The following is a 72,089-nucleotide window of genomic DNA, read 5'->3' as shown; positions in this document are numbered from 1 at the left end:
GCCAAGGTACCCATCCCCTGGCTTCCCTGAGTGTTGGCTGCTATCTGCTTACAACTGCAATTGCGCTTTGCTGCAAGAGAATGCCTGAGATGATGTCCCCTCTCAGGGGTGGATCACAGCCAATGGCTGAGTGGAACAAGATGCCAGTCTGTTGCCTTAAGCACGGCCATGGGATCATCAGGCTGAATCTGGTCTCTGGCAGAGACTGTGTCTTTGATTGGTGTCTTTCCTTTCTCTGTTCTGTCTCCCAGACTATTTTGTAGGTTTGTCCTGAGAGTCCTCCTGCATACACAAGAATCCCCATCACAGGCTCTGCACTGGAAAACCCCATCTGGGACAAAGGGAAAGAGCTTGGTGCAATAGAAGGACAGCAAGGGGAACAGCGTGGCTAAAGCAAAGTAAAGCACAGTAAGTGAGGGAGAGAGTATTAGGGAATCGCGGTAAAGATGAGAGAAGGAGACAGCTTAAGGAAAATTACGTGGGCTGTGTAAAAAGCTTGGATTCCACTCAAAGACAGTGGGAAATCTTTGGAAGGTAATTTGGGTGTGAAAATACTCTCACCAGCTGCAGTGTGGAGAGTGGGATGGGGGTAAGGTGAGGCAGAGAGCCCAGTTGGCCATCAGCTGTAACATTCCAGGCAAGAAATGATAGCATCTTGAATCAAAAAGGTAGTGGCAAAGGAGGTGAGCTAGGAGCAGAATGTGGGAGGTATTCTGGAGGTAGAGCCAAGGCTTCCTGATAAACTGGATATGACAGAGTTAAGGAGTCTAGGTTTAAAAGTCAGGCAAATGGCTAGGTTTGGTGGGAGCAGTACTTACTTCACCTTTTTTTTTCCTAGTAAGAACTTACAACAAATCTTTTGTAGAGTTGAGATCTCCCTATGTTGCCCAGGCTGACCTCAAACTCCTGGGCTCAAGAACTTCTTCTGCCTCAGCACCCCAAAGTGCCAGGATTACAAGTGTGTCACTACTTACTTGATCTTAAGCCCTGAAAGTTTTTCACATGGGTTGGGTACTCTTAATTCCAACTTTGTCATTGGTGGATGAACGTGAAAACTGATACAGTTCTCAATTAACGTGATACAAAATGGCAGTTAAGGGAAAGTAATGGGCATCATTCTATTGTCTTCCTCCCCACTCAGCTTGCCCTATAATTTTTTATACTTTTGTGTATTTGCTCCTTTTTGCTCCTTACATTTCTTTAACAGTGGTGGTGTGGTTTCAATTAGATACTCCATTTAAGCTGGGAGAAGGCAATGCCATAGCTCCCTGCTTTATTTTGGGCAGGCCCCGTTGTGCACGGCTTACTTCCACAGTAATGGCCTTGATTAAGCAAAAGCCAAGGAGTCACGTAGCACCAGGGAAGGCAGAACTGTTACCCTACTGCTCTCAATCCCAAGCGGATGTGAGTGGGAAAGCAAGCGTGGAGTGACTGTGGGAGAATGGTTACCCTCCCCTTCTGAGAATCTCCCAGAATATGGAATAGATTAGGATACTCGGAAGCTGTGAATGCTGCAGGTCATGCCGAGAGGGGTGGTAAGTGTCCCAAGGGCACAGGCCTCCCTGATTTCAGGGTGAGGTCTGAAATTAGCAGGAGGCCCTGGATGGGGAGCCCAGGCTGTGGGTGGAGGAAGGGAGCTTTTCTTCATTCTCCTTTGTTCAAAATAAGGACGTTTTTGTTGTTGTTGTTAGTGGGAGGGTGGGACATGAGCACAGCCAAAAATTTATTAACTCTTCTTAACTTTCCTAACTCAGGGAGGGAAATGTTAGCACCAGTGTCTTCCAAGAGAGCATCATTCACAGAGCTCCTTGGGATTTGGGAATGCCATGATTAGGAAAGCAGATGCAGGCACTCCCACTAAGAAACGCGTCTCAATCAGAGAGAGATGCTTAACGGAACCATGGATAATTGGAGCGACAGAACCCACATAGGCCTTTTAATTGATGGAAGTAAAGCATTTACAGTGTGAACAATAAGTGGAAAAGAGGTCACAGCTTTTCTTGATCCACTGTGCCCAAGTCAGACGTCCCATCACTTCCTGCTTAATGCAACGCCATTGTGCCTTGACTTGCAGGCAAAGTAAGTAGTTAATTTTCTATCTCTAGGTGTGAAAGCAATGCTGGTTTAATTTTGGGCGATGTCTCTATCTGTTATCAATGTCTTGAACAGTGTAATTTTTAAGAAGATCAAGAGGTAAACATACAGTGCTGAGCACAGAAGTGCAGCTTGGCTGCTTTGGATCAGAATCTGGCTTTGGTCCTTGTCTCACACTGTTTCTCCAGCCAGGTAAAATCACCTGTTGTTTCTACCTGCAAGCCTGATGAGCCTCAGTCTGACACTAGTGCCTTTCCACAGCAAGAATTATATAAGAAACTCCCTGAAAGTTGTCCAAGATGGATCCCTCTGTCACATTCATTCTGCTTTAGTTAACTAGAGGTTAAGGAACCGGTAGGCCACACTTAGAGGGAGGTAAGGCAGGTGACTGAGGGTGTTTAGTAAGTGTTGGAGATGTGGTCTGTGATTTGGTAGTGAGGTCAGAAGTAAGAATATACCTTTGGGAATCATGCAGTGAGGATGGGAGCCAATGAGAACCTTCATGGAATAAAGATGTTCTCTGCTCACTATACTGAGCCAAGAGAACAAGCCAAGAGAGGTATTTTTGGAAATAACTTCCATTAAGTGATGGACAAGAACAGGAAAAAGACACTTTATATGAGCAAGTGGGAAAAGTTGGAGGGAAACCAACATCACAGAAACCAGGAAGAGAGATCTCATCGTGAGAAGCAAGAATGCTTCTGGGATTACAAATAGGATGGGTGTCAAACCCAGGCCTTTGATTTGGCTAACCCTAGAAAAGACTATTTCATTTTGGGCTGATTTTTGTGTATGGTGTAATATAAGAGTTAAATTTCATTCTTCTGCATGTGGATATCTAGTTTTTCCAGCATTCTTTAGTGAAGAGGTTGTCCTTTTCCTATCGTGTGTTTTTGGCATCTTTGTTGAAAATCAATTGACTATAAAAGTGGAGGTTCATTTCTGGGCTTTCTATTCTGTTTCACTGGTCAATGTGATTTAGATTTCTACACTAAAAAGTATAAAACACTGATGAAAGAAATTGAAGAAGACACAAATAAGTAGAAACATATTCCGTGTCCACGGATTGGAAGAATTGATATTGTTAAAATGTCCATACTACCTAAAGTGATCTACAGATTTCAATGCAATCCCTGTCAAAACCTGATGTCATTTTTCACAGAACTGGAAAAAAATCCTAAAATTCATATGGGACCACACAAAACCCCAAACAGCCGAGGCAATCTTGAGGAAAAAGAAAAAACCTGGAGGCATCACACTACTTGGTTTCAAACTGTATTTCAAGGCTATCGAGAAATGGGTCTCACATTTATTTGATGCCTTCTAAATTTAGTGCTGGATGAGACAGTATTTTGTTTTACTGAAGGCATAGAGAGAGAAAGGGAAGTGGACACTATGGACTGGTAGAAAAAGGAAGGCAGGAGAGTGAAGAGTGACTGAGGAGGGGATGTCATTGGTGTTTGTGTGTTTGTTTTTGAATGAGAAGATTTGAGCCCAGTGTTGAGGAACTGGACAAGTAGCCAGTGGAAGGAGAAAACAGAGACCCTTATCATCAAAGGGAAGCCCTTGCATGGTAGGAGGCAGGTGAAGGGGTTAACCTGCCCATGTGTCAGGGAATGTTTCTTCCAAGATGGGCGGGAAGGAAGAAAGTTTGGGTGATGGTCCAAAGAAAACTTAAGGAGTTTGGTAGGAAACTTGTGGGAGTTCTCATCAGATGTTCTCAATTTTCCCAAGGAAGTAGGTGGAGAGGTCATCTTTGAGAGTGAGGAGGCAGGGGAGGAAACAGAGCTGGAGGAGAAGGCTGGCTGCTGTGGTGAATTCCAAGACAAGGAGTAAGTATACTGTGGATGATAAAAAGAAAGGGTTACAGCCAGGTGCGGAGCCTGGCTACCAAGGTCCACCTTGTGTGTTTACTCTGCCCCAGCCCCCTTTGACTCTGATGCTGACAAGGCCAGAAGAGCCTTTCAATGCACAGAGATTTATTGAAAAGAGGAGATAGTTGAAAGATAAAACACTGAATTGCTTTTAAATAGCCAGAGAAGACTTTACTGAGGGGGAGAGAGTTTAGAGTTCTGAGAACACAGAAAATTTGAGTATTACTCAGGGATAAGATAGATCTCTCTGGAAACACATACCTTAGTTATTTGGAGGAGTTGAGAGAAGCAATTATTATTCAATGGATTACCCAGATTTCTCTTTTTATTTCATTGTGCCACTGCCATTATTTGGTTTGTGACCCAACCTGGCTGTGTTACCAGAACTTACCTCTGATAAATGATGGATTGGGGATTTTTTAAGTTATGTGTGTTTTTCAACTATTTGGCATTATGACTGATTGATATTTTCATAGCAGTAAGTTTATGTTTAATGTCATCTTCAAGCCAGGGATGAAAATTTTATTTGAAGTCTTACTTTTCAATACATTCTTACTCATCATCTTGACCTTCAACTTGTAGATATTTCCTTATTTCTCCAGTTTTGGGGAAGACTGTCCCAGTCTAGAAATCCAACTGACCTATCTTCTTCCAATTACACATTGAAAACAGTGGTTTCCATAGATGTTTGAATGTGGGTCTATCACTCTCAGTTTATCAACTTCAATCTACTGAAGAGAAGGCTCAAAGTAGAGTATATAAAAATAACCAGTGATGTTTAGTTTGCTGAAAACTGAGTTGAAACAATTAGTATCAGCTACATAATTTATTTGCAGGACCCAGTGCAAAATAAAAATGTGGGCCTTTGTTAAAAAATTATTACAATTTCAAGACAGTGACAGCAGAGCATTAAACCAAGCATGAGACCCCTTTGAGCATGGGGCTCTGTGTGGCAGTTTGAGTCTCGTACCCACAAAGTCAGTCCTGGAAGCAATCCAAGGACAGTAACCCAAGTTGCAGAAGCCTCACCAGCTTTCGTCATTCCTTCCCTTTCACTACTTGGTCTAAGTCCTGAGCCAGGTTCTTCTGTAACTTCCCTTGTGGAAAAGCTGAGTCAGCCCAACATAACACTGTTGTGATCTGTTGCCCTGTGACTGCCCTGGGACCCTGGGCAGGGAGTTGGGAGTGGGGTGATGTGGCGGATAGAGCTTGGGCAGGGGTCAACCTGGGAGCCCCGTTCCAGGAAGGGATCACATGTCAGCTTCTGAAGCATTTTTAATTCTTGCCTAGAAGTGACTGCTTTCAGAACTGCCTCTGAAGTATAATCTTCTTGGCTCCTTGTTTTGTTTGTTTGTTTTTGGACACAATCTCGCTCTGTAGCCCAGGCTGGAGTGCAGTGGCGTGATCTCAGCTTGCCTCCTGGGTTGAAGCAATTCTTCTGCCTCATCATCCCAAGTAGCTGGGACTACAGGTGCTTGCCACCACATCCAGCTAATTTTTGTATTTTTAGTAGACGGGTTCTCACCATATTGGCCAGGCTGGTCTCAAACTCCCAACCTCAGGTGATCTACCTACCTTGGCCTCCCAACGTGCTGGGATTACAGGTGTGAGTCCAGCCTAATCTTCTTGGCCTCCCAGAGTGCTGGGATTACAGGCCTGCACCCGGCCTAATCTTCTTGGTTCTTTGAAAATAAAAATCTATCAGCCAAAACAGTTTGTTCAAGTGAGGGACATCTTACCGGGAGAAAAGAGCTCACTTTGCCACTGGGCGCAATGTTCCAACTAGGAGCAAATATGTGTCCAATTTGTGATCCTGTTTTCAGTGGAAACCCCTCTCCGTTCTCTGCTTTCTGATGGAGGGTATCCTAAACCCTGACTATAAAGTTTTGACTTAAGTGATTAACAACCTGATAAATCCCAACTAACTTAAAAGGTCTTGGAGTTGGGGAAGAATTCTCCATCCATGAAGGAGTTTTTGTAGTTGTCCTGGGAAACCTATCAGGGTGCCTCATCCAAGTGACAGTGAGGTAGGTGGCAGGGATTTAAGATTTAAGCAAGACCATGAATTAGAACCCTTGAGACCTGCTAAACATGAGGTGGAAACAACTGTGCAAGTTCAGAATAAGAAGTAGGGTGGAAGTGTACGAGAGGGAGGAGAATTTGTTTGACGGGGGGCACAGCACAATCACTGGAGGGCATAGCAGAGAGGGGCTGGAGGGGTCAGGTCATCAACCTTGGAGTGCAGTGGAAAGTTTGAGGGCAGGGCATAGAGGAGGACGGAACCAGGGCCACCAGGCAAAAGCATTGGTTACCAAGACAACATGTTTAACATTATCTCCTATATCCTCTAAGGTACTTGGGGGCCAGTGGCCTAGCAGAGCAGAACTGGGGCTGTGGTTGCTGGGACAATTGGTTGAACTGGTCATAGTTAAGGGGAAGAGCAAGAGGATGTTCTGTAGAAAGAGTGTAAAAAGATAATAATTTAGTCCTCTTGTTCTGAAGAGGAAATCTATGCATTTCCAATTTTCAGTCTGATAAGTAAGCTCTTCATGGGCAAAGACAATTTACACTATTCTTGTGCTATTTTTTTTTTTTTTTACTGTAGAATATATATTTTATTTTTATTTATTTATTTTTATTATACTTTAAGTTCTGGGATACATGTGCAGGATGTGCAGGTTTGTTATGTAGGTATACATGTGCCATGGTGGTTTGCTGCACCCATCAACCTGTCAGTATTTTGTGGAAAAATAAGGATGTCTTCCCCCCCGCCCCCAAAAGACAGAATCTTGCTCTGTCACCAGACTGGAGTGCAGTGGCACAAATCTCGGCTCACTGCAACCTCCACCTCCCGGATTCAAGCGATTCTTCTGCCTAAGCCTCCCGAATAGCTGGGACTACAGGTGCGCCACCACACCCGGCTAATTTTTGTATTTTTAGTAGAGATGGCGTGTCACCATATTGGCCAGGCTGGTCTTGGACTCCTGACCTCATGATCTGCCTGCCTCAGCCTCCCAAAGGGATGCTTTTACACTGTTGGTGGGAGTGTAAATTAGTTCAACCATTGTGGAAGACAGTGTGGCGATTCCTCAAGGATCCAGAACTAGAAATACCATTTGACCTAGCATTCCCATTACTGGGTATATACCCAAAGGATTATAAATCATTCTACTATAAAGACACATGCGCATATATGTTTATTGCAGCACTATTGACAATAGCAAAAACTTGGAACCAACCCAAATGCTCATCAATGATAGACTGGATAAAGAAAATGTGGTATATATATGCCATGGAATACTATGCAGCCATAAAAAAGAATGAGTTCATGTCCTTTGCAGGGACATGGATGAAACTGGAAACCATCATTCTCAGCAAACTAACACAGGAACAGAAAACCAAACACCGCATATTCCCACTCATAAGTGGAAGTTGAGCAATGAGAACATATGGGCACAGGGAGGGGAACAATCACACTGGGCCTGTTGGGGGCTGGGGGACAAGGAGTCTTATGCTATTCTATAGCATAGGACACCATTTTCATGCCCTCCTTCTTTCCTCCCTTGTGTTTATTATTGAGGGATAATTTAGCTACAGCAAAATGCATACATTTTGAGGCTATGTCTTGATGCATTTCTGTGTATGATCTACCTGTCCAACCACCACCTGGATCAAGATATTGAACATTTCTATTCCTCTAGAAAGTTCACTAGAATACCAGTTCTAGTCAATACCTACCCCTCCCACTACAGAGGAAACCACTGTTCTCACCTCTATTCCTATGGAGTAGTTTTGCCTTTCTTTGAACTTCACATCAATGGAATCATAGAGTGAGTCCTCTTTTGTATCTTGTTTATTATGTCTGGAGAGTCATCCGTGTTGTTGTGGGTACCAATTTGTTTATTCTTTTGCATTGCTGAGTATTATTCCCTTGTATGACTTGTATCCCATGACTTGTTTATTTATTTTCCTGCTGATGGATATTTGTGTTGCTCTCATCCTGGGGGTATTATGAATTAAGCCACTGTGAGCTTTCTTGCATAAATCTTTTATTGTGGACATATCCTCTTTTTTCTCTTTACTCTCTTCCTATTTCACTGACTTTCCTTTCTTGTTGTTCTTTGTTGGTTTCTCCTGACCTCCTCAACCTTTAAAAGTTGAGCTGTCCCACCCTCAGTTCAGATCTTGACCCTCTTCACTCTCACTCATGTTTTGGATGATCTCATTCAGTCTCATGGCTTTAAATATCTTATGTTGCCTAAATTTATATCTCCATCTCAGATCTCTCATTTAAACTCCATATTTATACATTTAAATGTCTTTTCAATACCCCTACTTAGGCGTGTAATGGGTATCTCAAACTTCATGAGACAGAAAGTGACCTTCTGATTAAAACTTTATAATCTGTTCCACCCCTTGTCTTGTCCATCTCAGTTGTGGTAACTCCATCCTTCTAGGTGCTCAAGCTGAAAAAACCTGGAGCAATCATTGACTCCTCTCTGTCTCTCCCACCTAACATTCCATTCACCACAAAATCCCATGGAAACTATCTTCAAAATGCATCTTGAATCCAACCATGTCTCACCATGTCCATCGCCATCTCTCAAGCCTGGTATTTCTGTTTCAGCCTTTGTCCCTCTATACTCTTTCACAAAGAAGCCAGAATGATTCCTTTTAAAACAAAAGCCAGACCATGTCACTTATCTACTCAGAATCCTCCAAGGGCATCTCATCTTACTTAGAGTCAAAGTCAAATCCCTTCCTATGGCACATAAGGTCCAACATGACCAGGCCTCCTTCATCTCTCCTCTATGCCATCTCTTCCTAGTCTTGCTGTAGCCAAATTGGTCTCCTCGCTGTTTGCGAAGAAGTCAAACATATTTCTACCTCGGGAAATTTGTTCTTTCTGTTTGCTCTTTCTGAACTGGTGTTTCTCCAGATATGTGCATAGCCTGCTCTTTTACCTTCTTCAGATGTCTGTCAAATATCATTTTATTATGAAGGATTCCTTTGAAACAAGATCATGTCCTTTGCAGGGACATGGATGGATTTGGAAGTCATTAGTCTCAGTAAACTAACGCAGGAACAGAAAATCAAACACTGCATGTTCTCACTTATAAGTGGGAGCTGAACAATGAGAACACATGGACACAGGGAGGGGAACAACATACACTGGGGCCTGTTGAGAGGTGGGGTGGGGGGAGGGAGAGCATTAGGAAAAACAGCGAGTGCATGCTGGGCTTAATACCTAAGTGATGGGTTGATAAGTGCAACAAACCACCATGGCACATGTTTACCCATATAACAAACCTGCACATCCTGCAATAGAACTTAAAGAAAAAACTAAAATTAAAAAAAGAATTCCTCTGAGCACTTTGTTTAAAGCGTTCTTTTTCATACTATGCCATATGGAAGGATGTAACATATATTGACTTGTTTAGTTGTCAATGCCCTGTGTATTACAGATAATTTCTTAGAAAGAAATCTCTGAATATAAAAACAAGCCACTTCAAGAAATAGGCCTTTCTCCCAAATTAGGTTATAATCTGAAGGAGATTACATTTATTTTTATCCTCCACTATGCTCAGCCCAGTGATGTTAATGCTTCTTGATAAGTATTTGTGGCTTCCGTTGAATCATAGAAAAAGCGAATAGCTTAAACAAAACAACTGTAGAATAGTGGCGAAATTACTGAAGGGACTGTGGTTTTTGCCACTTATGCATGATGTAATCTTGAGCAAGTAGGTTGCTGATCCTTTCTAAGTCTCAGTTTCCTCATCTGTAAAGTGAAAGTTGTAATTCTTTTATATTTGCCTCAAAGGTAAATTCAGCATGAATGAAACATGTAAAGCAGATTATCTGATAAATGGGGTTACAGGAATCATTTTGGATAGCATTATTTTAAATGTTATATAAAAGCATATATAAACTATAAATTAGAGCACAAAATATGACATTAAAGTATGAAGGTATTGAATAATTGTGTCCTGGATGTCTCTATCGGTGGATGTCTCTATGAAACATGAGTTTCTCTTCAGTCATTCTGAAGATGGATGTGTGAGCATAATGTGTTATTACATGAAGTCTCTACTTTTCTAGAACCTTCTGTTACAGGCCTCTGGTCTTTGCAAAGTGATCATTAACTTCCAGGTGGCCTCTCATTCTGACTCCGGCAATGGGCCAATTCCTTGATTCTATCTCACAATGTAACTTCCAAAGTAAATGTCTATTAAGCCTTTGTGTAAACATTCCAGACCTGTAACAAAATCAACTGAACATAAATCATACCCAAAGAAAGGGGTGTAGGAGAATGTGTAAGTTTGAAAAATGAAATAATACAGTACAGTTTCATTGTGGATCTCTGGCCTCAGTTACCTCAACTAAGACTTTCTCTGTTCTACATTACAGCTCCTCATCAGAGGTAGTGGTTTTTGGTTACTTCAGTGGGCTCTGCCCAAATATAGAGAAAATAAGCCCTCCACATGAAAAGATGTAAAGATGCTTACTTGCAAATGGGCTTAACCAACATTCTAAATAAAAGCCAGACTCTACGATCTCCTTGTCACTTACTATATCTTGTCCATATTAAGAAGATTTGGCTAGAAGTCAAAGAAAGCAGTTATAATAGGTGTGGTTGTTTTGCTTTGGTATTCCTTCCTTCTTTATTTAGAAATGGATGGTGGATACAAGTTCTTGCCTTTATGAATTGATTTTGGAATTTTTTTTTGCCTTTGGATAGAAAGATGATAAGGTAAAATGAAAGCTGTCTCTGGAGGAATGGGAAAGAGCAGAGAGAAGGTATTTAATAAAAGTTAAGGACTTTTGTTTGGTTTTTGCCTTCAAGGGCTCAGGTGCGCATTCTGTCTTTGAAGTGTAAACTTGTCAATTTGAAGATAGTTGTGCAAACTTTAGTTTTTCCAAAACCACAACTCTGGAAGCATATGTCTAGAGTGACTCCTGTACAGAGGGGTCAACATATTTGAAGGTAGGCATTTTCAAATAGGTTTTTACATTTTTAGAGTTTAACATTTAAGCTCAGAGAACATTCTTTTCTGTATACCTAGCAGGGTCTAAAGCCATGTCATGTCCTTTTTTAAACTTTTTATTTTATGAATGAAAATATATTGTCAGATTTACTCTTTCTCTCTGTTGGAAATTAATGTAGAAGAAAAGATCTCAAGGGATTTTGAGGTATATAGAGATGTCATAAAGTCTGATAAGCTTGGAATGAGTTACCAGGAAAGATGGTACAGTATCCTTTTCCAGAAATTAATTTAGGATAGGTCCTCCCTGGGTGGGTTCCTTTGGCTTTGGTTCTGTCTGAATGCACAAGATGGTCAAGGAACTTTAAGACTTGCATTGCACTCCTGTATTCACTGCTGTCATTGTCCTGCTTGTATTCCTTTGGCCATACCAGGAAGTCACTTGCAGATAGACCAAGTATGTGCTGATGGCTTTCTGCATCCTTAAGCCTGAATGCATATGATACCCTGAGGATGCTTCACCTATGCATGAAGCAGTCTGGAAGACACTGTAGCAAAGTTCCAGTCCCAGAGATACCTCTCAACAATGGGGGATAGAGTTGGTGATACATTCCCCAGCTCCCTTCAGCCTCATAGGGAAAGTTCTGTGGTACGTGGTATGTTCTGCACAGTCACTTCAAGGGGTGCCAGGTAAGATTGTGCCCAGTTTCCTGCAGAAGTAAACTGCTCATAAACACAGCTTAATGGCCTCCTTTCCTTCCCTACCTCTACTGGAGTTTCAGCTCCCATATAAGTTACTTGTACCCAAATGCTGCTCTCAGAGTCTGCTTTTGAGGCAGCCCAAGCTAAGGCAATATCTGACCTCCTCACTGAAGGAATTGCTTAGGCCAGGCATGGAATCTGCTAACCTTTTATTTTCTTGGCTCTTAACTAGAATAATTATTTAGCACTTGCTGTGTTCCAGGCATAGTTCCAAATGTATGTGTTCTCTCTCTCTCTTTATATATATATAATGTATACATACATATATGCTTTAAAAAATTCAACTCTATGAGCTATTCACATTTTATAGATAAGAAAGTAGAGACATGGAGTGGGAGGTAGGTGACTTGATCAATGTCATAAAGCCAGTAAGGCTTTGAGCCAGGATTCAAGCTCGGGCATCTGGAACCAGCATTCCTAACTGCTAAGTCATCTTGCCTGTTCATCTGAAAATCAACTAAAATAATGGATTTGGAAAAAAAAAAAAAAAGCAGCTCTAAACAAATGAAATGAACGATTGCAACTAAAACTTTCTCAGCCATATCCTTTTATGACTCTCGTGTGTTGAGAGGATTTTTAGCAAAAACAGAGATGGGCTGCATGTTCAGCCCAATCACTGAAAGCCCCTTACAAATGAGTTGAACTTTGTCTAAAAGGATATTAGATTCTGTTACCTAATTACTGCTTGTCTTTTAGAGTCATCATGAGGAAGACCATTGTCAAGAACTTGGGAGGTTTCAGATGCAGTGGATTATAAGACGCACTGGAACAGCTGATACACTGAGGTGCCATTAAGAATTATATCACTACAGAAGTATAATCTTGCTGTAGACATGATTGCTTTGGGCGTAGGCTCCCATGTCAGTGCCAAAAATGCTAAGACTAGGAGAAAGGAGAGGAGAAAGTCGAGCTACTTCCTCTGTATGCTTTGCTGCTTGGAAAAGAGACAGAAAAACAGCAGGAAATGCTCACTTCTTCTCTTGGGATCTTTCAGGGACCTCCCACCTGAATAGGACGATTGAACTTTGCTTTGGTGAGGGATGACTTGCCGGAAGATGAAAAGCTTTGCGGTGGAACACTAGTGGTGCTCTTCACAGCTCCCAAGGCATTGCTGGTGCAGCATGGGGGAGATGGTGTGGTACAGGTGAGGAGGTGGGTGTGACTCCATCTCATGGCTGACAGCTTTCCTGTTCCCTGCTAGGGCAGCTCTGGCATGAGCAGTTGGGAATCAGACTCTAGGCAAAGCAAGAACAAAGAGCCTTTCCGAGTTTCCTCGACTGACTTCAATGGGGCTGTTTCTAGAGGGGCATGAAGGTGGCTGTGACTTCGTAAGCAGAATGGAAGTGATGTGATCTACACCAGGCCTGGGAAAATCGGCTTAGGTGTGGCAAAGGTACAGAGTGTGAAACAGGTGGGAAAAATAAATTCAAGATCCTGAACCTTTCCATGGCCCCCAAAGTGGAAGCCGTGGGTACAGTGAATGGAGGGGCTGCCTTCAGCTCACTTGGCGCTGTGGTGAACGGTCTTAGGGCTTGGCACATTGCCACCCTTCCAAGGCAGATGGGAAATAAACACCATTACTACGTTGATAAGTGTTTGTTTTCCTTCAGCATTAGGGCTAAGAAAAATAAAGTGGGGAGGGTATCAAGCCCTGGAGTAAGCCTTTAAAAGGTTTCCCCTTTTGAATCTTTTATGGTTGTCTATTTATAACAGTTACAATCACAACAGAGAGGAAAAGACTTCAATCACCCCTGGGACACATTTTGTCAAAATTACATTTAAGCACTTTTTATTTATGAGCGAGAAGCATTATCTTTTATTATGCCTTTAAAGCAGTGCAGGGAAGTTGTGTGTATAAACCGAGGTGTTGCTGTGGCCTGTTGTCTTTTGTGAACTTCTGGAAAGGATCACCAAGAAGGATGCTCTGATAACTGTCTGCCAGGCAGTTTGCATAAGAGGAAAGAGGCCTTTCTGAAGATCATTAAAAATGATTCATTACTATTGGGCATACACATACATGTTGTTTTATTACTTAAAAGCGTAAATCATACATTGACAAGTAATTGTGCTTATCAGACTATTTTAGGCCCTGAGAGGAGTAGAGAGGTACAAAATGTCATCATTATTCCCAAGGAAAGTCCATTTTAATTAGGGAGACAAGAACAATCACATATGCAGTAGTTAGAAGCTATACAAAAGCCTATGATTAAGTGGTGAGTTGTGAATAACAGGCTACCTATGCTGTGATTCTCTTAGTGATGACACAACAGACATCTTGGAGGAGGCAAAGCTTGAGACAGATCTTCAAGGACTGGTACTATCTGGACAGGTTGAAGAGGAGTAGCAGGGCTTTCAGATGTGGAGAACGGCATGCACAAAAGCACGGAGGTGAGAATACATATACGTGTCTGAGACTTCAAAAACAGAGCAGCCTGATTGGATTGGAGGCTTTGGGCAAATGATGAGTGAGCAATAAAATGGGAGAGAACAGGGTCAGAAGGGGCAGACAAGAGTTATCTGCCCTCATATCATGCATTCACTTCTCAACTCCATTACAAACCCACACCCAATTTTTCTGTGTGGACTATTTGAGTATTGTAATTTAAAAAGAGTAATCTGTATTCAGAGCCCTGTACTGGGTTACAGAGCCTGTCTTAGTTGAGTTTTCCCCAGAAGCAGACACAGATGGAAAGAGTCCAGAGCAAGTAGTTTGCTAGGGAGATCATTCTAGGAAACTTTAGCAGAGGGGCAGGAAAGTGAGACAGGGAGGTAAAGGAAGGCAGTCAGGGAAGTGCTATTCAGATATCAACGTGGACAAATGGAGCAAAATCCCAGTGGTGAACTCTAGCAATCAGTGTATAAAATGTGCCTCAGAGTGAACTCATCTGGGAGGTGAGGAAGTTGGGGTATTTATCCACCAATTGCCATCACTCATTGGGTGGGGGCTGCTTTTGAGGGCATTAACTTCCTAACACTTTTGTTCCAGAAAAAATGTCCTAAGGGAGAAGTTGCAAGTGTTTTTAGTAAAGAATCCTGGTCTTAATATGTCCACATCTTTAGGGTGGAAGTTAGAGTATGTGCTTCAGACCCTCTAATGAAGGACAAGTCATCTGGAGCAATGAAAAATGGTTTTCTTGGCCAAGTTCACCTCTTCTATTTCTTACCATTCATTACTATGGTCTGCTCTGAGGCAGAGCAAACTCTGGAAGGATAACTATAGAGTTTGGGTTGCAAATGGAAGCATCAGGGAGAGTTCTGGTTATAATAGAACTCCACCTGAGCTGATTTACTTTTAGTCCGAGGAGTTTCCAACACAGCTGCAAGGGAGATTAACAAATATGATAATGGCTCGAATTTGAAGAAGCTGGAGCAATGATTCTGTGTTGGGCTCTGGGTTTCCAGTGGAGACTATATGTCAGTGAACTGGGCTCATGTTTCAGTTTTCATGGGGAAACCAAAATGGTCTTGTTAAAATTCAGCAAACAAAATATCCACCCACCTCCATCCCCACCACACACACCCCTTCCATTGCCCTCCATGACACATGGCACAGGCAAGCTAGGAAATATAAAATTAATCAGTGGTTTAAATAAAGTTTTTTACTTTCTCTCTCCATCCGCAGCAACACTTTATGCCAGTTGGATTATGGTCCAGTGGGAGAAAGATCAATTAAGGCGAAACCACAGTAGAGAAAGCACTGGAGAATAACATTCATTCTTCCTTAATAAATCTTAGTTTTAAAGATTTGCTTTGGGTTTTGTTCTGTTAATAAAGAAAATAAATTAAGAAGGAAAACCAACTGATATTTTGTTTTTCCATATGCCTTAGTGGAATCCTGAAGTTGTTGAATTGAATTAATGATTGATTCTATGTGAGGAAAAAGAAAAAAGAATAGAATAGTCATGTTTATACAAAAGGAAGTTCACAAAGAAAGATCATTTACATTGCTTTACAAAGAGAAATGCAAAGTAAAGCATAACTGAGATACAATTTCACCTGTCAAATTGGCAAAGATTCAAAAGTTTGATAATGCCTGGTGTTGGCCACAGTATTGGCACAAACAGGCTTTCAAATACAAATGGTGGGGAGGTAAATGGCAGAAGTTAGCAAACGATGGCTTGTGAGCTCAATCCAGCCTGCTGCTTGCTTTTGTACTGCCCAAGACCTAAGAACCATTTTTAAGTAGTTGAAAAAAAATCAAGATAATATTGTATTGTATTGTATATTGAACATTTGGTAAGAGTAGATTTTAGATGCTCTGATTACACACACACACACACACACACACACACACACACACACACACAAGGTAGGTATGGAAGGTGATGCATAGGTTAATTTGTTTGAACATGTTAATCATTTCACTATACATATGTGTATCAAAACAATCATGTTGTACACTGTAAGTATATATCAATAAAATAAAACATTTTGTGACACATGAAAATTATGTAAAATTCAAATTTCATGACTTAAGTTTTATTGGAACAAAATCATGTTCATTCCTTTATTTGTGTCTATGGCTGCTTTTGTGCTCCAATGGCAGGTTTGAGTAGTTGTGATAGAGACTCTATATCCTGCAAAGTTGAAAATATTTACTTTCATGCCCTCTATAGAAAAAATGTCCTTACCTGTTGCCATACAAGTTGGCAATATCTATCAAAATTACAGATCCTTTTTGACCTGCTGAATCCATGTTTTCTTTTTCTACAGATACACTTACATAAACATGATTTGACATATATTCAAGATATTCATTGTTCTATTGATTGGCAAAAGAATGATGCAGTAAATGTCTCTCAATAAAGGACTGGCTATATAATTGTAGGATATCTTCACAGTGAAATACCATGTAATTATAAAAAAGAATAGAAAATGATTCATTTATTACATTGAAATGAAATAATATTTGAAATATATTAAGTGGAAAAAGCAAGATAGAGTAGTAGGTAAGATGGAAACTACCATTTGTGTAAAAATATAGGAAAAGATATGTATACATATATTTATACATTTGCCCACACATTTTCTCTCTCACACACATGCATATAAATTATCTCCAAAGATTACGTAAGAAACATTGGTTGTCAGGGTTTTCAGAGGGTAGGGTAACTAGATTCTTAGGGCCCAAGGGCAGGATATTGACTTTCATAAGGTTTTATACTTATTGTTAACACTTTTAGAATTTTTAACCAAGTGATTTTTATCTGTGAAAAAAGATTTTGAAAATTTACCTCCCTTACCCTTTCTAGTCATCGTTCATCTCAGGACCTGGTAATATTTTCTCCGTACCATGTATCTCCATCTGAAATTCTTATTCTTCTGTTTATTTCTCTAACATCCTTTCTAGACTATAGACTCCTTCAGAGCAGTGACTAGGTCTGTCTTGCTGGTACCTGAAGACTTGTTGGATAAAGGAACTGGCTCCATGGGATGAGTGGTGAGGCTGTGTGGGATAGGGGTGTGTGGTATGGGCAAGGGATCTCTGTAGCAAAGATGGACTCCTGCAGAGTGCATGCAAGGTTTTCAGACAATAAGGGTCATAATTTCAAATCCTTCATATCTCCAATAAATCCGACCTTCCATCACCACCATTATTCCAGCTGAAGACCGAAAGGTGCACCAGGAGACAAATCAGCAATCTGCAAACATAATATACCAAAGAGCTTGCCACTTCCTGTGGGCACTCCTGGTGTTACATGTTCAAATGTGCAGCGTAGTTTGTAATAGAGAAAAATTGGAAATAATCCAAGGGTCCATGGATAGGTTCATGTTTGGGGAAATGTTGAAATGCCATGTAGACACGAGGAAGAAGAGAGAGCATTATAACTTGACTTAAAAAGATGGCCATGAGATACACAGTAACGAAAAGAATTTGCACAATATTATGTGTGGTATGCTCATTTTTAAAAAAGTCTTGCACAAAAAATTTAAAAAGAGTGGCACATTGGTGCTGCGCTGTTAGTGGTAACAGCATAATGGGGACCTGTGTGGAAAGGGAATGTCATCTCTTATGTTGTATATTTCTATGGGGTTGAATGTTATTAATGTTCATAAATTTCTTATGCAATTAGAAAGGGTAAGTGAACCCGCATTGGTATATCACCCCATGTGTAAATGTCTGAGTTCCTGACATGTGAATTTCATAATAAGGACACACATTAACTTACCTACAGAGCCCACAGAACGGTAAACAATGGGAAACTGAGCTCTAGAATCTTGAAAGCAAAGGTGACAGTCAGGACTCATGAAATCTGACTCTTGGAAACTAGCAGGATGTATTTATTTGACACTGGTTCCTCCAAAGTGAAACTATACAGACCAAGAGATGGAGGGTGGGCTAGAATGGTTGTCAGACTATGGGGGCCCTAATGCTCAATTTTAATGATGCTAATTTTAATAAGGTTGAAATAATAATCCAAAGACTGATAAGGCTCTAGGATGGGACTGAGGAGCGATGTCCATATATCGCCCCCTATAAACACCTGCTTTCTTTGTTATGATGTCCTGTTCTTATTTTCTTAATTTTTCCTGATGCAGCTGAGATAACAAGACAGGGTGGTCCAGGGCTGGGCGCGCAGACACCTGGATTGCAGTTTGTCCTCTCCCTTGGACTTGCCCTGGGGCGTCGGGTTGTCCACAACCTTTCTCACTTCCTCAGTTTCCCATCCCCAGCAAGGGACTGCTCCTGCTTGAGCAGAATCTCAGGATCTCATAAGAGGGTGTGTATGTCTTGGGACTTGGATTTTTCCTAGACAAATGGTTTCTATAAAACTGTGTGTGTGTGTACCTAATCTCACACTCTTTTTTCTGGCATCCTATCCAGAACTTTCTATTGTGTTCCCTCTGTGTCCTCACTCTGATGTCAGCATGCACCAGTAGGTCTGGGAGGAGGATTTAGATATGCTTCAAGTCCATCTGTTTGTAAATGAAACTCTGAGAGGTTGAAAGACTTGGTCTAGACAGTTCTTCTCAGACTTCAGCGTGCCCAGGAACCACAGGGAGAGCTTGTTAAGTTGGAGACCCTGATTTAGTAGGTGAGGGGCAGGGGTGAGAATCTGCATTTCTAACAAGCTCCCTGGAGATGCTGATGCTGCTGGTCCATAGACTGCACTTAAAAGACCAGGAGTGTAGGATAAGTGCGTCTCAGAGGCAGAGGCTGAACTGGGCCCAGTTCCCCTGACTCATATCCTGTGCTCTTTCCTACTGAAGGCATAATTATGAATTTAATTGCTGTAAGACTGAAAACTGTCACTTACACATGAAGCTTTGTGTCAGAATCACTTTGGGGATTTTTTTTTTTTTTTTAGGAGACAGGGTGTCACTTAGTCGCCTAGGGTGCAGTGGTATGATTACAACTCACTGTAGCCTCGAACTCCTGAACTCAAGCAATCCTCCTGCCTCAGCCTCCCCAGTGGCTGGGACTACAGGCGCCTGCCACTACACCTGGCTAATTTTTTTGTATTTTTAGTAGAGACAGGGTTTCACCGTGTTCGCCAGGATGTTCTACATCTCCTGACCTCGTGATCTGCCCGCCTCGGCCTCTCAAAGTGCTGGGATTACAGGCGTGAGATGATCTGATTTCTAAACTTTATTTTAAATTGTTATTTTCTTAGTATATATTGATTCTTTGTATATTTCTTATCACTTTCTAAACCACTGTGAAGTTCGATGTACTGAAGAAAAATCATGTCTGTAAGTGACCCTCCCACCCTGAATATACAAACATACACATCCTGAACCTGAGGCTGAACTGTTAGGGATCATATATTTTAGACTTCAAAGACCCTTTGAACACCTTTTCTAGAAATGCATTTACTACTACCTATTTTTTACCTTTTTGTGTATATTTGGATTAATCAAATATTGTCTTAGAATGAGTAACATCTAAAATATATTCCAAAAACTTATATTCCAAAGGCTTGTTGTGAATGTTTACTCCTATTCCCCCGCCTTGTGATAACCTCACCTGTGGGATTTGCTCTTTCACCGTCAACGTTCCTGTCGTGATTTGGTTGGGGAAATCATTTAAAGGCAGCCTTCTGCTAGAAGAGCCATGTTAGCCAGGGTGGTTCATGTCAACCTGGGGAGGGAGCCTACCTTTTGGGATTTCTCTCCATCCTCTATGGCTCTCGGTATTGTTCCTCCTCAAACACCCACAACACAGATCAACTCATCGGCCTTCTCACAAGCACAGTTCAGAGACATGTCTTTCCCAAGCTCTCAGGAAAGAGCTGTACTATGTCTTGGCACCTGATCCCTAGCAACAAGAGACTCCTTCATATTTTATCAGCAATTAATTGCAATCACTTCTGCTTTATGAGCTGACAAAGGCCTTCATCTTCATGTTTCAGTCATTGTTTCCTGATTTTTTATGGGGCTCAGGGATCACTTCCCTGCCATGGTTCACAAAGGTGCTAGCTTAGATACATTTTCCACCTTGCAACTGGGTGAGGCAGTGACTGAATCACGTGAGTCCAATTTTCACATTTAATAGGACATGAATTACTGTTGAACAATGTATCCTGCCTCTAGCCTACTATGGGCAACTAAGAACATGCTTTGCCTGCATAATGACATCTGAGTAATGGAAAGAAAGGATGATATTTCAAAAGCATTGGCATCTAGCGGAAAATTTTGAAAGCATCAGGCCTTGGCCTGTTGTCATTTTCATTCTACCTCATTGAGGGCCCATGATACACTAGCTGCAGGGTGATGATGATGTGTAAAGTACAAGATGGGGTACAGGGTGATGAGTGGTGGCCTCATTCTCTTTAGCTGAGGATGGCCCATTTGTTTTATCTGTCAGGACACAATGATTTGGCGACCCTCAAAGTACAAATAAAAATATTGAAAGATCAGATGAAACAGGTTTGGATCATTGAGTCACTTCAAATAACTGTCCTAAGAAAACAGAAATGTCAATGAGTTTGAGAAACTAATTTGTTGTTTTGACAAGAGGTAGAAGCAATGATCCTAGAGTCTCAGTGTCCTCAGAGTCTAGTTGAGTATTTCATATATTGTTCTCCAGCTCTTACTCATTTTATATATACTCACCTGGTCTCCAAACAGACTCTATTTCCCAAAGATAAACAACAGTCTTTATATTTTGGTTTTCTCTAATAGAGGGTGGAACCCAGTTCCTAGCACATAATAGAAACTTAATTGATTTGCTTTGCTTTTGCTATTGCTATGGCTATATTATTATTTATATTATTATATATTACACGTATTTATTATATATAATGTATATAATTATTATATATAAATTATTATTATTGCCTTGCAATTAATAATAATAGCTATAGTTAGGGAGCTATATGATCTATATGAGCTATATGATCTATATAACTATATGATCCAGTTATTAGTCTGGGTGCTTTACATATTTGCCCATTTTATTCTCACCATAAACTCTGAGATGGTTGTATCACATCTCTTCTGAGACTCTGGGAGAAATGTTAAAACTTGCAAAGGCAGAATCTGAACCCTTGTGTTTTGTGTTCTTTTCACTATACCTTGTGCATTGCGGCATCGTAGATAAGCCTTGTTCTGGGTCTGAGATGTTTCTCCTTAAGTTAAAGCAGAGCCTGACCATCTGGATCTAGCTTCAGGCTCCTCTCAACTCAGTAGATAGAAGATATTATCTTGAGACACATGTCAAGGTAGGCTTAGAGTGAGCACAAAGGGTGTGCGCTCTGTTGTGATACTCTTAAATTATTTCTGGGTTTTAGATAATTCCTCCTGAGGTTAGATTTAGTCTGAACCAATATATTGACCTTTGGAATAAATTGTCCTTATCGTAGATCTGCCTTTGTTCTTCCATGATCTTTACCATCTACACACTTGAAACGGCCAAAAAAGTCACGTTGTGTCTATCTTCCAGAGCCTATGATAAAACCCAACAGCAGATTAAAACCCTGCTCTACTTGCCTTTCTCAAAAACAGCCCAGGTAGAAGTAGAGGGAAAGAAACAATGGGAAAGAGACCCAGGAGAAGAGAATCAGTTTACCCTGTAAATTTAATCTAATGGTGGGAATCACTGTGTGACCATATTTTACTGCTGGAAAATTCTTGTGCTATACTAATTTTGTTAGAATTGCCTGAAGTCTAATGTTTCGAACATAACATCCCTGGAAGCTTCTGTTAACCAATTGGAGTTGGCATATAGGATAAAAACTATCCGTGATCTCTGATTTAGAGGGTTGCCTTTTAATAACATGTTTTTATTTTTTATTTGCAAAACAAAACACCAGGGCAATGTGTGCTTCCATTTTGGTAGAGGCCACAGGGCTTCCCTTAAGGCAGAGCCTCAGCTGTTGGGCTGGTCTCTTACCAAACCCAACTGGCAGGAGTAGAAAGCTTCCTGTCTAGTTGATTCTTCTTTCAAGCAGTGAGTGACGTAGTAGATGAAAAGAGGAGAAGTAGAATTAGCTCTGTACTGTTGTTACTTGGAATAAAAGCACATAGGTTTTTACTGGATTTAGATGGTCATTTGTCTTACTTGGGTAAATTGAAAATTCTATATGCCATCTTAAAACCCTACAGCGTGTTTCCTGAATTTTTCCGTAAGTGAAACTAAAGGGAACTCAAAAATCTTCAAAGGTAGTCTAGATATGCAAGAGAAACATGTTTTTGGAGGAAACCATACAACTTAGGTGATCTGGAATATTCCAAGATATTTGTGGTTGGTTCATTGCAGAAAAGTCTCAAATTTTCTATCACTCTCTGTATTCATGCCATTGACCATGTGACCTTGTAGCTTATTCCATCAGGAGATGGAATCGGCTTTCCCCTCCCCCTGCCCCTTCAATGTAGGCTGGCCTTGTGACTCTATTTGGCCAATAGAATGGAGTGGAAGGGATGGTGTGTTCAATCTGAGCCTAGGCCTCAGAGGCCTTATGGCTTCTGCTTACTCTCTTCTACCACTGCCATGTGAACATGCATGGAATATCATTTTGTAGAATATGGAACAGAAATGAACCACCCCAGCTGAGGACATCCTATACCAGCCAGTCCCTAGCTAATCCAGTAGTTACCTTCACGCACATGAGTGAATCCAGCTGGAATCAGTTAAGCCTGGCATGGCTCAGCAGAACCACTTAGGAGAGAAGAAAAAAAGAGACTTCAGACATTTAAAAAGTCACTCCTGAATTCTAGTCAACTAAATGACACTGTCTCTGGTTTATATATTTTTTCTTTAACAAAACTTGTCAAAATATAGATAGTACTGTTAGGAAAATTAAGCATCTTGGGTCTGTGTTACCTTGTGAAAACCACCAAGTCTTTCTGGGCCTCAGTTTCCCATCTCTCAATTGGGAAAGTTGGACTCTCCAATATGATTCCTAGCTCCAACCATTTATGACTCTTCTGACAGCAGTGTAGTGAAAGTAGAAACATAAGCTCCAAAGTCCAACTGCTCACTTGGAAATGTGGCCCTGATGCTTTCTATCTATATACCCTTAGACAAATTAGTTATGCCCTCTGTGCCTCAGTTTCCTTATCTAAAAATGAGGCTGCTTCATGGCAAGGTTCTGAGGATTACATGATATAATCCATGTAAATGGCTTAGAACAGTGCCTGGCACACAGAAACTGCTTAACAAGTGTTAGCTATTATTTCCTTTGGCATAGAGTCACATCTTATGCAACAGCACTTTCATGGGATTTAAATGTTGAAAGTTCAAATGGTGAACATCAACCAAGTGGATAAAACTGCAAGATGTTTTTGAAATTCACATACACACACAAGAGTATTAACCGTCCTCAAGCTCTTATATCCATAATTCTAAAGGGCTTTTTTCCTCACCTAGTTGGGTGTGGTTATCTCATAGAGTTGAAATTTACCACTTTAGCTCTGCGATTATTTTTCTCCCTCTTTTGCTGCTACTCTTTGGCTACAAGCAAGAGGAAGTTTAATGCAGTATTAAGAAAATGGGTCCTAACTATGGCTCTGCCACTTACTAACCTAATTAATTTTTTAGTTACTCTGTTCCTCCATTTTCTCATATGTAATATATGGGTAATAATCAAGGCTGCCTTATAGATTATTGTGTAAACACGATACATTTAGAAAAGTGACTGGTACACAGTAGATTCTTAATAAAACACTATGGATTGGTATATTATTATATTCTGCTCCACTGGAATTGTTTAAAGGAAGTGTTAGGCACCCAAATACTGCCCAAAGGAATATCTTTTGAGATGAAGTAAGATAGTAAGCATGGGAATGCGATTGTTGACCCACTCAGATCCCCTTGACCAGACTGGTGTTTCCATATCCACGTGCTGTTAGCATTGGCTCTTAATGGTTTACAGCTGCCCCTTTCTTTGGAGAATTGCTCTTGGCCAGATGGGAGTTGCCTAGCCTGGAATTGCCTGGGAAGTTATGCAACTCCTCTGCCCCTGGGAGTGGCCAGCAGCCAATGACTGACAGACGCAGGGGCACTAAAGGACCCTTTGCCTCAAAGAAGGGGAGGCAACTCTGTGGTGCAATCCATGCTCCAGTGCTCCCTGTGGGATCAGATTGAGATTAGGCTCCAGCTGAGACCACACCCTTAGTTTGCTTCTCTTTTTTTTTCCTTTCTCGTTTATCAGTAAATTACTTCCAAGTGAATCCTCACTTTGGGCTCTGCTTCTAGACCCTGACTGAAGAAAGAAAGGAAGGAGAAATGAACAATGAACAATTTCAGAGATTTTGAGACATGGCAATTGGACTTTCTGTCAGGGTAAACATCACCGGTAGGTATAGTTTTGATTCCATTCAAATTTTTGTTTGGGGAAAAGGCTGGAGGGGTTCAGTAGGAGTTGAGATGACAACAAGGCCTTAGACAATGTTGTATATGAGTCAGCCATAGTGAGCTCTGTGCTACTGAGGTCTGTGCGTCAAATAGGCATGTGTTATCTTAGTTTGAGCATGTGGTAAAATACAAATCCCACATGTAGGTTTTGATGAGCTATGTGATCATTACAAAACTTAGTACCCACTAGACTTAGAGTCTTCCAGCACCCGAGACACCCAAGACACTCTCCATACTAAATTCCATTCCATAGTCAAATCTTTTGACTATGTGGAAATCCACCTTTGTGTTATCACAACTGCCTTCCTTCCACATTCATCAAAGAAGACTGTCCCCAGGACTTTGGGGATGAATTAGGATGATAGCTATGAAATTTTATGCTTACAAAGCACTGGCCAGGCTGGAGCACGGAGCAGGTCATCCATGGCAGGGTTCCTGTAATTTTGTTCCAGGAAGAGATGAAGATAAAATTATCTGATAGTGCCATAAAAAGAATAAAATCATGTTTCTCAGTAACGTGGATGGAGCTGGAGGCCATTATCTGAAGTGAAATGATTCAGAAATAGAAATTGGAAAACCACATGTTCTCACTTATAAGTGGAAGCTAAGAAATGGGTACACATTGCTGTGCAGAGTGGAATAATAGACACTGGAGACTCCAAAAGGCAGGAGGGTGAGAGCGTGAGGCATGAAATACCACCTATTGGGTACAATGCACACTATTCAGGTGATGGGTACATGAAAAGTCCAGATTTCACCGCTGTGCAATATATCCAAGTAATACTACTGCACTTTCACTCCCTTAATTTATAAACATTTAAAAAATTAAAGAAAAATTACGTGGAGGTGTAGGCTTGGGCTTGTAAGTACAGAAGAACCAGCCACCCACTTAAATTCAAAGTCCCATTCCATCCTGATGTTTCCATGGAGGAGTGCAATACAGAATCTTCCCAGAGTATTCTTTCTACTAAAAAGGGGTCCAGGGAGCAAGGGATCAGCTCTCATCCTTCTTTCATTCTCTCCCACTCTCTCTTTTCTTTTACTTCAATCTATATGTGACATCTTATAAGCATTAAATAGTATGCTCAATTTAACATACTAATTAACACTTACTAAAATGAGTTAAATAGTATGCTCAATTTAACATACTAATTAACACTTACTAAAATGAGTTATTTCTATCTGTTAACAGATCTTATGAAATTTGTCCTTTGCTTCTCAAAACCATGCAAGATTATCTATAGAATAGAACTGGGTGCAGTTTTCTTGAGCATCAACTAAAAATGATGTTATGTAATTTGTAATACTAGTTTTATATTTAAAAGGGCACAATAGGCCGGGCGCGGTGGCTCAAGCCTGTAATCCTAGCACTTTGGGAGGCCGAGGCGGGCGGATCACGAGGTCAGGAGATCGAGACCATCCTGGCTAACACGGTGAAACCCCGTCTCTACTAAAAATACAAGAAAATTAGCCGGGCGAGGTGGCAGGCGCCTGTAGTCCCAGCTACTCGGGAGGCTGAGGCAGGAGAATGGCGTGAACCCGGGGGGGCGGAGCTTGCAGTGAGCCGAGATCGCGCCACTGCACTCCAGCCTGGGGCACAGAGCAAGACTCCGTCTCAAAAAAAAAAAAAAAATAAATAAATAAATAAAAGGGCACAATAATGTAGAGGAGTAAATAAATAGTACATGAACTTTAAAGATAAACACGAGATTTCAGAGAAAAAATTGCAATTATGATGGACTGTTATGAGTTCACCCCTCAAATCTCTGGTTTAGTATAATGTTCTCTTATGCTAAAAGGAGAATTTTGGTGGAAGTGTCTGAGAAACACTTCTACGTATGATGTCCACCAGTTCAGAAGATAACATAAGCAAGGCTTCAAAATAAATGTACAACAGGAGGGAAGAAAAGATGGGAAAACTTCTAGTGCCATTTTCATTCTGAGACTGAAAATGCCAATAGTATTCCAAGTTTAGGTGACTACTGCGTAATCGGCTAAAATATAGCTCACCATATTCTTTGGAACAGTGAAGAAGTCACCTCAGGGAGACATAGATTTGCTACATCTCATGTGGGGACAGATCTGGTACATGGCCACTCAAAGCTTGCTTCTAAGAAGTGATTGAGTGGATGCCCAGGAAATAAATGGTGGCCTTTAAGATTCGTTGTCCAGGAAATAAGAGAGTTATGTTGTTTCATGAGTAAATTGGAGGCTGTTTAGTCCCGGGGACTTTTCAGGCTTAAGATGGCCTGGGAGAAACCTTCCTTCTCATGATTCTAAATGACTATTAATGTTGCAGCCACTCTACAACTGTCAGTGTGTAAACACGATTCGGACTCAGGAATTATCGCAACTCGGTGAGTGAGACTGTATCTTCTCATGTCAGAAAACCATGGCACTTTTGTCCAGCAGAAGTGGCAGCCGTCGGGGCTGAACAGTGGGTTGCAGAGATGGTGCTCCTTCAGAAAAGGCAGGTAGAGAAGTCCTGCTTTTTTCTGGGCAGAGCGACTTTTATTCTGACATCTCAGCTTCCCAGGAGAGGGCCATGCAGCAAACTCAGGAAGGTAGTTTGGAGTTGGTTTTGAACCATATTATGAGCAGCCTTTTCATAAGGTGGCAAGATACAATGCATAGAAGAGAGTTTGGAAATGAGAGACCATCTCATGGTAAAATCTAGAAGATGGTATGAGAATATCAGGTCCAAGGAGAGACCTTGGAAAGATTAGGAAACCAGGCCCCACCGCTTGATATGCAATTCATTGTGTCTTCTCAGCTCATGGCTCTGCTCTTGGAGATACTGTGTTTAAGTTTTTATGTACTTTTTTTTTTTTTTCCTTTTTAAAATAAAACCTTGGGCAGGCAGAGCCTACTCTTGCAGGGCCTGAGGCAGAATGGAGTGGGGTGCACACTGGTTCTTTTGATCATGATTTCACTTCAAGCAGTGGGGATAGATTTCATGTTTCCTTCCTGCCCTTTCCCACGAAGCATGCAATTGAGTGGGTGGCTCAGTCAGAAATACCCAATAAATACTTGCCAATGAACATAATGGAGCAACACTGATGACAGCAAGGAGTTTGTACCATCCCTACTGTCTCTTGGAGGTGGCACCAATGTGGTCCTGACACTGGGCCTATGGGAGACTTTGTGGCACTGTGTGAGCCTGGAGGCCTGGCCATGATCCATCTTACATCATTCTGCCTACCTGAGTTCCCTATGCAGTTGCTGCCTTCCAGTTCTCCTCATTTCCCAGAAAAGGAATCACTCTCCTAACCAGTGTGCAGACAGAGGAGGGAATTAAGGAGACAAGTGAAAACCACCCAGCAAGAGTACTTGAATAGTGTGCAGGGGAGGGTGGTGAAAAGGAGGAAAGGAAAAATGTATCAAAACAATATTATGTCAGTTCTATAACTTTCCACTAATCCATATGTGGATTTGTACCAGCGTTCATGTCTTACAGTCTAACACAAGAGCCAGACAAAAATGCTTGGACTTAATAAATCTAGGAGAGGGGTTTGTTTATCAAGGTCTAGCATTGTTTGAAAACTCAACATCTGTTGAAGACTTGTAGGCCTTTGCCCCCCACACTTTGTGCAGGTGCTTCTGGTCTTATGACACCAATGCATGTATTTTAAAGAAACATTCAGTAAAAAAAGCTCAAGGTCATCTCTATACATTGCCATGGGCTCTGCTCCGAACCAGGCCTCCTCATCTCTCATTTGGACAGTTGTAGCATTTCCAAATGGGTCTCCTTACCTCCCATCATATCCACACAGCCCCTCCTCACAGCAAGTTAGTCTTTCCAAAGCCCAGAATGTGAAAACTTTCTAATACACCTCTAACTTATTAATAGGGATCTTCACATTCTGAAATTTTTGTTAAGAAACAAAACTTGGCTACCATTCTTCCTTAGGTGGTCTTTTCTTACGTTTTTAAATGTAAATATTTTATACAAGTATAACGTAAGTGTAAAAAAATGTGTGTGTTGATGAATTCTTATACAATTTGCATGTGCATGAAACCAGCAGCCAGATCATGAAACAGAATACAACCAGCACCCCAAAAGCCCCTTGATGTCCCTCCTAGTCAGTATCCCCCCAGGGGTAATCCTTGTCTTGACCTCTAACCCCATGGATGAGTTTTATCCTTTTGGAACTTTAAATAGATGGAACCATGCAGTAGGTATTCTACTGTGTCAGTCAGCATGATGTTTGTTTCATCCATATCGTGCCTGTACTTGGAGCTGATTCATGCTCATTGCTGTATAATGTTCCATTGAAGGGATATTTATTTACCCATTTTACTGTTGTTGTTGTGTTTTTCTTTTTACACAGGGCCTTGCTCTGTTGCTCAGGTTGGAGTATAGCGGCACGATCAGGGCTCACTGCAGCCTCAACCTCCCAGGTTTAAGCATTCCCCTCACCTCAGCCCCCTGAGTAGCTGGGAATACAGGCATGCAACACCCTATCCAGCTAATTTTTAAATATTTTGTAGATATGGTGTCTTACTATGTTTCCAAGGCTGGTCTCAAACTCCAGGGCTCAAATGATCCTCCTGCCTTGGCTTCCCAAAGAGTTAGGATTACAGGCATGAGCCATGAGCCACTGCATCTGGCCCCATTCTACTCTTGATGGACATTTGGGTTGCATCCAGCTTTTAGGAATGATAAATAGTGTGGTTATGAAAAATTTTCCTAAACAAGGCCCCAAAAGTGCTAAGTACAAAGGAAAATGTTGATAAATTGGCTATGTTAAATTAAAATCCTTCCCCTTTCAAAAGACATCGTTGAGAGAGAAAAGCCAACACATAGAAGATAATTGCAGTATATATTATCTGGAGAAAGGATTCATTTCTTGAATATATAGAGAGAGCTCTGTTAATCAATAAGAAAAGTGCAAATGGCTCAATAGTGAAATAGTCAGAGACTTGAAAAGGTACTTTACAAAATAGCCCATCCAAACGCCAATGATCCTTAAATGCATGAAAAGTTGTGCAGGCAATATTTTTCAGCTTTACTAGTCTCTTCACTACTCCCAATTAAGCCATACTTTCCTATTTTTGCACAGATTTTTGAAGCTACCTGGGGTAACTTTACCTCCTTTTCCACCTCCTTATTTTTTAAGGACCAGTCAGAAAATCAGCTCCTTCCAAAGCCTTCCCTACTCCACTAGGCAGAATTAATTGTTGCTTCTGTAGGATCCCAAATTGAGATTTTTCTCGGAGTGAGATGTTTCATTAATATGTCTTCAGGTTCCCAGTATACAGCATTGCTCTTGGTGCCTGATAGGTGATCAATACATGCCTTCCTGAATGAATGTCTAACTTTCTCCTCCAACCTCCAGATAGGATCTAAAACCAATGAGGTATAGTGTAACAAAGCCTTGCTGTGTTGAACAGGGGAGTTTTTATTAGCCAATACAGAGGTTACTTCATATGGAAAAATGCTGGCCTATTTCCCAAATCATAGCTCATTTTCAATGAATAGTATCATCACAAACCTGTGAACAAAGACCTAGTACTCTATAGGTTGAAAGATATGTCCAGATATATATGTATATTATATATTAATAAGTAGGTCAGGAAAACAGCTTTGCTATCCAGAAAGGTCACTGTTGTGAGTGGTTGGAGCACCATTTTAGGTCAGGAAAGTTCCTTGTTGTATGACATAGGTAACATTTCTGACCAGAGCAAATTTTGTTTTGTCATCACCCTCATTTCCTGGTACCCTTTTCCCCCCCACCCCCAACCACTGGCTCATACTTGTACAGGGTTCTCACTTCCCCAAACCCAAAGTGTTTCGTGCCTCCAACTTGCTTGTTTCCAGCCTCATGTAATTTCTTCAATCCCAACCTTTTATTCTTTTACTGTTCTATCTTAGTTTACTTTAGCCAGATGATAAGAAAAAAACTTGTTTATTAAGAGGAGAACCTGTCCTTTCTTAATACCTTTCACAGAGTGGATTCTCAAAACATGTTTATTGAATCAATGGCTTGGCAATTTCTTATCAAAGTGGGAATGGTTACTGGCCCCCTAATCTTCACATAAGCTTGACTGAATTTTCAACTTATGAGATTATAGTTGATAAGAAAATGAGTGAAAATGTTTAGGAAAGAGTATACAAAAAGATTGTGAGGCAGATAAAGCAACTTTTTCTTGGAATGTGACCCTGAGACCTTGGGTTGATTCTCTAAACACAGTGTTTTCTTTATTTTACTTTGGAAATGTATTTTCTAAATCAATAATACACCCCCTTCCCTTTTCAGAGTATGAGAATCTCTCTTTAACATTAAAACAATCTTTCATACCCAAGAGTATTAAAATTGATAAACATCAAGTGATCAAGCCTTACTCTGAATTGAATGTTTTATAATAAAGTGTATTTTAGTAGCATGACGCCCATATGCATTTGTTGTTATGGGCATATATTTGTTTGAAACACATTATTAATATATGTTTACAGACAAAGCTTTGTGTGCAAATCAATCCATGAGTCCTTGTCAGTTAATCCAAGGACTCTCCAAGGACTCCTGGATCACTGTTGTAAAAGCTGCACCTTTCGTCCCCAGTGGTATTAAGAATACACAGTAGCAATTGTTTATAACACAGATTGAATGTTAACTGGGCACTGCCTAAAATTATCAGTGGGATGAATGCTGACTTTATGAACTGTTATTTATGGCTTGTCTTAGGTTGGGTTCCCTAGAAGCCTGAGACAGGGATTTGGGAAAAAGTTATTTATTGAGGGAGTGCTCTCAGGAGAAAGGGAGGGAAGGAGAGGAACAGGGCAGGAAATGAGAAGAAGCATAAAAAAGATGAGATTTTGGGTAAAGGGTAGCTTCAGCCTGATCCTGCAAGGAGTGCTGGTGTGTGAATGGCACCACCAGTTTGTTCTACCTGAGAACTGAGAGGCTGTCCTCCCTGCACCAGTCATTCATTGCCTATGGGATGGCTCAGGGGGATTGTAAACTCCTTGCAGGTGAGGTGGCTCCAGTTGCTCAATAGTAATCCTCCAGAGAATGTCACAGGCATGAGTTCAGAGCGCATGGACCACACAGCAGCTGAGGATGCACGGAACTGGTGAACAGATCTGGAAAGGGCACTAAGAGCATGTAATTGTTACATGGCTTTATTCATTCATTCACCCACTTAACAAATGTTTATTGAATCCCTAGTCTGTGCAAGTTCCTCAGATAGAGTGGTGAATAAGTTGAATAAGGCCTTATTTTCATGAAGTTTACAGTTAGTAGGAGAAGACAGAAATAAACCAGTAGGTAACTATAGCAGCAAGGTAACTTTTGAGATTGATAATTTTCTTAGAGAAAAGATAAACAGTTCAATAGGTTGTGGAATGACTGGGGCAAGGGGCAGGCCCAATGAAAGCACTTCTGGTTAAATGGTCAGGGATGGGCACTTGAGCAGAGATAAGGAGTAAGCTGTGCAAGGATGGGAGTGTGCAACATTTTGGCAGAGGGAATGGCCATCGTCAGAGCCCTAAGATGGGCCAAAGCTTAATGCATCTGAAGAACAGAATGAGGTCTGGTAAGCCTGTGGTGCACTTGGGAGAGTTGTAAGAAAAGAGTGGAAAGGTGGGCATAGTGGACAAAGGAGACCAATATTGTGAGAAGTTGGGCCATCTCGTATTCCAGTTGTAGAAATGAGTTCTTGGATCTGCATTAAGATGGGGAAGATGGCAATTTGTCAGACCCTGACTTAGGTTTGCCTTAACACTGTCTATTAAAAACAAGGGTTTGCTAAGCAGATTAATGAAATAAACAAGGAAAAATTTAGGATTAAAGGACATCTCACTGTTTTCAAACTCCAGAAGCATAGCCGGCGTTGATTTCAGACATTTTGTATGGTAATTATGAGAAAAATTTCTCTTTGTCAAAACATTCCCAAGATTCTAAAAGATATATAGCTGGACTCAACCTTCCTTTGTCCTTGGCAATGTGACAAAGCAGCATTTTTAGAAAAGAACGTAAGTTGGACTTGACCTTGGTTATACACAGGGAGAGTTATCAAGGTCATTTTATTGGGATTTTGTTTGTATTGTAATTGCTATTAAAATGAGTCAAGAAGTAAGTATAGACCATCTCTTTTTTGTTCAACATTCTGCTCTGGGTACTGAGACTACAAGTCTTAAATGCTTATCTGTTTCTCCATTCTCAAGTAATGATGTGTTTTCCTTAATCTTCTCCAAGTGCACTGGAGAAGGTACTATGATTGCAAATGGCACTAGATCGAGATCAGGGAAAGTGCTTCCCAGACTTTATTCCTGAAGAGGATAATACTTGCAGACTATCAGCCTCCATCAAAGCTGGCGAATGAAACCCATTGAAACTGTATAAAAGAGGCCCAGGAAAACCGTGTTTTTGGTCTGATCTATCAGGTCATCGTTGAAGATCAAGATCAGAGAACAGCTCTCTAAACCGAAGCAAACTTAACATCTCAAACCAGGATGAACTGGAAATATAAGCAGCATTTTTATTCTTTCTAAAAATGAATTTTTTCAAATAGTTTTGATTTATCAAGGATTCACAATCATTTTGTCATATTCTTTCCCATATTGACCCCTGCCCGCACGCCCTTCTGTGAAACCCATGTTTAATTTAGGGGGAACTTAAATCCATGTATTTCCGATTCATTTACTCAACGTTCTTTGGGAAGACCTAGCTGATGTCTGAAGAGTCTTATGATAATTTTTATAAGCCTTTAAAAATTTTCCTTTGAGACAGAAACTCATATTTTCAGGCTTAAAGTGATCCTCAAAATCAGAAAAAACTCTGGCCTATTGAAAATGGTGCTTTGAGGCAGTCTTAAACTCAGGCAGTTGTGTATGTGTGTTCCACCCTAGTTGTGAGCTGTGCAGCAGGTAGCAGATAAATAGCCCCTGAAAGGTGGGAGAAACATAGCAAAAGGGACACAAAGAGAACCCGAATAGTGTAAGGCTTCTTGGACCTGCCATGTTTTTCCATTTCTGAGGAGCAACCAGGGAAGTTCCACAACGTATAAAGTCAGATTCAATTTATGAAGTGTATTGAAAGCCAAATGATTGTCAATCAACTTTGTACAGCATCTCTGAGCAAGTCAGAGAATGCTAAGGCAGCTTTCAGATTTGTAAACAGCATAAGGCTTCATTTGTGAGTGCACTTCACTGTTGCTCAGCACTATTCAGTTACCAGTCTTCATTATGTTTTTATTTTATTACACTTTAAGGTCTGGGTTACATGTGCAGAACGTGCAGTTTTGTTACATAGGTATACACGTGTCATGGTGGTTTGCTGCACCCATCAACCCATCACCTATATTAGGTATTTCTGCTAATGTTATCCCTTCCCTTGACCGGCACCATTTACAGGCCCTGGTGTGTGATGTTCCCCTCCCTGTGTCCATGTGTTCTCGTTGTTCAATTCCCACTTATGAGTGAGAACATGGGGTGTTTAGTTTTCTGATCTTGTGATGGTTTGCTGAGAATGATGGTTTCCAGCTGCATCCATGTCCCTGCAAAGGACATGAACTCATTCTTTTTTATAGCTGCATAGTATTCCATGGCATATATATACCACATTTTCTTTATCCAGTCTATCATTGATGGGCATTTGGGTTGGTTCCAAGTCTTTGCTGTTGTGAACAGTGCTGCAATAAACATACATTTGCATGTGTCTTTTTAGTAGAATGATTTATAATCCTTTGGGCACACGCCCAGTAATGGGATCGCTGGGTCAGATGGTATTTCTAGTTCTAGATCCTTGAGGAATCACCACACTGTCTTCCAAAATGGTTGAGCTAATTTACACTCCCACCAACAGTGTAAAAGCGTTCCTATTTTTTCCACAACCTCTCCAGCATTTGTTGTTTCCTGACTTTGTAATGATCGCCATTCTAACTGGTATGAGATGGTATCTCATTGTGGTTTTAATTTGCATTTCTCTAATGACCAGTGATGATAAGGATTTTTTCATACGTCTGTTGGCTGCATAAATGTCTTCTTTTGAGAAATGTCTGTTTATATCCTTTGCCCATTTTTTGATGGGGTTGTTTGCTTTTTTCTTGTAAATTTGTTTAAGTTCTTTGTAGATTCTGGATATTAGTTCTTTGTCAGATGGATAGATTGCAAAAATTTTCACCCGTTCTGTAGGTTGCCTGTTCACTCTGATGATAGTTTATTTTGCTGTGCAGAAGCTTTTTAGTTTAATTAGATCCCATTTTTCAATTTTGGGCTTTTGTTGCCATTGCTTTTGATGTTTTAGGCATGAAGTCTTTGCCCATGCCTATGTCCTGAATGGTATTGCCCAGGTTTTCTTCTAGGATTTTTATGGTCCTAGGTATTATGTTTAAGTCTTTAATCCATCTTGAGTTGATTTTTGTATAAGGTATCAAGAAGGGGTTCAGTTTCAGTTTTCTGCATATGGCTAGCCAGTTTTCCCAACATCATTTATTAAATAGGGAATCTTTTCCCCATTGCTTGTGTGTGTCAGGTTTGTCAAAGATCAGATGGCGGTAGATGTGTGGTGTTATTTCTGAGGCCTCCATTCTGTTCCATTGGTCTATATATCTGTTTTGGTACCAGTACTATGCTGTTTTGGTTACTGGAGACTTGTAGTATAGTTTGAAGTCAGATAGCATGATGCCTCCAGCTTTGTTCTTCTTGCCCAGGATTGTCTTGACTATGTGGGCTCTTTTTTGGTTCCATATGAAGTTTAAAGTAGTTTTTTCCAATTCTGTGAAGAAAGTTAGTGGTAGCTTGATGGGGATAGCATTGGATATATAAATTACTTTGGGCAGTATGGCCATTTTCACAACATTGATTCTTCTTATCCATAAGCATGGAATGTGTTTCCATTTGTTTGTGTCCTCTCTTATTTCCTTGAGCAGTGGTTTGTAGCTCTCCTTGAAGAGGTCCTTCACATCCCCTGTAAATTGTATTCCTAGGTATTTTATTCTCTTATTAGCAATTGAGAATAGGAGTTCACTCATGATTTGGCTGTCTGCTTTTCTGTTTTTGGTGTAAATTTTCTTTTACATTTTCAGAATGTGCTTCAATGGCATAGGTGACATAGGCATTGGAGCCCTCATCAGCATCACTTGTAAGAACTTTAATGACTAAAGTCCCTGTAGCATCACTGGATCTGATATTCCCTTCATATTTGGTCACTCGAAATTGTGGTGCATTATCATTGTCATCTGTGAGGATGACACTAACGGTGCGGAAAGCAACTTTTCCTCCAGCATCCTTAGCCATTAAACCAACTGAGATCACTTTCTCTGCTGGGGTTTCTCGATCAAGTTTTTCCAAAGTAAATATCTGTCCTCTCTCATTTATGTAAAATCTGTCTTTGCCAAAGTCATTTACAATATGGTAAGTAACATGACCATAAATACCAGAACCCTCATCTGTAGTTTTAACCTCCATCACCAGGGTATGTAGGGGAACGTTTTCAGCTAGTTCCACTTCATATTCATTCTGAAGAAAAGCAGGACTGTGCAAATTGCCTGCAATTACAGTCACATGAACCTCTTTTTTTTTTTGACGGAGTTTTGCTCTGTCGCCCAGGTTGGAGTGTAGTGGTGAGATCTCGGCTCACTGCAATCTCTGCCTCCCAGGCTCAAGCGATTTTCTTGCCTCAGCCTCCCAAATAGCTGGGATTACAGCTGTCCGCCACCATGCCTGGCTAATTTTTGTATTTTTAGTAGAGATGGGATTTCATCATGTCGTCCGGGCTGGTCTCGAATTCCTCACCTCAGGTGATTTACCCGCTTCAGCCTCCCAAAGTGCTGGAATTACAGGCATGAGCCACTGTACCCGGCCTTCATTTTCTAAAAAGCACAATAAAGTCTAAAGATGAAAAATTGTTGATGACAGGGTTGAACAAGTTCTACTAAGAATATGAAGACTGTGGGCTCATTAGGGACACGTGAAAAATCGCTGGACAGTGTGTGCAGAAGTATAAGAATAATTTTCTTTGTCCCATTTATTTCAGCTGTGCTATGACCTAACTGTTTTTTAGCAGGCTTTGAGGGCACCTGATGTCTTTGGGAAAAGAATGATCTATAAACCACTCATTTAAGCCAAGTACTTGGCAATGCATGCACGCTCATCAGAAAACGGGTCATTTTACTGCTAAGAGCTTGGAATCTTCCTGGCTCGAGTGTCATTTTTCTACTAAGGCCAGAAACGTGCTCCACTGTCATCATCCCAAGTTTGGCCAATTTTTCCAAAGCCAGTGTTTATTCAGTCTTCCTAAAAAGTTTTCTAGCCTCACCAGGCCGCAGTGGGGTAACTTGGAAAGCAGGGATGTGATGAACCTTCATCTCAATAAATGCTGCAACTATCTATGTAGTTTTTCAAATAAAAAAAAAAAAAACCCAGGGACAACACTTGATTCTTTTCTTTTCATGCCTTCCAAATGCAACCTGTCAGCAAGTTCAAGAAGCCTTCCTTCTCAACTGTGGTCATCAAATCAGCAATATTAGCATCACCTGAAAATTTGTTAGACATTCAGAATTTCAGGCCCCGTCCCTGACTTGCAGAATTACAATCTGCTCTTTAGCAAGCTTCCCAGTGATTCTTGTGCACATTAAACTTGGAGAAGCCCCTCCATGACATACCTCTTTATTCACTGCCATCTCTTGCCTGGATTATTGCAATTATTTCCTACCTCCTGCTCTTGTCCTCCTTTAGCCTATTTTCAATTCAGTTACCAGAGTGGTCTTTAAAAAAAAAAAAAAAGAAAGAAAGAAAAAGTTACTGAAATCAATTTACACTGTTGTTTAAAACCCAAAGCTCTGCACTGCACATGAATAAAATCTGAACTTGCCATCACTTAAGAGTCCCATATGAAGTGGCTCATTTTCCCAACTCCTCTCAACCATTCTTCCTGATCTGTTCTCTAGCCAAGCTGGTCTTTATCTATTTCAGCCTGCACCAGCTTTCTCTTTGTTTGGTGTTCTTTGGCAGGACTTCTCATGGCTTTTGGTCATCAGATTTATTACAAATGTCACCTACCTAGAGAATTCTTCTTGGCTACCATCTTAGTTGGTTTGTGCTGTTATAACAAAATACCTGAAGCCAGGTAATTTACAAAGAACAAAAATGTATTTCTGCACAATTCTGAAGGCAGGGAAGTCCAAGATCAAGGCACTGACATATCTGGTGTCTGGTGAGGGCTGCTCTCTGCTTCCAAGACAGCACCTTGTTGCTGCATCCTCCACAGTGGAGGAATGCTGTGTGCTCACATGGCACAAGGACAGAAAGGCAAATGGGAGGGGCCTATGTGAGTTTCCTCCAGCCATTTAGTATGGCATTAATTCATCTATGAGTGTAGAGCTCTTATTACTTAATCACTTCCCAAGAGGCTCCATCTTTTTTTTTTTTTTTTTTTTTTGAGATTGAATCTCACTCTGTTGCCCAGGCTGGAGTGCAGTGGCATGATTACGGCTTACTGCAACCTCCACCTCCTGGGTTCAAGTGATTCTCCTGCCTCAGCCTCCAAGTAACTGGGATTACAGGTATAAGCCACCATGCTTGGCTAATTTTTGTATTTTTAGTAGAGAAGGAGGTTCACCATGTTAGCCAGGTTGGTCTCGAACTCTTGACCTCAGGTCATCTGCCTGGTTCAGCCTCCCAAAGTGCTGGGATTACAAGCATGAGCCACAGTGCCCAGCCGGCTCCATCTCTTAGAACCACTACAATGGAGATTAAGTTTCAACACATGAATTTGGAAGGACATATAGACCACAGCAGCTACCAAATTTAAAAATATCTCCCAATTAAGCCATACCTACCATATCATTCTCTTTTACTTTTTGTTGCTTTATGAATTATCTGTAACTATCTTGCTCATTTGTTAATGGATTAATGATTGTTATCCAGAATGGACACTCTCAGAAATCTTTCCCGTTTTATTTCCAGCTATATTCTCAATGCCTAAAATGGTACCTGGAATAGAAAAGGTACTTGATATATATTTGTTGCATAAATTAATGAATAAATTCATATCTATATTATCTGAACAAAAATCAGTGTCTTGCCATTTATGTTCTTTCCTCTTTCTCTTCCTCTTTTATTTATTTGTTTATTTTTTGGCAAGTACTTGTTAAGCACTTAATCTATGCCAGGTATAAAGGTAATCAGGGGAGGGGACATAGATCTAGACACTGTCCATGTGGAGCATACCAGATGTTCAGAGAATAATAACTAAAATCACAGCAATGCTGTCTCATAGAGTATATAAAAGTTTTCCTAACTTAGTTCAGGGGACCACCATGATCTGGGAGGCTGTGGGATGAATACATTCTAAACGGCGGAGGAGAGGGAAGAGAGTAGATGAGGAGAGCATTTCATTTTGTGCAGAAATAATAATGAATCCAAAGGCAATATGGCACATTGAAGAGACACAAAGAGGTGCCCAGAGAACAAATGGAGAACTGTATTTGGTGGGGCTAGCAGGCAGATAGCCAGAGCAGTCGAACCTTCTAGGTAGGGCAACTATAAGTCCTGCTTTGCCTGAGAGATTTCTGGTCTACCTGTGTGATCTGCTGTAATTATTCGTAGCACCCCCTTTTATTCTCAGAAAGTGTTCTGATTTGGATTAGGAACTATGTAGCCACTCTTACGGGCCATATCATAGGCATTTATATTCAGAGATTCACCGTAAAGCCTTGTGGTTAAGAATGATGACTCTGGACCCGGATTTTCTGGAGTCAAGTGAGTGGTTTACTATTATTTGCATTATGCATCCTTAGGCAAATTGCTAAACTTCTCAGTCTTGGCTTCTTCATCATAAAATGGGGATTCAATAATTATAGTATTTAACTTATATAATTTTAATAAGGATTAAATGAGTTAACACATGTTAATCTTGTAGCATAGTGTCTGGTAGAAATAGTAGGTAGGTACTCACCAAGTGTTAGCTCTATTATTGTTATTATTAATATTTTTTAAATTGGCTTATTTATTTTTAGAGACAGGGGTCTCTCTATGTTGCCCAGGCTGGAGTGCAGTGGCTCTTCATAGGTGTGATTATAAAGCACTGCAGCCTCAAACTCCTGGACTTAGGTGATCCTCCCATCTCAGCCTCCCCAGTAGCTGGCACCATGATGCTCGGCTTCAAATTTAAGTGTATGAATAATAATGGGAGCCTGTGAAAGATATTAGAAGGGGTTGACATCATCAGCATTGTGTTTTTCAAAGGTCATTTAGGTTTTCATGTGAAATAATATTTCAGGGAAAAAAAAGGAGAAAATGCCTATAGAGTTCTCCATAAAATGACTAGCATATAATAAATATTCAATAAATAGGCAAAATAAGTGATCATTATGATTTTAATTATCAGCATCTTGTAGTACAAATAGAAGCATTCCGAAGTAACATAGTTTGTAAATATTTTTTATTACTTTCCATTTGGTACTATTTGGGGACAAAGCAGCTATTTGGAATTTGAGAGTCAACTCAGTGAATATTGTCTTAGAACCAATAGAAGTTCACAGATCAGAGCTGGAAGGACCACCCAATTGACTTATAAGTCAAGCATTTTGCTCTCCCAAAAGCAATCCATAGGATTACAAAGTCTCACTTAGAGTCTTTGGATTGCACAAGGCATTTCTATATGAATGTTCAATTTGGTATGCAATAATTTCCAGGGAAAAGTAATTCAGCAACAGCAAGAAGGGTTGGAAGACTTCAGCAAATTCCTCCCAGTGGGCCTTGACTTGAACTTTTCGGGTCTGGACTATTTCTTCCACAGCTCCCTGACACTCCTGTTACCCCAAGGGTGAGAGGAAGCGATGTGAGTGAAAAGGGGCCCCTTTCTCCTGAGGTTAGTGTGGGACACACCTCATAGTCACTTGTCACTTTGCAATTCCTCTCTCCCAGGAGTGTGGAGAAGGATTACAGAAACCTGGCAGATAATTAACATTGCCAGTGTGAACGGAAGGGATTTGTCACACAATGACTTGAGCACCATAACTTTCTCACTAAACCTGGGGAAAAGGTAAGGATTTACAGGAAAATCCCATTTAAGAATAGTTAAGGAACAGGGGACATGATGGTAAATTGTTAACTATTCAGTTAACCAGGACTCATCCTGTTACCGTATCTGGTTTTCCCAGGCTAAAGACTTAGAATATACTGAGGTGATTTTAGAAAACTAAGTTTTCTGACCTTTCCCAAGGCCTTTATAAACCTGTGGGAATCATTTTAATGATTAGGGGCCATGGGGGAAAATTTAGCTTTTTGAATTCTTGGTGGACTGGCTTTTGGATAAAAGAGGATCCAACATATTGCATTAGATATCAGTGGTGAAAATCACATGGAACATTAGCAGGCAGGACCTGAGAAAAGAACATAACCATGTGTAGATGGGAGGCAATCTTTTAACTTCCAATGCATGACTAAAATATCCTACCTTTTTGCCATTGACAGAGCACCGAAAACTCAAAGTCCTCTTATTTTTTCAGATTTCTAATGATTGAAAAAGAGATTTATTTGAAGCCGTGCTGATTGTCATGAAGGTGCCTCAAGGAGGTGGGTTGTAAGACTGGTTTATGTAGAAGGATAGGAAAGGAGAAGAGCAGGACTTGGAATTGACACTGCAAGTAGGGGATGCAGGGATGGATGCACCAGCTAACATCCAACAACATATACAGATGCTAGTGAAGATAATGACAATATTAAGTTCTTACTATGTGTCACCATCTCATCGAGTCCTTCATAACAACATTACAGGAAAGTCATGTCATTCTTCATTTCATAGACAAAACCCTAAAGATGAGAGAATTTTAGTACCAGGCCAGACTGTGAGGAACTTGAGTCCAAGCTAAGTACTTTATGACTCTCCTTTATGTTGGCCAATTTTGTTAACGTCAGTGGAATGCAATGTATTCTGAGCTTTTGGGAGAGTGATATCAAGCTTTAGGTTCTGGCCTCATAGGCTTTTTTATGTAGTAGAAATAAAAATTAATATAAAAGCATTTTGTAGGGAGGTATAGTCTAATTTATAAATAGAACAAACCAGTATTTAAAGGATGTGATGTGTGAGGGGAAAAAGAGAAACCCCTACCTTAAAATCTCTCTCTCACTGCTCAGTATAAGTATGTGAAGTTCCTTCTGTGAAGATGCATTTCTTGGAGCCCAAGAGTATTTTAGAATTCTCTGTAATCTTGTTTCTTTTCTTCTCTCCTTCCCTCTGTCCTTTTGTTTCTTCGTTTCTCAAACATTTCTTCGTCCTGAGCGCCTGCTGAGGACGTGGCATATTGCTTCAGGCAGAGGATACAAAAAGGAAAAGCATGTCCCTCCTAGAAGTCATGTAGAGTCTGATGAGGAGACAATAGGGTCAGACAAGTCATTGCCATAAAACCCAACAAGGGGAGGGAGCATGGGGCAAAAGAGCCTTGAAGGAGGCTGAGACCTTCAGAAAAGATTGCATAGAAGAGGGAGTAATCTAGCAGAGGTCTGAAGGATGGATAAAATAGGGGATGGACATTCTGGACAACGGGGAGATCTATCTCAAAGGCCTTGTGGCATGAAATGATACCGTGTGAGACTGAAGAATGCTGAGCTTTTCAGTATTTTTAGGATATGAATTAGGATGGGAAGAATTGATAGGTGCAGGATTTTTGTGGGTCAATAAAGGGCCATATTATTTTAACAAAGGAGTTTAGATTTTATCCTGCAGCTGATGAGTAACTCTAGTGATCTGTATTCTTTCAGCTGAAAGTAATTGCAAAGTCATTTATAGGCACCTAGGAAGTCCAGGATTGTGTCTGACTTCAAAGATAGCTATATCGAGTTGTTTCTAAACTTAACACTGATTCTTCTGGATCAGCTGCATTCTTACACAAATATCACAACTAGAAGTCTAGGCTTATATCTGGCAATCCCTCCAAAAAAAAAAAAAAAAAAAAGGTAACTTTTTTTTGTAACATCTGCATAAAAATCCCAGGGAGAATTAAGGCTAAAAAAAAAAGGTAAATTTTTTTGTAACATCTGTATAAAAATCCCAGGGAGAATTATCATTGGCTCTGCTTGGATCATGTTCCTTCATCTGAACCAATCATTGAAGGCAAAGGAATGTCAACTTTGATTGACAGGTCATATGGTCATCCTTGGAAATGGTGAAGTGGGCTCCACTTAAATTCCATGGGCATTTCCCCAAGGAGATACTGGATAGCTGTGTTGGAAGCTTAGTCAATTACTCCCAGGTCCTGACACCCTCCCTGCAGTAGAAATTAAAAGAGAATAAATATTCTTTTGGTAATAATTTTGATATGGAAATTGGGTACTGCACTGTGAAACTTTGGTGAGATCAGAAATATGTCTAGGAGAAGAAACTTTGGAAAATTTTGATGAAAGATGTGACATGATTGATTTGGTACTGGAAAACTTGTTTTATCTTTAAAACTATATCATTTTGCCCTAATACAAAGAACAAGTTTTTGCCAATACAAAAAAAAATCAACAAACCATGACTTCTCAAATATTGAGCAAAATTAATTGTTTTGGAAGATGTTCCATGTTTCTACAATGGGTACACATACCCACTATAGCAGATGCTGTAGGTGCTCTACTCAGATCCCCTCCACTGGGCTGGTGCACTCATCCCTTGGCTAGTGCAAGTGCTGTCTACTGAAGGCTATCAGCAGCTCCCTCCTCCAAGAAGGTGGGCCAACTGCATGGTACCATTCACTCTCTGGAACTCCCTGTGTATGAGGCTGAGGCTACACTTCTGAAAGCATACCTTTGCCTGACCTTTTCTCCTGCTCCAGCTTGCTCACCTTGCTTCATTGCAAGTTACTCCTTCGAGCTCTTCCTCCGTGTATCTTTTGCACAAGAATCCCCAGCTGAGGTTGTGCTTCCAGGGAACCCACCCAATACACCCACCTACACATTTCTGTGTAGCTCAAGGGCAATGAGCCATTCTTGCCTAAAATCTTTAAAGGAGAACAGTGAGTGCCAATTCTTTTCTAGGAATGGAAGCTGAAAGAAAGAGCAGAAGGAAGAAGATCTGCTCTATACTACCTCACTGCTCTGCTGTGGGCCACGCCTGCCTGTTTTCTCTGAAGTTCTAAGTGCCTCTGTGAAATTCTGTTGCTTATTCTTTGCTGAACAAATATCTATTGCAATGCTACATTTTGGAATTTTCTTGGGAAAGTCAAGGCCTTTGATTTGTATTTTTTATAATCCATGTGACTCCGCCCTCCTGGAGCCTTGGGACATAGACAAGGAGGAGAACATAGCACTACTCTAACCTCACAGTATTCTCCTTAAACTAAAAAACAAAAAACAAAAATAAACCCCCAGACTCCAAAGAAACAGACAGTCTTAATACAATGCATGTGGTGGTATTTTAACTCAAATTGAGGCCAGCTATGCAGATCCCAAAGATATTCAGATTCTACTTCTTTTTGTTTCCAAATATGTTTCTATTATATTACAGAGATAATTGAATGGAATAATTTGCCTGGTTCTACAAGCAATTTGGATTTTTGTAATAGTTGCCTTTTGATTTTCCATAAATGACACATTTTAAATCACAGAACAGCTGCATGGGTTATTACGGAAAGTAGCAAATGGTAAACCGTAAGACTTGCTGATTTCCTAAAAGCTCCATGAGGTAGGAACCTGTTTACTTTCAGTCACTTCATTTGCCTGGAGTCCTCCGATTTAGCTTCAGAGTTCCACTTCCATTTCTCTAAATGAAGAAGCTTCATTTAGAGAAAGTTCATTGAGGACAGGGTGTTGGTTCTACATCTGACCCATGTTTGGGAGTCTCAGCAAAGTTTCATCGTGCAGTGCCGGGTTTCCCCATCAACATAATGACTGAAAAGAATATTTATTATTCTGTTTTAATTTCCACTGTAGGGAGGGTGTCAGGAGCAAGGAGTTATTGGCTAAGCTTCCAACACAGCTGTGTCTACGATGGGCACGATAGTAAGTTCAAAGAACCTGAAAAGACCTACATCTTAACCAGGTACCAGGTTGATTGTTAAGAAGGGTGTGGAGCATGGGAGAAATTCCTTGGGTCTTACATAACAATGAGATCTATATATCAGCAAGTTTGCTAATAAAGGCTTCACTTTATTTCTGGGCTCCACCTAACTTTGTCCATCTGCCATTTGTGGTTACACCCTCAAGCAATTTTCCTAATGCCCCACTCCCTGTGGTACCACATTTTTTTCTTTTGACAACAATTTTTTTTCTTATTGAAACTTTATTTTTCTCTCCCCAACCCAAGGCTAGAATTTTATGCTAATTCCCATCTGAGGCTGCCATATTCTGACATGGCCTTAGTACTCTTTCTCTTAGATAATGTTTTTCTATTGCCTACCCTTTTCCCCCATCTTCCTTCCATAATATTTATCTTGCCAGGTGAGCTTTTAGGGAGCACAAAAGAGAACTGAACCAAATGTTTAGTTATTTCCCTTTGACAGGTAGCCTGAAGGCTACTAGATACTTTTCCAGAACGATGTTCTTAAGAGTTTGATTCTGCAATATTTGCTTGATTTGGCATGGGTGTCCCAGTTGTCCTTCTTAGATAAACGGGAGGAAATACAATAATGTCAGAGAATGTCAAGCAAATGATGTGATTTTATTATAATAGCCTAAGAATGATTTTAAAGCTTTTGGAAGACAAATTACAGAGAGAAAAATTTTGCAATGAAAAATGCAGCTTAGCAAAGTAGAATCATCCTCCAAATATTGTCATGACAAGTCTAAAATTAAAAATAGCAGAAAATAAGTAATCACATAGTAAAAAATATAGTAATCGCCTCTGACAACAAAATAACAAAACTTACCTGGAAATGATGTAAGAAGACAGAAGTCAGGTATAGTTTAGGTAATGATAAAAGTGGTCATAGAACTGGACACATGTATACAGATAGATTTGTGTATTTAATAGATCTGATCATATTTGATAGATTATGTACATCAGAAGTTGAAACTTTTCATCAGTCTCCTTCACACAGCTTTGCACACATTGCTTTCATTCTGTTGTGTTGCCCTGGAATTCATTGTAACTTGAAGAAAGTGGTGTCTTGATTCTTGTTTTTCCATGGTAATGCCAGCCAAAGAAGCATTTCCAGTTCCCTGCTCCATACTCATTCATGCAATGAGTTATTTTCACATTTTAGAGGTGCCTGATTTCTTAGGATTTCTTTATACCTTAAGGTTCTGTTTGTCATTGAAATGGGACAGGCTGTGCTGACATTGAAAACTGGTGAGTTCATCCCAAGATAATGAAGTCATCATTGACCCCTCTCATGGACATCTTTGTGAGCTCATGCTGAGTTCTAAGTCCAATGTAAACAAATTGTGACATATCATCTAGGAATATGATTATGGAATTACATGACCACAGATATTCCCAAGGTACTGAACACATTATTGAGTGGTGTTAGAGGACTTAACCAAGGAAACATTCTGGAAACTTAAATAAAGAGGGGCTGAGAGAGAGAGATGGAGAGAGATATGTGGTTCAGATATCCCTAGAAAATGAAGGAGACTCTGAGAAGTAGAAAAAACTGCCAAAATGCATTGCCATGGACCTGACCTTTGGTAGTAACTTATTTAGCAAAAGTAGAATTTTTTTTGTTTCCATATTTCATTTCCCTCTCCTTGAAGATAGAAACATGCCCATTTGGCTGGAAACATGTCCATATTATATCCTAAATCATTTCCTTTGTAAGGAATATTTTTGCAGAAAGTCCTTGTAATAATTCCCAAGTATAGAAAAATAAATATTTTACTATAATTGCTTTCAGAGTTTCATAGTGTTTTCTTCCTCTCTCTCACCTTTAAAATTAAATTCTGTAATGCCATCTTCATGTGCTTCACATATATTTTCGTAAAATCATTAAATTCAAGGGCCCGAAAATAAACAATCTTTAACTGGCATCTTAAGATGCTCAATACAAAAGATAAATATAGCCATTTGAATTTTTTCAAAGGTTATCTTTTTGGGAAGCAAAAACTAACATCTTTGACATCAAGTTCACAAGAACTTCTCTCTCATCCTTTCCTTCCTTCCTTCCTTCCTTCCTTCCTTCCTTCCTTCCTTCCTTCCTTCCATCCTTCCTTCCTTCCTTCCTTCCTTCCTTCCTTCCTTCCTTCCTTCCTTCCTTCCTTCCTTCCTTCCTTCCTCTTTCTTTTTTGACGGAGTTTCACACTTGTTGCACAGGCTGGAGTGCAGTGGCGATCTCGGTTCACTGCAAACCTCTGCCTCCTGGGTTCAAGCGATTCCCCTGCCTCAGCGTTCCGAATAGTTGGGACTGCAGGTGCTCACCACCACACCTGGCTAATTTTTGTATTTTTAGTAGAGACAGGATTTCACCATGTTGGGCAGACTGATCTCGAACACCTGACCTTAGGTGATCTGCCAGCCTTGGCCTCCCAAAGTGCTGGGATTACAAAGTGCTGGTGAGCCACCATGCCCGGGCTATTTCTGACTTAAAATATTATTTTTCCTTTTTTCCTTAGTGGAATAGTCTGACCAGTATATGCCTATTATAATTTTTGAAGAATACTTAAGGAATAAGGCACTAAAGTGAATAATATGAGGTTGATGATGATTAAACTTAGAAAAGATATCTGCTCCTGCTCCTAAAATGCTTGCTGTATCTGAGGTTCTGGAAGTGATAATGGTTTTGTCATATTAAATTAGATTTCTCTCTTCTTAGGAACAAAGTGCACACAATAGAAACCTGATATAGCCTTACTTGCCCTTGCCCTTGAACCTGCCCTTTGTCTGTTACCTTGTCCTTAATGCTGGAAATCTAAAGAGGAGAGCATACTTTAGTGGAAAGACAATTTGAAGATATTATTTGGGTTTATGATGAGTTTATTGAATAAGTTAGGGTCAGATGGTAAAAATCTTACTTTCACCCAGAAGCTGGTGTTTATGGAGCAAGTTGCTAAAAAGTTCTTTAATTGGCTGAGGAATTAATGTATTTGCTACTAAGATCTACGGGAAATATTTTTCCAAATGTACATAGAATGATGTAAAATTTAAATATTTGCATTGATTATTTCTCTTGGATGAAAACATAGCAGTAACAGCAGCAGTGACGGGAGCAACAGTAGGAGAGTGACCATAAAATTCATTTGCACAAATTGGGATATTTTTGAAAATGAAAGTAGATGCTGCTCATGATGAAGGGCAGGGCAGCCAGTTTAAACCAGAACATTTGATAACTGTAAGTAAGAGTAGTAACAGTAGAAGTGTAGTGATAATGCATAATTCCGTAATCCAATTGGTTCAGTCCAATAAGGATGATAGTCTCTCTCTCACACACACACACACACGTGCACATGCACACACATGCATATGCATACATGGGCATGCACACTCACACAAACATACACACTCCAGTGTCTAAAAGAAATTTGGTTATTTACAACAGCCAAGACATGGAATCCACCTAAGTGTCCATCAACAGATGAATGGATAAAGAAAATGTGATATTTATAATAACATTCCATTGTGTGTATATATAGTACTCAGTCTTTAAAAAAGGAGATTTGTCATTTGTCACAACATGGATGAACCTGGAGGACATTATGCTAAGGTAAATAAATTAGGCACAGAAAGACAAATGCTCTGTGATCTCACTTAGATAATTGTCCCTCAGTATCAATGGAAGATTGGTTCCAGAATGTCCTGCAAATGCCAAAATCCATGGATGCTCAAGTCCTTTATATAAAAATGGTATAGTATTTGCACATAACCTATACATCCTCTCGTATACCTTAAGTAATCACTAGATTTCTTATAATAATTAATAGAATATAAATGTTATGTAAGTAGTTGTTTTACTGTATTGTTCAGGGACTAATACAAGACAAAAAAGTCTGAACATAGTACTGATACAGCCATCCTTTTTTCCAAATATTTTCAATTTTTGGTTGGTTGAATCCATGAATGTGGAACTCATGGGTACGGAGGGCTGACTGTATATCTAATAGAAAACAGTTGAAGTCATAGAAGCGGAGTCGAATGGTGGTTTCCAGTGGGGGTAAGATGCGGGGGTGGGGAATCAGGAGCTGCTGGTTAAAAGGTGCAGTTTCAATTGTGCAGAATGAATGAGTTCTGTGGCTCTAATGTAAAGCATGGTGAGTATGGTTAACAATACAATATTGTATACATGAAATTTACTAAGAGAGTAGACCTTGACTGTTCCCACCACACACACAAACAAAGGTAACTATGTGAAGTGATGGATGTGTTAATTAGCTTGCTTGTGGTGATCATTTCACAATGCATACATATATCAAAACATCAGGTCATACACTGTACGTGTATACAATTTTTATTTGTCAGTTGGACCTCAATAAAGCTGAAAAAACAAAAAAACTGGAAATAATCCAGTTCTTTACTTAACATTTCTTGAATTCCATGAAGAACAACAACAACAACAACAAAATAGTAGGAGAACATAACTTCAAATCTCCTTTTTTCTTTCCACAAACTTCAACAAATTTCCTCACATTCCAGACCAGCTCCTTTCTCCTCAGGACCTCTTATTTAAAGTTCCTAAATCTGTCTTTGCCTGTACCCTTCTTTTTGTGTTTTTCCCTCTGCTTTATTTATGTTTATTCTGCAATACATAAGCCCCAAAGGTCTAGTCTGGTTAGTCCAGACCCTTCTGGGGGAACCAGAGGAGAAGAAGAAACTAAGCTGGCAAAGTATAATCCTCTTAGCGGGCAGGTAGTGGGCAAATCTGCTACTAGTCATCTATTAGTAGTCTTGGTTGTGTGCCAGTAGCTTATATTAATGGAGAATCTTCTATATGTCCAGTGCTGTGATAAAATTAAAACCCTCACCTAAATCTCACAATGACCATTGAAATGGATGCTCTTGATAGCTCCATTTTGCAGGGGAGAAGACTGAGGCTTGCTAAGGTAGGAGAGTTGGTCCAGGGATGGAGTCAGGACATAAACCTGGCAGTTTTTTAAGGAGCTGATACTCTTAGATAGCATGTTCACAGCAAAACTTTGACCTGTTGTCAGTGGGGTTGCTTAATGGTAATAAAATCCTTACTCTAAGTGCTCTATAATAAACATGCCCAGCTTTAAGTACATGGTGATCCTAGTAAATGTTCTTTCTGACTTTGAAAATCACTCTGGTGTGAATGGGGTATCTAGAAGAGGTCTTTCTGATAAATGAGCTTAATATGAAAATAAATGCATATGAATTCAGGTTCTTTGGAATACTTATACAAAAGGGAACAGAACACACAGTGAGAATGGGCTATTTTTCATTAAGTTGGAAGGGGCTGTCATTGGCTGAGTTTAGCTGCTTTTGCCAGAAAGACATCAACCATTTTTAATATTCAGACTATTTTTTATGACTGCCTGAAGGATATCAGATGAGCTGTCTGTTGTAAATCAGTAATAATTTGCTCTGGAGTAATGAGGAACTAAAACTCTTTCTAATAAATCTCCAAATACTTAGCATACTTTAAAAACCAATCATTTCATGAGAATTAGATTTTTTTTCTCTGTCCTTAAGAAAGAGCTGAGGGTGGAGGGAGGAAGAAACACTAGCCAAACATTTTGGAACAGAGAAATGTGAAAACAGTGAATGAAGGCATATGAATTCCAAGGCTTTGTTTTGTAATCTCACCTGTTCAGAGGCACGCTCTGTGGTGCAAATTGGTACAACTTACAGCACATCAGATGCCACTGTGCAGTTTCTTTAGAAAAGCTCATTGGCTATTTAATGTTTGATCATAGGCTTCAGTATCAACTAAGTAACTAGAATATATTGAAAATAGCTGAATTCTAGTCAAATCATAGCCTCTGCCTCCTGGCAGTGCTCTGTAATGATTGGGTAACTGGAGCATGTCTTGGAATGTGGATGGATGGGTCCCACTGTCTGTCTAGTCTTTTTTTGGTATTTAGAATGCATCATGGGAAAAGAAAAATGTAAGCTCAATCCATCCATTAATTTGATACTGTTATAAGTATATTTTTCCTGGGGACTTTCTTATGAAATTGGAAGGGGAAAAGAAATCCACTGGGGAGGGGAGAAGGAAAGAAATATTTTTTTTCCCTAACTGTGTCTGCGTGATTCTGAAGATACGCCAAAATTTTAAGAGTAATCTAGTGGTTAATAAACTGCTGTAGTTGCTATTCGTCAGACAAAGGAAAGCAAATGATTACTTGTAGAATCCCTGCCCCCAAATCTCAGGCTTATTTTGTGGAAGGAATGAAAATAGTAAAGAATATCGTGGCAGGACAATGGTGTCCTCTGAGCCTGGTTTCCTGTCTCTAACAGAGCTTTCCCTTTAGCGAGTTGCAGTGAATGTAAGAATTTCAGTTTCTGGGTATTCTAATGCAGAGAAAGCATTCTCCATTCTATTTTATCCCACAGTAGACAAAATGTGTTCATTTATTGGTTACTTTGTAAAATGGAGTGATTTTTGAAGGAGGAGAAAAGGCTTAATCGCAATAATATGATTCTGTATAATAAAATCAGTTAAGACTCTGTGGGAAAGATCTGACCCTATTTTTGCTCTTACTTCATCCTTGGGTTTATATTACTAGACAACAATATTTCTCTGATAGCTTGATGTGGTAATGTGCCTGAGGTCTGTGCAATGCAAGGTGTGCAAAAGTGATGGGTGGTACTTCTAGGACTGGCTTATAAAACCCTCTCATGTGCCATCTCCTTTCCCGTCTGGCTGAATCATGAGGGCCCTTAAGACCTAGGAGAGGACAGACTCACAATCGGAAGGTGCCCAAGACCCTGGATGATCACATGGAAGCCTACTCCACCAGAAAAGTCCATTACTAGCCAGTGACAGGCATGGTAATTAAAGCATTATCATGTTAAGCCCCTGAGATTTAGGGATTGCTTTTCATAGCAGCTAGTCTTACTTTATTAATACTGGATTGGTTTATGTCATGACTAGGGTGATGGCCTTGTTTGATGATGGTGATCCTGTTCTCTATGTGAGGTTGTCTAGTCAGTTTTTCAGCAGCAAAATGTAGAGTTTACACCAAAGTCTTTAAGATTAGTTAGAGTTTTTTGGGTTGACAGAAATTCTGACAAACTCAAGACAGAGGAATTTGTTGTGAGGACACAGGTGGCTCATGGTATGAAAGATGCTGTTAGAGAACCAGGCTCAGAGAGGGCAAGAATCAGGGAAGATCCAGAAATCCAGGAAAGAAGAGGTACTTAAAAATCTTGTCATGGGCTGCCTCTGAGATTTATCATAAGTATTTTCTATTCTTAACTTTTGGTTAAATATTGCTATGTAAAAAAAACTTTGTGGCTTAATACCACTACCTTTTCATAGCTCATCGTTTTGTAGGTTGAAAATTTGGGCTGGACTTAGCTGAAGTTTTCTACAGTTCTGGGCCAGACCAAACCAGGCTCACTCATGCATCTACCATCCCCTACCAGGTCAGTGATGGCTGGTCCGTCTAAAATGGCCCATCTGGATGGTTTGTTTTTGCTCCATGTGGTCTCTCAGCTTCCATGAGGTGAGCAAGGGCTTGTTCACACAACAAGTGGGCAGGGATCCAAGAGAGGTGTAGAAGTGTGCAAGGTCTCATGAGGCCCATGCTCAGAACCTTCACAATGTTACTTCTGCTATATTCTTTCGGCAAAAGCAAAATACAAGGCCAGCCCAGATTTAAAGAGTGGGAACCCCACCTCTTGATGAGAGGAGCTGCCAGATTCATATTGCAAAGTGGAATAGATGTGGGGTTGTGGTGGAGAAGAATGGTGGCCATTTTTGCAATTCATCAAACCTTGCTTGGATCATAGGTTTACTCCTTGAGTAGGGGCGGGCTGACCAGTTTCATACTCCTCCTAAGAGTGAGCTAAATGTGGGAGAAATTAGATCCCAAAAGGAAATTAGAATGAAGGGGGAGATGTTCTGAGTGAGGTAGGTAGATCTGGTTTTGAAACCCACCATCATTATCTAGATGTGAGACCTCAGCAAAACACAGCAACTCTTAGGGCTACTTTCTCATCTCCTTGGCGGGTAAAGTAATATTTACTGACAAAGTCGTGAGAATTAGAGATTATAAAAGGAAGGGACACATACCATGTTTATATATAAGTGGCATCCACTAACTTCTCAAGTTTTCACCTCGAATTGACACAAGGAAATGAAGGGAGATGGGTCTGTTCTAGACAGTTTTTCTGAAAATAAGGCAGGATAACTTTTACACTAAGGCTCAACCTACTTTTGCTTTCACAGCATTTAGAAGCATTAGTCACTAAGATCTGTCTTTACCATTCTCAGCAATTAGGTTTGCTCCAGGGTCTTTTCAGTGGCCATATTGTATCCATAAGCTTTATCCTTCCTTATTGGTTGTGTGACAGGACTGTCATTCTGATTGACTGGAGCCCATGCTGCAATGATTGTTAAATACTGTGAATATCCCCACGGCTGTATCTAAGGAACACCCCCCCAACCTTAACAGATTTTTTTTTCTTCTGGGAAATACTGTGGCTTTATGGAACCTGAGGTAGCATTTGTCTCCAAAGGTGTTTGACAAATGTGTGTCGAACAAACATTTGAGAGTGAATGAATAGGTAAATGAATGATTTGGTGTAATGTCTTAGTTTCCTGGTGACAGCTTTTAAAAAAAGAAATGTCTTAATTAAGTGCAGACAATAATCTATCTTGGAAAGCTGCTAGAAGAGATATTTCAGGGATAGAATTGCAGATGTAAACTATAACAAAACTGCCTGTTTGCTTTATTTCTCTTTCTTCAGCCTGTTTATCTTTTCAGTCTCAACTAACTCTTGAAATAAATAATAGTGGGGTTTGCCATCTGGGGTGGAAAGCTGAATTTTATTAATTTGTTCTAAAACTAGCTGTTTTGAGCTTTGGGGATTACATACAGGGAGTGTATCTCCTTGTCTTTAAAGCTGAGATTTGGTGTACAGATCAATGGTGGCTTTGCCAGTGGAATCCCAAAGTGCACTAGGAATATAGTTGGGGATTAAAGCAGCATAACTGAGATACTACACTCAGGGCCCCCATGGCCCCCACCCACACTCTTGCCATCGCATCCAGCGCCCCCTTGCTTTTTGAGTATCAAAAGTGAATTTTTCACCCTTTTTCCACAGTAGAGGGCTCTGGGTAATTTTAGCCAGTTTGTCCAGTTTGAGCAATGTCCTCTGCTATCCACTTGGAATCTAAAAGATCACAGGAAGAGGACAGAGAATGATTAGCAAAGGCCCTTGTGAAGCAACTGAGTTTTCATCAGGACATAGCAGATGCTGTGTGCAAAAAAGACCCCATTTGGAATACCTGGATGATAGATACACACACTACTTGACTTTCATGGGGAAACCTCTAAGGCATTAACTGGGAAGGGGCACAAAGGTAGAGTGAACATATCAACTGGATGTACTAGTTTGTCTGGGACATTCAGGTCTACATCTTTTGTCCTGTTATCTATCCAGATTAGCATTTGTCCAAGATATTTTCCCTTAAGTGAAAAATTATTATCAGTATTTGTGTTAAAATAATCTGGGATAGACTTGGAAGACCTCTGCATTGTGCTTACACGTCTCTCATGACCTTGCCTAAAAGTGAGTGAGATGCACATGGAATAAACAGAGTTTTCATTTCAACAAGTGGCCAGATCTGAAAAGAAACAGAGATGACCCATTTTTCTCTTCCTAACTCTTTCCAGATGCATCAAAATCAACATAGCCCTTTCAAGGGCAGCATGCATAGTATAGTCAGGCAGGAGTAGCTACTGTTGGGTAACTTTTTCTGGATATGGGGGTGGGAGAGGAACTCAAGGCTCTGGCCCTATCGGACCTTCAGTTTCCAGCCAGTTATGCCGTGGTCCCGAGGCAGGCTGTATGATGCTCGCAAGGCATGCTTCAAAGAGATTAGTTAAGATGGCTCCATTAATGGATTGAATGGTTTTTTTCTCACCTAGTTCATGGAAGTTAAGTAAAGGTTTTAGAAGTTCATTCTGACAAAGATAAACTATATGTTTATAAACGAGTTTCTTGCTCAAAATCAGTTGGGAATATTTAAATCAAAGTATTCAATGGATGAAGTGTCAAGAAGTCAGCAGTTGAAACTTTTAGGGACCTGCGATTGTTGACAACAAAGCTTCAGACAGGAAGATATTCAAATTTATGTCTACACACTATACATATTAAACAGTGAAAGCTCAAATGGCATGCACAATTTCCATTTGAAAGTCTATAATTATGCTATGGAAAAACTCAACTTGTGGTAAGAAACTGTTGATAGAGCTCCTATTTTTAACTGAATAAAATTGCCTTCCATATACTGAAATAAAATAAAATTGAGAAGGTCTGTGATTCTGTGACGTTTATGTTTAGCGAAACATTCAAAAGTATCATAAATAATTTTTTGATAAGTTTTGCTTGTAAAATATTTGCCCAATATAAGCACTCTGCGGACAGGCAAAAAGTCAGAACATGAAAAAGTATTTTGGGGCTGAAACATTTTTATATTTTAGTAAAGAATAATAGCATTGCTATGGATTGAGTTATGTGTTCCCCAGATTTATATTTTGAAGCTCTACCCCACAGTGTCACTCTATTTAGAGACAGAACTTTTCGGAGGTAATGAAAGCTAAATGAGGTCAAAAGAGTGGAGCTCTGACCCAAAGCAAGGAAGCTTTCACTTCCTCTCTCCCTTTAGACACAGCAAGAAGCGGCTGTCTATAAACCAGAAAGAGAGCCTTCATGAGAAACTGAATCCACTAGCACCTTGATCTTGTCTCTAGAATTATAAGAAACAATACCCAATCCGTGGTATTTTGTTATACAAGGTTGGGCAGACTTGTACAATATTCATTTAGCAAAACTTACTGTGAACTTGGTAGGTATCACAGCCAACGTCAAGGGATACTTTTTCTTTAAAAAAATAGAGAAATTCACATACTTTAATCATGTGATTTTGAAAAGATCTCAGGTATTTTATAAAAATAAGAAAAATAATAAAATAATATTGAAGACATATTAAAATACCAGTAATGTGGTATGAGACCCATGTGGCTAAAAAAACCCCAATTAATATATATAAATATATACCAAGAAAAACTGTTTTGCTTATGTTTTTTTTAATGTTCATATAATGAACATTGTATTTAAAGTAATTTTAATATAGGTGGATATATTCTATGTTGATTAAAAAATATTATTTTTCAAAAATAGTTTTGACCAGAACTATTTTATAGTTCCACTAACAAATAAAAATCAGTACATTAATTAATTGTTTAAAATTTCAAAATATCATTTAGATTTATTACCACTCTTAACACCTTGTTTCTCTCTTAAAACTGTTCTAGGTTGGACCATATATTATGGGAGCACCTTTTGCAAGGATGAAATATTCAGTCTGGGTAAGGCATTTTCACTGAAGCTTATAGCTGTTTGTTTAGTTATTTAAATCAGGTTGATAGATGTAAAGTGAGCTCCTTCTACTCACCTGAAGCAGAAACAGTGCTAGGTGATACTCAGATCTCTGGGGACCCAAGAAGACTCCAAACCTCAGCATCCCTTGAAATAGGTGGCAATGTGTAACAGCATTCTAGCCAATGTCACATATTTTACATCCAGGACTGACCCCTGAAACATTCTGCATGATCCTTCCACATTCTTTTTTCCTTTTCTACTGGATGGATGGGAATAATTCAGCTTGGGATTTGGAGGCCCTAAAAGGCAGTATAGCCAATGGACAGGTGATCTCAGGTACCTGCATGAGTGGAGGCAGGTCCTTCCTGCAGACGTGCATTGAACTATAACATGGGCAGTAAGTCACTCTACTTTGTGTTAAGCCACTATGATGTGGGGCTGTTTGTTAAAACCGCAAGGATTGCTGTCCTTGATTAACGCACGATGCAATATTCTCCCAGGCTTAGTTTCTCTGCTTGATTGGCTCTCTTCATGTTCAATTCCTATATAACTTGGTGACACTTTGGTTGAAAGATTTCCAAGGACTGAAGAATATGTTTATTATCAAACCAACTGATTATGAAAATAATTTGTATCTTTAAGGTATGTGAAGGAGTAGGTATACATTTGTGCTTTGGGCCAATTTTATGTCTTTATAATAAAAATACATTAAATAAGCAAGTAACATTAATAATTAATAATACCATATAGTGATCTGTACAGCATATATTGATATGTAAAACACTGTGCTAAGTACACATATATAAGCACAACCCTCATAGCAATGCTTTGAGGTGAATGCTTTATTAACTCCACTTTGAGGTGAATGCTTTATTAACTCCATTTTACGGATGAGGACACTGAGACTTAAAGAGCTTAAATAACTTACTAAAAGTTGCATCTGTGGAAATGGAATGGAGATTGGAGTGAGAGTGTACTAGGCTCCAAAACTTGGGCTCTCAATCACTTTATTAGCTATAATAGAGACATGAAGTCTCAGTCCTTAAATCTCTTAAGTCTCACTATGATTCATGCTGATAATTATGAGTGATGATTGACATTTCTGCATACTCACTCACTACTGCTCTGTGCTCTATGCTGTATGTGAGATAGCTTATTAAAAGTCTTCACAATCATCATATGTGATGGCACATTACTGTCTGTTATATGTATGCCTAGTGTATCTAGTAGTTACAGTAAGCACTCCATAAATATAAATCAATCTCCAGCTTACAGAAGAGAAAGCTGCAATTTAGAGACTAAATTACTGACCATAGCACCTGTGGGAACGTTCTTTTAAAAAAAGTGCTTTGGGTATCATAAGTCTTTCCATTTCAGTTTGCACACATTGCATCCCTTCTCTTCTAAAGAAAACAAATGGAAAAGGGAGAAAGTAGTGTGACTTCTCTAGGTTAAAGCAACCCCTAAGTTAAAGAGGAATGAAGAATTTTACATTTCCTAAGCTGAGAGTTCCCATTGAGAGCTCTGTCTCCCCACTTCCCACCTCCAACATATATACACACACCCCTCTGTATTACTTTAACACTTTGCGAATCAACAGAGGACCCAATTTTGCTAAAATTGAGGTGGCTGGCACAATTTAGTTTCCTGAGACTGGTGATAGTCAGCCTTCACATTAACTTTGAGCAGGGAGGGAGAAAGCAGCAGACACAAGGACTGAGAGATTCTAGCTACATAGTCTGGCTCCGGCTTCTTTACCATGAAAAATGATGGGAAAAAGAAAAAGAAGCAGAAAAACAAAACCCGAGACAGAAGGTAGGAGGAGACACTGGGGCAGCTCCAGCTTTCAGCAAGCCGGCTCTGTTCCACTTCCTTTTGATTGTCCAGGAAAGCTAAGAAAAGTAAAAACAAGGCTGTGTCTCCGTGGAAGCAGCCCTGTGGAAACGTTATGTTAAACAATTGGCCTGTGGGTCAATTGTGAAGGGCGTTAATGTGCGAGACCCCGATAAAGAGATTTGCACGAATGGCCACAAAGCATTTCATATTTAAATATGGATCCAAGTTTGTTCTGCACAACAGTATAAATATAACTAAGGTGGGGTGGAGAAGGAGATTTGGAAATCAGCCGATTTGAAGGAAGCCAACACAAACACTCCAACAAATGCGGCATTTCGCACAGCCTTTGTGCTCATTGCTTGTTGTTGGCATGAACTCATAAAAACAGAAAAAGGCTGTGAAGCGTAGTGGTTGAGATATTGCATGCCCTGGTGGTAATGAAATACACTGTTTATCTGAAAACAACCTTCTTGTCAGCGTGCATTGCATTTCCTGAAGGTGATAGTCTTATTTTATTTTGTTTCTTGATGGTAGTAAAAGTCTAGATAAACATACAATTTTTCAGAAGGGCCTTAATTTATTTTCTGTGGTTATCTCATCGTGAGATAAGTACAAGGAACGTAAGTTCCCAGTCTTGAAAACTTTTAAAAAACTAGGTGTTTAATATAAGGGAATATATTTTAGCCTCTTTAGCAAATTCATACTGCATGAAAGGGTATTCCATAATAGACTAAGCAGGCCATATAAAATTAGTAAAGTTGGATGTGGTGCCTGAAAATATTTGGCAGAATTCCCTGGAAAGCCACATGTGAACATTTTTAATATATATTATGAGGCAGAAAAGAATAATTATCTTCTATTGAAGTTCCCAGTGAGAGAAATGTATTTGTACAGTCCTTTCAAAGAAAACCCTCTGTATTGCCAAAGTATTGTGTTTGGGATGGTGGCCTCTCTGCTGTGGCTTGTGGCTTGCTTCTCATAGAAAAAGCAATTACTCTGCTATTTCATGTGATTTCTACCTCGAGCAAGGTGTTTTTGCCAAGGGCTTTGGAACATTGGCTGAGAAATTTCCAGAACAAATACTTTTGAACCCTATGGGTGTGATACTGTGGAGAGGTCGGGCATCAAAACTACCTTGAGTGACTATTTCTCAACTTTATTTCTAACCTGGGTTCTTGGTTTGGGATAAATTGCACCTCTCTCCTTTCTTTACTTCCTTCTCTGGAGAGAGTCACCTTTCACTCAGGGCACTCATATGTGTCTAAAACATTGCATTTTTGAGGCCAGCCTGTGTTTTAGTGTGGGTTGCCACAAACACAGATCCTGATAATAATTTGGTGTAAGAAGATTATTTAGAAGTGGATCCCAGGAAGCGTATTGAGGGAGTGGGAAAAGTGAGAGAGTAAATAGAGAAAGCCAATAAAGGGTTGCAAAGAAACACACTGACTCCTTAGGGCTCAGTCCTGCTGGACCCTTCTGGGCCACTGTGTAAAACACAACTGAAAATTATCCATTGTGGGATAAAGCAGCTCAGGCATTTAGCCACCAACTCTGGTCCCTCTTGTGTAGAGGGCTGCTCCTGAGTTGTTAACCTTCTAGCTGAGACTTTTCAACCTGACTTGGGTTGATAGAGTATCCTCCCACAGCCTGAGACCAGCCTTGGACATAGTAAGACAGAGAGAAATGGTCAATCTGAACAGGAACTCTTTGCAGGCTCTCTTGGCCATGTGAGTTTTGGTAGGAATCAGGAGACGTCACATACAACCACCTTCTCTGACAGTTAAGGCAGGCTCCTGGCCAAGGCCAAAGCCCTTATTTTTGATAAGCAGCCAATATTTTTTCATTTTTTTCCTTTCCTTCGTGTAACTCTTCCTAGTGTTTTGGAATAACTAGGTAACTATAACTTTTAATTTCCTTATTTTCTAAGAGAAGTAATAATTATAGAATTTATCATTTATTGAGTGCTTACCCTATGTCAAATGCATTGATTTAATTAATTCTTACAGCAACCCTATGATATAGGCATTCTTATCTGGGTTTTGCCAACAAGAAAACAGGCTCAGGAAGGTTACATTTCCCAAAGGACAGGGTCAGGATTTAAACCCAGGTTCATCTCAATTCAAAGTCCAAGATTTAACTATGAAAACTCTACATTGCCACCATCAAATTGGGATAAGCTATATCTTCCAGCTAGATACAGGAGCTTTTGGGTGGGTATAATGACTGATATGGTAGCCAGTCTCCAAGATGGTCTTCAGTGGTCCTAATCTCCTGATACTCCAATCATTGTACAATCCTTTCTTACAGTACAAGGCTGGCCTGAGTGATCAATAGAATACTGTAGAGGCAACAACATGTGGCTTCTGAGGAAGCATTGTAGCCTCTTGGTTTGCTCATGCTGTAGAAGCCAGCTGCCATGTCAAGAGGATGCTCAAGCAGTCCTGTGGAAAGGCCCGTATGGTAAGGATCTAAGGACTCCTGCCAGCCCCAGCACTAACATGCCAACAATGCAGCAAGTTACCTGTTAGTAAATTCTCCAGCTCCCAGCCAAATCTTTAGATGACTGTATTTCCAGGTAACATCTACAAAACATTGCTGAGAGAAATTAAGAAAGATCTGAACAAATGGTAATATCACCACATTTATGGTTTTAGAAGACTCAATAATGTAAAATATCTATTATACATTCCCCAAATTGTTCTGTTTTAATCAGAATACCACCAGGCTCTTTCCTAGAAATTTAAAAACTAAGATTTGGATGGAAAAGCAAAAGACCTAGAATAGCCAAAAGAATCTTGACAAGGAACAAAATTGTAGAACTTTCCCTATTGATTTCAAAATTTATGCTGAAGTTACAATAAGTGACATTGTAGTATTGTTGCAAAGGCAGGCATGCCAATCAACTGAACAGAATAGAGAGTCTAGAAATGGGCCCATGCATATACGGTCAATTGATTTTTGACAAAGTGATTACATAATTTAGTGGAGAAAGAATAAATCTTACAACAAAGTCTTCTGGAACAACTGAATATCTTCAAAGAAAAAATCTCATCTCACGACATATATAACAACTAACTCAAATTGGATTCTAGACCTAAACACAAAAGCTAAAAATGTAAAACTAAACATATAAGCTAAAAATATAAAACTTCTGCAAGGAGCTATGGGAGAAAGTCTTCACAACATTGGGATGGGCAAAGATTTCTTAGACATAACTCAAAAGCACTAATTTTAAAAGAAAAAAATGATTACATGTATGTGATCAAAACTAAAACCTCTGCTTTTCAAAATATATTATTAAGAAAATGCATCGTATACACATCTTAAGAGAAAATATTTGCAATAATATGTCTGATGAAGGACTTTTATCGAAATATATAAATAACCCTTAAATTCAATAAGAAAATGACAGACAACTCAATACAAAAATAGACACTTCAAAAAAGAGGTTATAGGAGTGGTTAACGTAATGGACTAAATATCTATGTCCTTCAAAAATGTATATGTCGAAGCCCTAACCCTCAGTGTGACTGTATTTGGAGATGGAGCTCTTAGGAGGTAATTAGGATTAGGCAAGGTCATGGTTTGATGGGACAAACCCTTATAACAGGAGGCATTAGAGAGCACTCTTTTTTCTCTCTCTCTCTCGTATGTGAAGACACAGCAAGAGAGTGGCTAACTGCACACGAGGAAGAAAACTTCACCAGATCTCAACCATGCTAGTACCCTGATCCAGACATTCAGCCTTCAGAACTGTAAAAACGTAAAATAAAATTCTGTTGTTTGAGCCATCCAGCCTATGGTATTCTCTTATGGCTGCCCAAGCTGATTAATTTAGCCAATAAGCCCATGAAAAGATGGTCAGTGTTATTAGTCATGAAGGAAACGCAAATTAAAAACATAATGAGATATCAATATATAAACATCAGAATAGCAAATTAAAAAAAATTGACAATACCGGTCGGGCGCGGTGGCTCAAGCCTGTAATCCCAGCACTTTGGGAGGCCAAGACGGGCAGATCACGAGGTCAGGAGATCGAGACCATCCTGGCTAACACGGTGAAACCCCGTCTCTACTAAAAAAAAAAAATACAAAAAACTAGCCGGGCGAGGTGGCGGGCGCCTGTAGTCCCAGCTACTCCGGAGGCTGAGGCAGGAGAATGGCGTGAACCCGGGAGGCGGAGCTTCCAGTGAGCTGAGATCCGGCCACTGCACTCCAGCCTGGGCGACAGAGTGAGACTCTGTCTCAAAAAAAAAAAAAAAAAAAAAAAAATTGACAATACCAAGCTTCAACATGGATCTGGAGCAACTGGATGTCTCATATATTGTTGGTATGAGTGTAAAATGGTGCAACTCTTTAGGAAAACAGTTTAACGGTTTATTTTTTTTTTATTATTTATTTATTTATTTTTTTTGAGACGGAGTCTCGCTCTGCCCCCAGGCTGGAGTGCAGTGGCCGGATCTCAGCTCACTGCAAGCTCCGCCTCCCGGGTTCCCGCCATTCTCCTGCCTCAGCCTCCCCAGTAGTTGGGACTACAGGCGCCCGCCACCTCGCCCGGCTAGTTTTTTGTATTTTTTTAGTAGAGACGGGGTTTCACCATGTTAGCCAGGATGGTCTCGATCTCCCGACCTCGTGATCCGCCCGTCTCGGCCTCCCAAAGTGCTGGGATTACAGGCTTGAGCCACCGCGCCCGGCCAAGTTTAACGGTTTATTATAAATTTAAATTATCCATTTAACCCATGATCTAGCAATTCTTCTCCTGGATATTCCCCAAGATAAATGAAAGCTTATGTTCACAGAAAAGACTTGTATACCCACAATGGAATACTATTCAGTCATAAAACGAATGAAATCATGTCTTTTGCAGCAACATGGATGAAACTGGAGACCATTACCTTAGGTGAAACAAGTCAGACAAAGATAAATATCCCATCCATTCATAAGTGGGAGCTAAACAATGTGTAAAGGCAGACACAGAGAGTGGAATGATAGACACTGGAGACTTGGAAGGGTGAGGAGGTGGTAGGGGATTGGAAAATGAGAAATTACTTAGTAGGTGTAATGTATGTTATCTGGGCGATGAATACTCTAAATGCCCTGACTTGACTACTATGTAATCTGTGTATGTTAAAAATTGCGGGGCTGGGCATGGTGGCTTACACCTGTAATCCCAGCACTTTGGGAGGCTGAGGCGGGTGGATCACAAGGTCAAGAGATGGAGACCATCCTGGCTAACATGGTGAAAACCCGTCTCTACTAAAAATACAAAAAAAATTTAGTTGGGGATGGTGACGCATGCCTGTAGCCCCAGCTACTCGGGAGGCTGAGGCAGGAGAATTGCTTGAACCCAGGAGGCGGAGGCTGCAGTGAGCTGAGATTGCGCCACTGCACTCTCTAGCCTGGGAAACAGAGTGAGACTCCATCTAAAAAAAAAAAAAAAAAAAAAAAAAAAAAAAAAAAAAAAAAAAAAAAAAAATTACGCGTGTACTCCATAAATGTATACAAATGAAAAAAATTTGTTTAAATTTATGGTGGCTTTATTTGTAATAGTCAAGCACTGAAAACAAACTAAATTAATGGATATAGCAATTTCCTCTGGATGAGGGAATACAACTCAGAAATAAAAAGAGGAACTTCTGATACATGCAGTAACACAGATGGATCAGTCAGGCATTATACGAGTGAAGGAAATCATACAGAAAACAGTATGTGCTGTAGACTCCATTTAATTGAAATTCCAGTGTATGCAAAATTAATCTACAGTGATTGAAGTCAGATCTGTTTTTTCCTGGAGCCAGGAGTAGGCTGACCACAAAGGAAAATGAGATAACTTTCTGGAATGATAGAAATATTTTGTATCTTGATTGAGGTAGGCTGTTACACAGGTGTGCATACTTATCAAAAATTTAAAACGTGCATTTTATTGTATGTAATTTGCACTGCAATTAGGTGAATGAAAAACCAACAATGAGAGTGATTGGATCATGGATGTTTGTTGTATTATCCTAGTATTTTTCTGTATTTTTAAAAGAATTAATTTTTCCCTTAAAAGGTGCTGCCTGGAGTTTACTGACAGGTTTATCTCTTACCCTCATATTCCACCCTCCTTTTTTATTGCTTTAGAAAATAATCATCTTGAATTTGGATGTATGAGATTGCTTGAAAGAGCGACTTAAAAAAATCATTTGGAGCCCACTCGTTTTTGGTTATATAGTGATTTTTGGCTTGCAGAGTTCATAGATTTATATTGTTGTAAGCTATCTCAGAAGGTTTTCCAAAATGCATCTAAGAGTGAAGGATATTTGTGTGTGTGTGACGCTTGGGATATTCTTTTTTTCTCTTTCTTCTTAAGAAAGAGTTTTTGAAATGTCTAATTAAGTTCTGGAATGAATTCTTGCTAATGCCAAACCCATGGGAAAACATGGTTGGGATAGGCAGTTTCCTCATCCAGCTACAACTCCAGGACCCAGGTTTTCCTTCTTCAAAGATGAAACAGTGGCCCTTCTTCTTCCTTTTGCATTCATCACTTTTTTTTTTTTTTTTTTTTTTCTTTTTGAGATGGAGTTTCACTCTTGTTGCACAGGCTAGAGAGTACAATGGTGCAATCTTGGCTCACTGCAACCTCTGCCTCCCAGGATCAAGCAATTCTCCTGTCTCAGCCTCTTAAGTAGCTGGGATTGCAGGTGCCCACCACCACGCCTGGTGAACTTTTTTATATTTTTAGTAGAGATGGGGTTTCACCGTGTTGACCGGGGTGGCCAGGCTAGTCTCAAACCCCTGAATTCAGGCAACTCAGGTGATCCACCTGCCTTAGCCTCTGAAAGTGCTGGGATTACAGGCATGAGCCACCACACCTGGCCTCATTACTCTTAAACTCCCAGTTGAACTACTTTTTGTTTCTTGATACAAAAGTCCTTAACCCCTAGTGAGAAGATCAAACCTTTCTGGGTCAAATCTTCAGTGAAAGTCAGAAAACCTCAATCATCTCATTCATGTTATGGTACCTGGAAGTAGAAATTGTTTCTTCCAGACAGGAAACTTGCCTGTCTTGTTCATTGTGGTATTCCTATTACCTAGAACCATGTTTAATAAACATACATTTTACAGATGAGGAAATAGATGCTCAGAGAGATTTAAATGAATAGCCTAAAATCACACAGCTCATGACCCAATAATTCTACTTCTGAATATATATATAAAATAATTAAGAATAGGGTCTCAGGGAGGTATTTGTACACTCATGTTCATAGCAGCATTATTCACGACAGTCAAAATGTGGAAGCAACTTAAATGCCCATCAATAGATGAATAGATTAACAAAATACAGTGTATGAAAATAATGGAATATTATGCAGCCTTAAAAAGGAAGAAAATTATGACATATGCTACAACATAGATAAAACTTGAAGACATCATGCTAAGTGAAATAAGCCAGTCACAAAAGGTCAAATACTGCATGATTCTCCTTATATGAGAAACCTATAGTAGTCAAACTCCTGGAGACAGAAAGTAGAATAATGGTTGTAAGGGGCTGGAGAGAGGAAAATAGGGGGTTGTTTAATAGATATAGAGTTTCAATTTTGTAGATAAAAAGAGTTCTAGAGATGGAAGGTGGTGATGGTTGCACAAAAATGTGAATGTAATTAATACCACTGAACTGTACATTTAAAATAGTTAAGATGGTAAATTTTGGGTTATGTGTATTTTGCTGTAATTTTAAAAAGTCACACAGCTAGCACATGACAGAGTGATGAAACCTGCTATGTTCTATTTGTTTGCGTCCCTCCAAAACTAAATGTTGAAACCAATCACCAATGTGATAGTATTTGGAGGTGGGGCTTTTTGGAAGTGGTTAGGTCATGAGGGCAGAGCCCTCATAAATGAGATTAATGCCCTTTTTGTCCCTTCCACTGTGTGAGGACACAGCAAGAAAGCACCATCTATGAGTCAGAAAGTGGGCCCTCATCAGGCTGGAAATCTGCTGGCGCCTTGATCTTGGGCTTCCCAGTCTTCAGAAGTCTGAGAAATCCATCTCTGTTGTTTATAAGCTACCCAGTTTATGTTATTTCCTCGCAGTAGCCTAAACAGAGCAAGACAGAACCCAAACCCATGTCTTCTGGATTTCAAGATCAAAATTATATTTTTTACAGCCATGTACAATTTTGGATACTGTGAGGCAGGTTTCTCCCTAGCTTACTTGTTATAGAGGAAGATCATGAATTTGATTACTTAATACTATGACTTTAGAGATTGGGGGATAGCTCTGCCACTCATAAAAAGAAGCTTCTTAATTTGCTTGATGTTGCCTGATGTTTTACTAAGTTAGTGATTCTCAATATTGGCAGCACATTGGAATCACCAGAGAATATTTTAAAAATACTGATGCGTAGGTTCTGCCTCTCCCAACCCCAGGCATTCTTGTGTAATCTAACTGGGGCGTGAACTGGGCATTGGGATTCTCAAGAGCCCCATGCCCAAATGCAGCTAAGAATGGCTTCTCTATTAGGAGACAGATGTCTGGATTCCTGACAGAACAGGGTACCTCTGTGCAGCAGAACTCTAAATGTTTCTCAGATCACAAGCACTAAGCCAAACTGTGGTAGTAGGCAACTTATGCTCAGTTCCAGAAGAAAGTTTACCAGCTCCTTTCCCAAACTTTTGAGAGGGAGGAGGAGTTAACATAACATGTGTTAACATAACGTGTCTTTAAAGTAAGAACCCTGGAGTTTAGCTGCTGGGATTGGAATTCTGAGTGCATCACCTGCTATCCATGTGACTTCAGCCTAATTGCTTAACCTCTCTGAATCCCCAAATGGACATGATATGGTTTCTTGCCCACAGAATTACTTGAGAAACAGATGAGATAATTCTTCTAAAGCACAATATCCAACAGAGGCTGAAAACTTAGTTTTACTACTTATTATAAAGAACTCATATTCTTGATGTTTGGTATTTTTTTTTCACTATTTCATGATGAGACAAATTTCTCTTACATGATATTTAGGTCTACTCTGCATGGCATGTACTGCCCTGTGTTTCTGAACATCAAGGGAGAGGGAAGGATGTAGACAGACAGATTGGTAAAGGGAAGAGTGTGTGTGTGTGTGTGTGTGTGTGTGTGTGTGTGTGTGTGTGCGCGCGTGCATGTATGAAAATGCAGAAAACAGAGCAAGAGAGAATGGTCAGATTACCAAAGGTGTTTACTACAAGATGGCAACTGGAGAAAATTTTGTGACCTCTGAACTTGACAGCAGATGGAAATGGAAGCTTCAAGAAGAGACCAGGAAGCAAAGATATGAAGCATCCTTAGAAGGGAGAGGGCTGCCATCCAGGGATGGAAAGAACCTTGGCAAAAGAGATGGAGAGAAGAAGAAAGAATGAGCCTTGGAATCAATCAGGAGGAAAGAAAATTCAGAGAAACACCGTGAAGGCCAACACTTCAAAGATTTATGTTTTTATGCTGCTACATGAAAAGTTAAACTTGGAAGAAAAGCATGTTCTGAATCATTTCTGCAAAGGAAAAAGCCATCTTGGAACTGTACATAGGAGCTAAAGCAAATGGAGGCTGCGTGATGATGAATCCAAATTCACCACATCTTCTTCCAGACTTGAGGGCTGCCTGGGCCCCTGTGCCTACCACTCCCCACAACCCATGTCTAATGTCATACCCCTTGCAGCGGGGAGGAAAGACTGCCTTGACCCAGTTGCAGAGAGCTCAGAGGAGGGAGGCACCTGCCCAAGGGAATGAGCTCAGATCCTCTGATAATGGTGCAGCTGGAGGCCTGGCAGAGGTCCATGAGGGTCACCATCAAGGGCTTTTGTCCTGCTGAAGGGTGTGTTGTCCAAGCACCTCGGGTGGGTGCTGAGAATGTTCATAACTCATTCCCGATTGTGTTCATTCCATTTGCTGACTAATTATTTTGAGACTTAGTCAGAGGGAAGGGTTTTGGCTGTTCCCTTCTGTGCACAAAACATGAGCCTCCGCTCTCACTAGTTGGGAGAGTCAGCCCTTTTCTCCATCATCAGGAAAGTTTACGAATCTCTGCTGTCAGACTGGCCACCCCTCTGTCTAACCTTCCACTCCCTCAAAGTTCCTTGGTGCCCTTGCTAGAATGGGCCTGGGTGCGCAGTGTGCAGAAATCTCTAGGGATTCTTCCATTCTCTTCTCTCTCTTCTCAGCATGCCACCCCACACAGGGGTGAGAAAGGGAGTTCGGACTCCTTAATGTTCAGTTTCCATCCTATTCCATCCTATTCAACAACTTGGTGGCTCCCAGTGAGATTAGCTCAGAGATTAGCTCCTTCCAAGGAGTTCCCACAAGCCAAGGGCTGGACCCCCTCCCTGGTGCCATTGGGTCACCCAGCCTTCACTTTTCTTGAGTGTGTGTGTGTGCGTGTGTGTGTTTAATATGACAGTTCAGGCTTGAAAACCAGTACGTTTGGAAATATAAACTAGATGAAAACAAGCTATAATGAAAGTGAATAAAAAGATATCAGTTTACCGTTGATTGAAAATCAGGACCAGATGAGATTGGGAGGCTCTGGGCATTTAATTTGCTAGAGGAGGTCACCTCTTGGAGAAAACCAGGCCCAGCCTACACTGGCTTCTCATCAGCAATATTGTGTTTATTTATTTGTGCCCTTCCCTAGTTTGTGGAGGGAAATAATGAGCCAGCTGGTTTTCAGTTCTTTCTGTCTTTCTATGTCATGGTGTGTTTCATTTCATTTCATTTCATTCTGTTTGGAAAGGTGGGTGGACAGGAAAGAACATCAGCGTGACTATTAACCCAAGAGTCCAGTTTGTTCCCTAAAAGGCATAGGATGCTGGAGAGGGAAGGAGAGGTGTCAGGAAGCAGGAAGGATGCTCGAGCATCAGTGAAGCGAATTAACAAATTCATTACCTCACAGTTACCTTTTAATTTTTGCAGTAACAACATAAAATCTACTGTAAAATCTACCCACTTAGCAAGTTTTCAGTGTATAATACAATATTATTAACTATATTCCTCAATGACAAAGAAATTTTGGAATGTATATGCAATGGAATATTATTAGATCTTAAGAAAGAATATCCTGCCATTTGCAACAGTATGGATGAAGCTGGCGAACATTATTTATATGTTCTTTTTTAGCATCAACGCAAAACCGCTATGATGTAACACAATTAATATTAACTCTTTAGCATCATCAAATATGCAGTTGGTGTTCAGTTTTCCTTGATTGTCTCAAAAATGTCTTTTACAGTTGGCTTTCCAATCAGAATCCAAACAAAGTCCATATATCTTCAATTTTCTACACAGACATTTAATATTTTATTACATATCACTTGCGTATATTTAAAACCTCCCTTTTGGACATCATAATTCATAGGACTTGTGACTTGATTCTTTTCTTCTTGTTCAAGTAAAAAAGAAAAAAAAATGTGAAAACTGAGCTAAAAGTTATGAAATTATTTTGAAGGTGTCCACGGAAAACTATGCTAACTAATAACGTGTTCTAACAAGACTGAGTGATAAATATACAACGACAACCTTTTTTGTAGGTGAATTAACAAAGGTTGAATCAGCTTTATTTAGAGTAATTTACAAAGTAAAAGCAGACTAAAAATGTGTTTACTTTTAAAATCTCTAATTCTATCAGCACCTATCAAAATAATTTCAGATTCTTTTCAGCAGGACTTCAATTTAATTCATATAAAATTATGTAACAGGAATGTTTTCCTCCATTGTCACAAATATTACAGGAGTTACAATTCAATCTTTTAATGACTTACTACTCTGAAACAGCAGGTAGTTGAAAAGACATTCTGTAGGGATATGAGGAAGTGTCCATGAAATCTCAAGGTTATATATCCCACCATCATTCTAGAAATAGTATGCTTGCAGTTTATTTTTTATAAATTCAAGAAAATCTTACAAAGTTCTTATGAGACTGAGTGATTCAAAACTTCTTTTAGGCTCATGCAAAATTCGCACAGGTGATCTAAAAATGCAAATTATGATTCATGGGACAAGTAGAATCCTTCAGGTCTTGTAGTTGGCTCGAGTGCTAGCATATGGCCTATAGTATTAAGGAGAAATGGAGAAAAAAGCATGAAAAGACAAAATTGTCAATAAATTGTTTTGAGCCTCAGGACAAAACTTGGAAAAAACTCAGTTTCTACCTTCTTAATTCAAACAGATATTAAAAGACTAATGACTTATATAATATAGCATTAAAATATCTATGCACAAACACACACTTTTTCATTATTTTACCCATATTATGCATGTGACCTCTGTAGGTAAAATATATATAAAAAAAGGTCAGAAATAGCAAAGTTGCCAAGATCACACAGAGACTGCTATTTTAGATGATCTAAAAATTTTTAATGATCACACACATAGATCTGAGAGATGCAGAGGCACACAGCTGTAGCCTTAGAACCCAGCTTTATTTACCATCTGTCTGTTAGCACCATGAATCTTGGCTGGGAGAGCTGCTCTGCAGATCTGAGAACTCTGTCTTCTTTTCCAAGCACCCTGGGCTGGGTTTTTCAGGGGATTAATGGAACCTAGGAGAAATAATGTTCCCCCGCTCCCAAACTTGGGGCAAAACAAGGGCAGGTTATTAACCTGAAGGCAGGTTATTAACTTAGTTCTGGGGCTGTTTATATGCTTTTGCTTGTAACTGTGTGGCAGAGTAGACATTTAGTCACTTACCTTCTGTAAGAGAAGTCACTTAAAGTAGATAGATGCTCAAGGATCATCGCTGAATTTGGTGGGAGAAAAAAGGACTGTATTTTTGCTGGCTAATGCGGCATTTCTAGATGTTCATTAAGCTGTTAAAAAATGTGAAATGATGACTCACTGTGAACCCCTCCCAACCCCCTTCCCTGCTCCAATTTGCCTGCGGCTTGAAGGAATGTATACTGACTTGAGTTAAAGAAGAAACTTGTGGTTTCCATTATAGTCTGTAAACATCGATTGCTGAAAGCCTCAAGTGTGCTATCATCTCCTGCCACACACATGCTTTATATACAGTTCATCTTGGAAAACAGATTGGGAGAGCACCGTGTTTACAACTCCAGAGTAACCCAACTAATGGGGGGCTGGTCTGCCTGGGGATCTCGAGACCATCACTGTTAACAGTGGAGGTCCCCTCTGATGTCTCTTAAGCCAAAACATCAAGAGAGAAGCCAAAGACAAGTCTCACTAAAGATCCTCCTGGTACTCATAGTGGTTCTTTGCTGCTTTATCATCAGCAAAAGAGATATAAAACAATCTTTGCTTCTCTTTTAGGTTGTATCTTTAGGCCTTATTCTTGATGTCTTTGAAAATTTGGGTTGTCTATTATTTCCAAGGCCACTGGCAATGCTATTATTTTTGATTAATGATTAGTTTATGGCTGAGTAGTATTCCATGATTAAGTGAGGGTTATATTGAAAGCCCAGATTTCAGCACTCTGTAATATAGCCATGTAACAAAATTGCATTTGTGCCCCCTAAATCTATTTTTTTTAAAGTTTAATTTAATTATGCGGGAGTGGTAGCAGAATGCAAGCCATTCAGGGAATTATTCTGGTAGTGCCTGATGGATTTAAATAATACCAAGAGAAAGACTACAGAGGGTATCCTGAGATTTGCATGACATCCTGACCAGGGTTGATAAGAAGAGCTAAATGGGTAAGTTTCTTCTGGAAGGAGAAATCATTGAAGTGGTATGGGTAGAAAAAGTAAAAATGCAGCATCAGAGGATTCGAATGTGCCTTCTGACTTTGACATTTTTGACATTCAGTGGCTTTGTGACCTGGGCACCGCTTCTTAGACATTAACATGGGTACATATCACCTGGGGGGTTTGTTAAATGCAGATTCTGATTCAGTGGGTGTGGGTGGGGCCTGAGGCTGCCCACCCTGCTCATCCTGCACTGGCTGTGAGAAGCAGAGAATCTGGCAAGGCTCCTAACCCATGTAAGTCTCAGTTTCTTCTTTAATAAAACAGGGTTTAGAATGATACCAACCTTCCAGGATTATTGGGACTCACGGCACTGGTAAGAGCTCCTGGCACAAGCACTGGCATGGAGAAGACAAGTATTGGATACTGACTTTGGGATCCCAGAATGTTAGTGATTAGTGATGGAAAACATCTGAGGAAGGACCTAGTTTTAACCCCTCATTTCACAGCTAAAGAAAGCAAGGTGTGTGTACGGGCTCAGTAAGACTTGACAACTGTGCCTGCTCTTTGAGTCTAAATAGCGGTCCAGTGGACAGAGGTGTCTGGTTTGTATTTATGGTGAGTGTGACTTGAGTCTCTGGCAACATCTGATCTATGATTTGATACAAAATTAATCATTGTTGCAAATATTTCACTTCCCTGCTCTTTCTCCACCCCC

At 40.0% G+C, this 72,089-nt stretch overlaps 2 long non-coding RNA genes across 4 annotated transcripts; both read left to right on the top strand.

Annotated features, from left to right (window-relative positions):
• The first annotated feature begins 11,031 nt into the window (after positions 1–11,031).
• Positions 11,032–15,552, top strand: LOC107131082 (uncharacterized). 2 transcript variants are annotated; one of them, XR_010578240.1, is made up of 4 exons: positions 11,032–12,498; positions 12,708–12,857; positions 13,970–14,101; positions 15,336–15,552. It is a non-coding gene; the product is annotated as an uncharacterized lncRNA (long non-coding RNA). The 2 variants fall into 2 exon arrangements; XR_010578239.1 differs by having other exon boundaries at positions 11,033–12,498; positions 12,708–12,865; positions 15,336–15,551.
• Positions 15,553–24,333: 8,781 nt separating this feature from the next.
• Positions 24,334–61,507, top strand: LOC102130445 (uncharacterized). 2 transcript variants are annotated; one of them, XR_281385.4, is made up of 4 exons: positions 24,334–24,453; positions 55,816–55,869; positions 60,026–60,178; positions 61,377–61,507. It is a non-coding gene; the product is annotated as an uncharacterized lncRNA (long non-coding RNA). The 2 variants fall into 2 exon arrangements; XR_012418421.1 differs by lacking the exon at positions 61,377–61,507 and having other exon boundaries at positions 60,026–60,700.
• Positions 61,508–72,089: the final 10,582 nt, after the last annotated feature.

Source organism: Macaca fascicularis, chromosome 10, assembly GCF_037993035.2.
Source record: "Macaca fascicularis isolate 582-1 chromosome 10, T2T-MFA8v1.1".
NCBI classification, from domain to species: domain Eukaryota; kingdom Metazoa; phylum Chordata; class Mammalia; order Primates; family Cercopithecidae; genus Macaca; species Macaca fascicularis.
This window is presented reverse-complemented; position numbering and strand designations above follow the sequence as displayed.